Raw genomic sequence first — 71,255 nt, 5'->3', positions numbered from 1 at the left:
AGTCAGGACTGGTAGGATAAAAGTCAGTAAGGTAATTGGGTGAGGTGGGATGGTGAGGAGGGTAGGGGTCCCAGGGGGGCATCAGGAAGGTTGGGTGATGCTCTCTTTGTCCTCAGTTTCTCTCCTCTCCTGTGAGACAGAAACTTCAGAAGGTTAGGAGGGCTCAGGCTGGGAGGGTTCAGGTGATATCAGGCTTCACCCGGCCTGGCCATGCCCTGGCCCCATGCCTGTCCCCACCTAGTATGCCCCTGGTGCCCTGCCCCAGATGGGTCAGCATGACCCATTAATGGGTCATTAATAATCTTAAATCTTTATTTAAGATTAGAGAAACAAACAAACAAGAAAGGACCAAGAAAGCAGGACGTGGGGGGCTGGGCATTGCCAGGGGCTCTGTGAGGAGGGTCAGAGGAGCACCCTGGGGACCCTGACCAGGGACTGGGAAGAGACATGGGTGGCAAGGAATCTGAAGAGTTTGCTATGGAGGGAGTGATGTCAATCCCCACCCTCTCAGTTTTCTCTATGAGATGGTCAGTAAAATCCACACGGCTCACGACTGCCAGAGCATGCGAGATTGGTAGGGTGCAACAACAGAAACTGTGTACAGGGGCAGCGGATATCTCTGCAGTAACCTCTAGCATGGAAAGAATAAGACCAGAAGTCTCCTTTCTTAACATTCTCAAGCTCATCCCTTTGAAAGCCACAGGCAATGCCATGTGTAAAGGGGATATTGTTGCTGTTATTATTTGCTATGGTTCTGGAGATACTATCTTTGCCCTGAAGAGAGTGGCACAGTTGGCAGGGTTGGAAAGCTTCACCAAGTCCCATGCCCCTCTGGGGAGGGCCTGACTTTTGTTTCCATGCTTATACCCACCCCTCCAGAGAGACCAGTCTGAAGGGTACTGGTTGCCAAGTCATTCTGGACACTGTTGGGCAAAATTGTCACCTCATGAATGTCTTTACCTTATTCTTCCCCTGGTGGCTTAGAGGATGGTATTTGGGTGGGAATCAATAAAGCCTGAACCTTTACTGATATGAAACATTAGATGGAACAGTCTGGCTCAGTCTAGAGGGGATTAAAATAGAAGGGTCTGGCCACTAAACTCTGCCCCCAGTGGGGACCAGGAGGAACCTGGGAGCCTTCCCCTCCGAGACTGGTGCCAGAGGCAGGAGGGGATGGTGTGTGGCCACCTCGGTGGGGCCAACCCACAGGGCAAAGAGCTTATGTTTACCTTGTACAGTCGACCCTTGCACAATGTGCAGGTTAGGGGCACGGACTCCCATACAATTGAAAATCTGCGCATAACTTTTGATTCCTACAAAACATAACTACTAATAGCCTACTCTTGACCGGAAGACTTATCTATAACATAAACAGTTGATTAATGCATATTTCGTATGTTATATGTATTGCATATTGTGTTCTCAGCAATAAAGTAAGCCAGAAAAAAGAAAATGCTATTAAAATCATAAGGAAGATAAAATGCATTTCCACTACTGTACTGTAAAAACATCCACAAATAATGGAGCCATGCAGTCCATATGGGTGTTGTTCAAGGGTCATCTGTACTAACCGGCCCTCCAGAGGAGTGGTGTCCCAGCATCTGGCACAGGTCTAATTGCAGCGATGTTTGCAAAATTAAGACCCACCGTATCTATCACCTGTCACTTGGGCAGGTGCAAAGCCCCAGGGCCACCCAGCCATGCACGAGAAAATAGCCCTGCGCTATTTTCCAAGAGAACCAGTTCTTGCTGGATTAGCTAACAATGGTGGAGCCAGTGGAAGCTATCCCATCAGGAGTCTCCATATTGGATGGTGACTGGATGAGCCAATGAAATCCTCTCTCATTGGTTAAAGGTGAGAAGTGGACAGAAAGAGGTGCTGGGGAAGGTCCTGAGAGACTGGGAAAAGGAAGAGAAGCTGAATTAGACACCAGCCCTGCCTTCCTCGTCTGACAGATGCCACCCCTCTTCCCCACACCCACTGCTTGAACGTGCAGAGTCACAGCTCCTTGCAGCCAGAAAGAATGGGACCCACACGACCCTGATCCCACTGCCCTTGTCAGAAGAAGACTGCTGCTTACCTTGGCAGGGCTGGTCTCAGGAGCCTCTCTAGCTCCCAGGGCTCGCCGGGCTCATTTCTAAATGTACACCCACCATCTGTTGGATGATTCACGCCTGGCTGGATGCAAAGTCGGGGCTCGATTTGGGTCTTTGGACTTGAATTCATTCCAAAATCAAAGGTGTCAAGCTTAGTGGCCTTAAAATTCTGGAATCATTTTGGGAAATGAGGACCTTGTACAACCTCTTGATGTGACTTCCATTTTCAAAGAAATGTGAAGAAGGTTCTGAGAGGCCTCCTGAGACAATTGCTTCCCCATCTGGGCTGAGGCCTCTCTGGAGCAAGGGTGGGCACTCTTGGGCAGCTCCTGCTCACACCCACTTGCCCCCTTCCTGGATCAGCTTGCTTCCCTCCCATCCCCCTTCCTCCCTTCTTTGCTTTTATGTTCACCCCCTTTCCACCCTGCCCCATTTCAGCTTCCTGTGCAAAAATTTGAGTTAATCGTATGCCTAATTCATATCGTTCTATTATCTCTAGTCCATGCAAGGCCCTCTTTTGTTTGTGGTAATTTATTCTCTTTTATCCACATTCTCCTTTTCCATTCTGTACTTCCTCTCATGCCACAGGCAAATATTCCAGAAGTGAATCTTTTCTTTGTAGGTGTCCTTGTAAAAAGAGTATTGCTGCTTTGGATTTTGTGTTTTTTTAATAGGCATACATTTTAAATGTTCACAAACGGCGTTAGGTTTTATGTCTATATGTTTCTAAGATCTATTCATGCAGGTCTGTGTGCATCTAACCTATCACTTTGAACCCTGAAAAGTTCCTCATGATGTGTGTGCTGGGCACTCCCCACGTGCCCCCAGATCCACTTTCCACCTTGCTCAGTGCTCTGGGGAGTGGAACTCTATGGGTTGTAGCTACCACGTTCTCTTTTCTTCCAGCTTCCAGTTGGCTTTAGCCTTTTGGGAGGCACCATCTGGAGATGAGAGGTCAGGATGTTTATTTGATCTGATGCGCTGGGGGACCAGTGGCTGAATTCCTTTACCTACAGCAACAGTCCACAGCTCATGTCCAGAGGCTGAGTCCGCCTTTGCTCCTTCAGGCACCGAAGGAGATATCAGGGAGATAACAGCTCCCAGCAGATGCTAATCCAAAGGTGCTTTGCGGCCCCTTGTCGCTATCTCTGGATGCTGCCCATCCATCATGGAAGTCCCCCCAGCTGCCCTGCTGGATCAGCATCATGCCTGACTCAGCATGTACTCACCACATTTATTCCTCTTTGCTCCACTTGCTGTGGACTCCTACATCGCCCCCAAATGCCGGCCACCAGAACCATCTCTGGGATAGACATCTTCACTCTCCTTTTGCCCCTGGTCCCTACCTTTTCAGTCTCAGTGCATTCCCCTAGCTCTTGGGGCTGGAGCATCCAGGATGGTGGTTATTCCTTGTTTTTGTGATCAGGTAACATGGGGGTTCTTAACCTGGGGAATTCCATCCCTGGGGGACAGCTGGCAATGTCTAGAATCATTCATGATGGTCATGATTGGAAGTGGGGGTGGTGAGGGGCCTACTGTAAATAAACTTCCTCCAAGGCACAGGACAGCACCCCCCCACCTCAATTATTTGATCCAAAATATCAATAGTTCCAAGGTTGAGAAACTTCCGAGGGAGGAGTTGTGACTTCTCTGATTACTGGGGGTGGGTGGCTGGGGTGGGGCATGCAGGAGGCTTCAGCTCCTTCCCTTCTCCTTGGGAGCCAGCAGTCAGAGGCCCAGGGCTGGGGCTGAGATGCATTTGCCTTGTTGAGGGAGCTAACCAGAACCCAAACTCAGTTCCCCCACACTCAGCCTGGATGTCAAGAAGCAGAAAGCATGCCTCTGCTTAATTCCTTCTGGCTCTGCACTACATGCTGTCAGGCTCAGCCCCTGGTTGGGGAGGACCTTGAGCAGCGCCACCCATGACTGGGGTGCAGCATGAGAAAACCGGTTGTCATTACTGATCTACAACACTGTCCCCCAGCTGCCACAGTCATAAAGCTGGTGTTGGTCACCATCTGCCTAACTTCTTTGCCAGTCCCTCATCCAGTTCAGACCTGGGGGAGGGAGGGTCCCGGAGTGTAATTTATTGGAATCCTTAAAATTCCAACAGACACTCCAACATTGCTGGAGCCTTGCTCTCTGCCTCCGGCCCCTTCAGGCAAATGCCCAGTAGGGCAATGGGATTAAGAGCATTGGCCCATTGTTAGGGCATCAGTATTCTTCATTTGCTCTTGATAGGAGAAAACTTGAGTCAGTTAGGTTTAGTGGGCTAAGGAGAGTGTGGGCTGTGTCTGACTGGTGTGGGTGGAGCTGAACTCAGGGGCACAGGAGCTTGGCGGGGGACCAACCCCCCTCTTCAGGTCACCATGCTTCTCTCTTCTGTGCTGACCACATTCTCAGGCAGGCTCTCCCTTCAGGGTGGCTGCCAGCAGCAACCAGACCGTATATTACAAGCTCAAGTCCAGCTGAAAACAGCAGTGTCCCAGGAAGTGCTCTGATTTTATGGCGTCAGACACCTGTCTCCTGGTCCGATGATTGAATTCCAAGGAGTGCACTTTGATGGTCTTGTGCTCCTCCCATATAGTTGGTGGCAGTCCCCACCAGGACCATGAGGGCTGACTGAAAATAGGGCCTGGGGCTGGAAGGAGAAGAGAAAGGATGATAGGAAGCATGTCTGCCACAGTCCCATGGACCTGCTTCCTATCCTGACCTTCTGATCACTGGCTGTGTGATCTTGGGTAAGTTACTTAACCTCTCTGGGTTTCCTGTTATTTTCCTGTTATTTCACTTTCCTGTAAAATGAGAATAATAATAGTATCCGTCTCACAGCATTGCTCTGAGGACTGTTTGAAATGATACATATAAAAATGACCAGCATAATGTCTTGCTAAATGGTAGATATTACCATCAAAATGGTAGACATTGTGAATCTTTCTCTGGACCCTGCTTCCAGGGGTTCTCTGAGTGTGGGCATCTGGGTGAGAGAGGGTTGAGGGCAGGTGTTAGCATCTTTGGGCTGAGAGGCCTTCAACAAAACCCATAGTAAAAGAGTTAGTATGAGTTTCATGCCATTTAGGCACAAGATCCTGAAGCCACTAAAAGGTTACTGGAAGGGAGTTCTGGTTGAAGCAAATAGATGCTTCGCTTCAGAGTGAGGTGTTTGACCATGATACCAACACGGCAGCATGGTTTCCGAGAGTATATATATGAAAATGCCAGAAGCTGAATGAGAAAGGTACTTTAGAGAAAGCTTTGGTGTGCCATGAGTCCCCCTCACCACACCCCCACAAATATGGTATAGTTGGGGGTGCCTGCCTCTTACCTGAAGTTTAGAGGCCAACCACTTTGAATGCTTAGTATGTGTCCCCTGGAGTTCGGAGTCCAGGGCATCTGACTCCTGGATGGAAGACCTAAAGGGTGGGGCCAAGAATAGGTGGCAGCTTGCAGGGTTTGGGGAGGGGGGTGTGGGGAGGAAGGGTGAGTGTTTCCTGTGGATCAGATGAAGCTGTGAGAAGGGGTTGTTGCAGTCCAGTCCAAGGGGGCAAACACATCTTGGCTAAGACACTAGAGGTAGAGCCAGGGCCCAGGGCTGGGGCTGAGATGCATTTGCCTTGTTGAGGGAGCTAATCAGAACCCAAACTATCTCCCCCACACTCAGTGTGGATGCCAAGAAGTGGAAAGCATGCCTCATCATCTCCATTAATAGGACATGGCTATCCAGGGCCTTAATTTGTATTTCTCTGCACTCCTGGGACTGTCCTGCCCAAGCAAATAGTTGATTTGTTACAGGAGATTCCAGAAAGACCTTTTAGCTCTCCAGTGGGAAACATCAATTTTTGTGCCTTAAGATTCCATGGCTCAAAATCCATTCCTGGCCATCCCTGCCAATCCTGGACTATTGTATCATGATCCTTACTCAGTCTTTTTAAAAATAAATATAATTTTAAAAATTTATTTATTTATTTATTTATTTATTTATTTATTTAAGAGAGAGAGAGAGGAAGCACAGTGAGGAGGAGCAGAGGAAGAGGGAGAGAGAGAACCTCAAGCAGATCCATGCTAAGTGGAGCCTGACTCAGGGTTTGATCGCACGACCCTGAGATCATGACCTGAGCCAAAATCAAGAGTCAGATGCTTAACCGACTGCACCACCCAGGTGCCCCCTTACCCACTCTTAATGAAGCACCCCCAGGCCTGCTTTAAACCAAGCTTACCACTCAGTACCTCCTGACCTTATCTTTCCTTCTGAGATACTACCAAGCTTTGCAAGGTGGTGATCTGGTTGTGATGAGCAACTACAATGAGCAATAATCTTAGCTTTGTCTGCTCAACAATAATGGTAATGCTAATGTTTGGGGAGCCAACTTTTGACACTAATATGGGAGATTCCCCTAGATGGGGAAGTGGGTAGAGCCCCAACCTGAAAACCCATGTTATGTGCCAGGGAGAGAGAGGTGTCTTGAGATACATCACAGTCCAGAAAGTGCAGTGGCCAGCTCAGCGTGACAGCAGCAGTGAAGGAGCCCTCAGGCTCCCTTTCTTTCCTCCTTGAGCATCGGCCCTAGACAGTCTGGAATCGCCACTAGCAGATACAGAGAGGTGGGGAGGGCTTCTTGGGGTGGCTTCTCTGGAAGCAGAGGCTGTGGGGGAGTTTGGCCTGTGGGACATTTCTGAGAGAAGTTTATCAAGGAAGGATGCCTGACTAAGGCAAGGGCAGGAGCAAGAGAGGGCAGAGGAGTCAGGTGAGGTGTGATGCCTCCCAGGGGGCCTGTGTGCCTCTAGCTGGTCACTGGAAGTGGGGATTTGCTGCTGGTGAGGCCTCAGCCCCTGCGGGACATGAGCAGGGTCCCAGCAGCTGGGCCACAAGCCCCTGCCTGAAGCAAGCAGGAGCTGGTGGTGGGCCTCCACCCCCTCATGGCTTTCTCCAGGTCTGCGCCCCAGCTTGGAGAGCCACCTCCTCCAAAGGAAGATCAGTATTTCCACTATTTTTTGGAATGAGATGTTTCATGACTAACGTGACACTGTGGAGAAAGGGATGACCAGAGTTGCCAGGCAGCCTGAGTGGGCTTTTCTGCCCTTAGCAGGGCAGAGAGGCAGCAGGAACCACCAGAGAGCTGCTTTAGAGTGCTGGTCCCATGGGCACCCCGCCCATCCAGTTTAAAGTGTATCCCTGTGGCGAGTGTGAGGCCTTGGGATCCAAAGCCACCAGTGCCCCTGGAGAAACGTGCTGGAGCCAGCCAACCAGCCCCTCCCTGTAAGAGCTCAGCTGGCATCCCGCAGAGCTCCGGGGAGGGGCTGTGCCCGGGACTAGAGCGCAAAGAAGAGGAAGGAGGGATGTAAGAACCTGACATTGTATTTGCACACCTGGAGGCAACCCCAGCTGGAGAGGAGTGGAACCCGCCTTCCAATTAAGACAGCCCCCTCGCCCCCCATCATCCCCACTCAGCAGGATCGCGGGGCCTATGGGGATGATCACTAAATGCTGGACACCACTGAGAGTTTAGCTGGTTGGGACCAGCTCTAAGTACTTTCCTTGTTATGGTTTTTAAAGCTCTTCTGCTGCTTAGCTGAAGTTGGGTTTCTGTTGTTTCTTTTTTTTTTTTAATTTTTTTTTAAATTTTTATTTATTTATGATAGTCACAGAGAGAGAGAGAGAGAGAGAGAGAGAGAGAGAGAGAGAGAGAGGCAGAGACACAGGCAGAGGGAGAAGCAGGCTCCATGCACCGGGAGCCCGATGTGGGATTCGATCCTGGGTCTCCAGGATCGTGCCCTGGGCCAAAGGCAGGCGCCAAACCGCTGCGCCACCCAGGGATCCCGGGTTTCTGTTGTTTCCATCCAGAAGTGACAGGGCATGTGGACGAACTGAATGGGCTCCACCCAGGAGCTCCTGAGCTAGGACTGTGAGTAACCACATTTCACTGCAATGTCAGGGGACCATGGTGCAAACGTCCCCTCAGTTCCTCAGAGGCCCCCCACATTGCCACCTAGAACTAAGGTACCAGAACATTTCCTGGCTACCTCTTCTGAGTTTGTCAGGAGGAACCATTTCTTTTTTTTTTTATTTTTTAAATTTATTTATGACAGTCAGAGAGAGAGAGAGAGAGAGGCAGAGACACAGGCAGAGGGAGAAGCAGGCTCCATGCACCGGGAGCCCGACGTGGGATTCGATCCCGGGTCTCCAGGATCACGCCCCGGGCCAAAGGCAGGCGCCAAACCACTGTGCCACCCAGGGATCCCAGGAGGAACCATTTCTGATGAGCTTTCTGGAATGCAGAGGGGGTGGGCATGGGGAGGGAAGGAACACAATATAAATTCTACTTTTTAGAAGAAAGTGCAGAAGGAATCACTTAAATCTGAAGTCTTCCTATTAGGGACACCCGGGTGGCTCAGTTGGTTAAGTGTCTGCCTTTGGTTCAGGTCAGGAGCCCAGGGTTCTGGGATGGAGTGTCTCCCTCTCCATCTGCCCCTCCCCCTGCTCATGCTCTCTAGCTCTCAAATAAATAAAATCTTAAAAAAATAAAAAATAAAAAAATAAAATCTTCCTTAAAAAATCTATTAATAATAGGGGGAGCATAGGGCGTTTTTAGGCCAGTGAAACTATTCTGTGTGGTATTATAATGGATACGATAATGGTGGATTGATGTCATTATACATTTGCCAAAACCCATAGAATGTACAGCACACAGAGCGATCCCTAATGTAAATATGGACTTTAGTTAATAATAATGCACCAGTTTTGGCTCAACTGTAACAAACGTACCACACTAACGCAAGATATTAATAAAAGGGGCAAGTGTGTGCCAGTGGAAGGGAGGGGTACATGGGAACTCTGTATTTTCCATTACCTGTTTCTGTAAATTTAAAACTGCTCTAAAAAATAAAATCTATTAATTAAAACAAAACAAATCCATTAACACAAGTTCCTATTTCTAATTCCTTCCAGTTAAAACTCATAGCACATGACTATTTTCTGCAAAAAAAGAAAAAAAATCAAAAAGTTTTACCACACTTCACATCAGTTATATATACACAGGCTTTAACTGACACAGACCCTGGACTTACACGCTCAGAATCTCTCAAAGTTTGCACAAGTACACATTTTCACAGTTTCAACAATTCCATTATTTATCTTAGAAAAATACCAGAGCCTTGGACAAATAAGCCATATCTGGAGCTCTGAGAAATGAATCCACCTACATGTCCCTGTTTCGGGGCAGTCAGTCTCCTTCCCCAAGATGACATTCTTTGCCAAATAAGTCTAGATTCCAACGTGGGAGTGGGGAAGTTTATAGGCACGTACAGATGCCCAGACACACACATGCTTCCTGGAGTCTTGCTTTTTTGAAGTTGTCAGTGAGGAAACTTTTTGACCGGCTTCCTGGAATGGGGGGTGGATGGAATGGATCACCGGAGAAGGAGTCTGGGGTGCTTGCCGCATTCCCAGGTCTTTGCCTGAGCTGCTTAACCCCACTGCTTTCCCCTCTTGCCTCGAGCCCACGTTGCAGGTTCCCCTCCTCCAGGCAGGCAGCCGGGGTCCTGCTGCAGGGGGAGGCAGCCCTCCTCCGTTCTTCATCACTTGTCTGTGCCTCTCACAGCCCAGGTCGGCACCTTGCCCTGTGTCCTCCTGGGGGCTGGCCTCCTGCTGCCAACTGCCACACAGCCCAAACCCCATCGGCCTTCCTTGCAGGTTACATTTTGTTCTAACAGGTACGGTTTCCAGTGTTTCCCACCCAGCTCTGTTCGGACCCGGCTTAGCCGGCTCCCTGCCAACTATTTGGGGCCCACACAGCTCTGCTACTACTAAAATAGTCCTCTTCCAGTTCCACAATGGGGCAAAGGAGGTACTCATCTTATAAGAACTGTCTGAATGGCTGCATCCCCACCTCCCCCAAGAAATTCTCCCTTTTTGGAATCAAAGTCCCTCCCCCAGCATCAGGCTCCTACCCTTTGCCCCACAATGATCTGAGAGACCACAGGGCACTGGGATTTCCCTCATGGGGTCTAGAGCTAAGCAACCTGGATCCTGATCTTCCAGGGACAGCTGAGTAACCTTGAACGAATTACAAACCTCTCTGAGCCCTGGTTCTTATCTGTAAGGTGGGAATAAGAGTTACACCTACTACCCATGGGTGTAGTAAGGAAAGCACAAGGTCTGGCTCCTGCCAACAACCAGGAATCACAGAATCACCATTATATTCTAACTTGTCCCCAGAAGACAGTTCTAGAGACTCCCCTCTGCATGTTGCCTTGGGCTCAGGGCTGGGCAAGCTTAAGCTGCACCTTTATTGACATTCCCACCCCATTAGCTTACATGCTGCACCTTGTCCCCAGATGGCTGCAGTAGGCAGGCATTTTTCTGAACGCCAGAAGGCAGCCCCTTCTCACAGCCAAGGGCCAGCCAGCCAGGAGCCAAGGATGTCTGGGGACAAGGGCTTCCCGTGGACAACTGCTGTGTTGCACTGACAGTTTTGCCCATAATTCTCACAGCAGGGCTGTGGAGACGCAGCAGAGAAGCCGAGCTGGCTGGTCTTGTCCTCAGTGGAAACCGAGGCTAAGTGGAGGCCCTAAAGAACATGGCCATACATCTTGATCAGTAACATCCTCTTCTTGCCCCATTGGTGGATTTTGGATGGGACAGCAGGTGATTGGGGACCTAATGAAGACCTCTAGAGATCTAATGAGGACCTCTTTTGGAGACCTAATGAAGACCATCTGAACACATCCCAACTTGGGTTCTTCAAAGATACTGTTCTCTGTCTGAAAGCTCTTACAGACACACTTATGCATGTGAACACACATGCACAAATGTATATGTGTGTGCACATGAGTGCACATGCATGCACACACACACACAGAGTCTGTACCTAATAAATACTACTTGGTCCTTCAATTCTTTTTCTTTTTAAAGATTTTATTTATTTATTTATTCATGAGAGACACAGAGAGACAGAGAGGCAGAGACACAGGCAGAGGGAGAAGCAGGTTCCATGCAGGGAGCTGGATGCAGGACTCGATCCTGGGTCCCCAGGATCAGGCCCTGGCCTGAAGGCAGTGCTAAACCACTGAGCCACCTGGGCTGCCCTGGTCCTTCAATTCTTACCTGAAAAGTCAATATCTAGCAGATGGTAGGCTCTGACCTGTTTTCTCTTGACATGTCCTAGGGTGTCAACACTTTCCCAGTCCATTAGGGGGTAGGTGAGCACCATGGAGACCTGTAGGCCAAGACTCCCCTGCCCAGGACACACTCAGCCCTGTCTCTGCTGCCACTGAGCCTGGTCTCTTAACTCCCTCCACCATTTTTCATCAAGGTTGTCTGTTCCCTGTTCCTTTTAAGCTGAATTCCTCAACCTGGGGCCCTTGTTCAGGCACCTGTTCTTACAAAACTCTGGAATGTTCTGTGCACAAAGCCACAGAGAAATCCCAAAAGAAAGATCAACAGATTTGGCTATGTCAAATGTTAAGACTTCTGGTGGTTAAAGAAACAATAAGTTAAAGGCAAACCACAATCCAGGGAAAACATTTGCCACCGATACAAGGGCTGAAAGATAGTGTGTTCAACAAATATTTATTGAGGGCCTAGCACTTGCTGGGCATTGGGAGACAGAACTGAGGCGGGAGCACAGTTTGCGAAGCTGCCTTGTGGGTATATGTGCACCCATGTAAATGTGTGTGTGCTGAGTGTGTGTGGAATGAGTTCTGATTACAGAAAGTCCAGGTGGGACAGAGCTTGGTCAGGAGAGGCTGGGAGGAGATCCATAAGGACCTGGCCCAGCGGGGGGACAATAAGCTGGGTGGGTGGCGGGGGAAGGGTAAGGCCAGGAGGAGAGAGGGCCTCCAGCAGGGACCAGACCCCCAGGGCCTTGTAGACCTCTGTTTAACTTATTTATTTTTAAGATTTTATTTATTTATGTGAGAGAGACAGAGAGAAGAGAGAGCGTGAGTGGGGCAAGGGCAGAAGGAGAGAAGATCCAAGCAGACTCCTGTTGACAACAGAGCCCCACAGGAGCCTCAATCTCCTTGACCCTTGAGATTAGGACCTGAGCCAAAACCAAGAGTCTCACACTTAACCTACTGAACCACCCAAAGCTCCTTATTTTGTTTTTCACACTTTGCTCGAAGAGCCATGATAAACCCTGGGTGGATTTGAAGCAGGGGGCAACAAGGTTGGATTTGCCTTTCTCCGAGTTCGCTGTGGCTGGTAAATGAATGGATGGTTGAGAGCAGTGTAGGAGTAGATGCAGGGAACCCTGAAAAGGTAAATGGCATTTGTATGGGTTCAGGTAAGCGACAATGCTGGCTTGTAGCAGGTGAGGTGACATAGCCTTCAGGTGGCTGCTCCTGCAACAGGTTGAAGATTTTATGAGAGAGACTCTGAGCCAGAATTATCCACCAAGCCACTCCCAGATTCTGACTCTCAGGAACACTGTTAGGTAATAAAGATTTGTTGGTTTAAACTGCTAGGTTTGCGAGTAATTTCGAATGCAGCAATAGATGACAAATACACCCCTATTGTTTTAGGCAATTTTTTTGTATAGCAAATATTCATTGAACAATTACTATTTCAACACAGAAATCATACTTAGTACCTTAAGTAAAAGGCAAAGCATATAGGATAGCATGGGGAATACAATCTGATTTTTATAAAAATGCGTGGATGTGCACAGAAAATATTTAGAAGGATTATTTTTTTTAATTTTTATTTACTTATGATAGTCAGAGAGAGAGAGAGAGAGAGAGAGGCAGAGACACAGGCAGAGGGGGAAGCAGGCTCCATGCACTGGGAGCCCGACGTGGGATTCGATCCCAGGTCTCCAGGATCGCGCCCTGGGCCAAAGGCAGGCGCTAAAACGCTGCGCCACCCAGGGATCCCTATTTAGAAGGATTATTTGCACACCACAATGTGTATTGCTTTCTGCTTTAAATTTTCCTATATTGTCTGAATTTCTTTACAGTGAACGTGTAGAACATGGGGAAATAGGAGTATCCGAATGTGTCCCCCTAGGAAGGTCAGAAGCCAGCATGTTTCAAATCAGCGCTTCCCACGCTCTGACACGTATTACTGGTTGCCCAGGGGGAATCTGTTAAAATGCTGAGCCTGATTCAGTAAGTTTCCAGTGGGGCGGGAGATCCTGCAATATTCTAACAAGCTCCCCAACGTGCTGCAGAGGCTGCTGGTCCAAGGACAATACTCTGAGTATCCGGGCTCAACCTGGATTTGGCTCAGGGCTCTGCGTTTGAATGCTGACTCTAAGGTGTGGTTCAGCCTTGAGATAAATACATAAACTGTCTTATCTTGCTTTCCTCTTTCATAGAAGGAAAGGAAAGTACACCTGTCATCACTGGGACTCTTTCCTCTGACATTGGGCCCTCTCTGGGCCCTGAATTGGGCCTAGAAACGAGCCGCACTCCCTGCCTCTCCATGTGAGTGCCCTGCTAGCCTCTCTGGGGTGGGCCCTGAGTCTCCTAGTCAGCGGAAGGAGGCTCAGTCCCGTTGCCCACCCCAACACCCAGCCTTGCCTGCCGTTGTCTCTATCCCTCTGTGTCCCCGCAGTCCCTCCTCCCTCCAGACGATGGCGGCAGAGGACAAGGAGTCCCAGAGGGTGGCGGCCTGCCAGCAGGTGACACGAGGGCTTTTAAGCTTTTTTTCCCCCCTGCCTTGTACTCTCAAATGTTTAGGACACTAATTGTGCCAGTTCTAATTCACATTTTTATTTGTTTAGGATTTAGGCTCCAGCTTTTTCCCCAAGAAGATCTGAAGCATTATGCTAAGTGGGAGAATTCAGGATTAAAAACAGAACAGAAGCCACTCGGAGATCTTACTTTGCACCTGAGCTGACCCTCAGGTCCTCGAGTTCGAATTCAAGGAAGGTGAGGCCCCACGGGGGCCTTGGGGCCAGGAATGGAGGGGGTGACTGTGTGCTGAGCTGCCCAAGCTACAGCCAGGCTGGGACTTGGAGGCTTATTTTTGCATTCTAGCCTCCCTCACAGATCCAGGGGTTTTTTGCCCCATTTTGCATATGTGGAAACATTCAGCGAGGCCAGCCTGGTGACCACTGCCCCTTAGCTAGGACCTTTCCCTTACCTCCCTCCACCTCCCTCTAGTGACAGGATTTTCATTTTCTGGTCCAGCTGCCATACCCACCATTGCAGAAAGGTTTTTTTGTCTTTTGTTTTTATCCCTTGAGATCACACTCATCAGACTGTGTCGAATGACCCAGCACCACAATGAGCGGTGGTTTCCAGGACGGTTGCACAGGCTCTAGGCCCTGTGTCACACAGATGGGCGTGTGCCACATCGCGTCAAGGGTGGAGGATAACAAGCCAACTTGGAATTCCTATTGTTTTTTCCTCCAGTCTGGCCACCTGGACGTTCCTCCAACATAGCAGACACACTCCTACCCCTGGGCTTTTGCACCTGCTGTCCCTCTGCTGGGAACACATTTCCTTGATAACATCAAAGCTCATGCCTTTGCTTCCTTTAAGTCTTTGCTCAAATGAATCTTCAGGGGGCCTGCTTTGACCTTCTGGGTCACAGTTGTATCCCCTCCACTCCACAACCCCGGGCCCCCTTCCCTTGCCCTATGCTTTCCCAGTACTCATCACCAGGTAGCATACTACATCATTTATTTACATACTCTACCTATTTATTTGTATATATGTTTACTATGTTGGTGTTGTTACGATTATATTGAATAATAATTTTTAATAGAATCTTTAGTTATTCCTCTGACATTTACTGTTGGCCTCCAGAAAGGCAGGGCTTTTGGGTTTTTGTTCACTGTTGTATCCACGGAGCCTGAAATAGGGACAGCCACGTTGAGTAGGAACTCGTGAATGAATGAATGAATGAATGAATGAATGAATACATGAGCTACCCTGACAGTTACATGTCAGACACACTAGGGATTTCCCAATAGGGAAATGCTCCCCAGTGAACAAGTGACTCACATGTGAAATTCATGTGTGTACATGTGGCTGACACGTGCAGGATGTGTAACCCATCATTGCAGGCACTGCACCAAAATGTGACAGAGGGAATATGCAGTGCATGTGTAGACACATGTAAATCAAGTGACAGGACACAAAAGACATGGGAGGGGAAGGTGGTGGCCCAGGCCAAGTCCCCTGAGGGACACATGACAAATCAGACAGTACAGGAGGATAGTACAGGAGGAAAGAGAGACTCATCACAGCCCCATAGGAAGGCTGCTGCCCATACCTCCCGAGCCTTCTTCATTACCTTGCACAAACAATGCCCTTCCCAAACAGACAGCTTCTACTTTCTCTTAAAAAAATAGAATTCCACCCCTCCCCCTCCGAAATGTCTTATGCCGCGACCCTCCTCCCAGAGTTCAGAGATACATCATTTTTATTTATTTTTAAAGATTTTATTTATTTATTCATGAGAGACACACAGAGAGAGGCAGAGACACAAGGCAGAGGGAGAAGCAGGCTCCATGCAGGGAGCTCGATGTGGGATTTGATCCTGGGACTCCAGGATCACGCCCTGGGCTGAAGGCGGTGCTAAACCTCTGAGCCACCCGGGATGCCCACATCATTTTTATTTTATTTTATTTTATTTTTGCTCTGGGCCTTTTGGCAATCTGTTGAAGTCTATGGACCCCTTCTCAGAAAAATACAGAAATGTACTTTGTATAAAATAAAAGACATTCGGGGCTTCTGCTTTTGGCTCAGGGCGTGATCCTGGAGTCCCAGGATTGAGTCCCATGTCAGGCTCCTTGCATGGAGCCTGCCTCTCCTGTCTCTGCCTCTCTCTGTGTCTCTCATGAATAAATAAGTAAAATCTTTAAAAAATAATAATAAAATAAAAATAAAATTAAAGACATTGGGATAAATAAACAAATTGTATTAAAATGCAATAATCAAAATATTTGGGAAAATTGTGATAAAATAATGCATGTGCTTCTTTATAAAAATGCTAAATAAAGAGATCTCGCCGTGAGTCTAATAACTGACATAATCTTAAAGTAGTTCTGAGTGTAAATGGTATTTCAAGACACTGGCAATGTCTGTAAGGCGGGACACAACATCTGTGGTTTCGGGGAGACAAATCCATAGGTACTACTGTGTTAATATTGCCATGGCTTGTTGCCTCCCTTCATACCAAATTTCAGTTAGAGGTTTGTGAAAATCAAGTATAATAGCTTTCCCATTTCAGTTCACAGATTCCCTGAATTCTATTCAGGAAACTCTTAGGGGGGAGGGGGTCGTCCATGGACCTCATTGTTCAAACCTGCCTTCCAGCCACCATACAAAACTGTGGACAGCTTGTGAAAACAGTCTATCCTGGCTGTAGGAATTCAGCTTTATGCTATTTTTTTGAGGTACCTGGGTGGCTGAGTGGTTGGGTGTCTCTGTCTTCTGCTCAGGTGGTGATCCTGGGATCAAGTCTGTATTGGGCTCCCTGTGGGGAGCCTGCTTCTCCCTCTGCCTATGTCTCTACCTCTCTCTATCTCTCATGAATAAATAAAATCTTTTTAAAAAAGAAAGACTCTTTTCCATCGAGGAGGTAAAATGTTTAAATCTCAGTGAAGAAGAGTGGTACACTGGCAAGGCTTAATTTCGGTTGGGTCTGGAAGGAGGAAGAAACAGAAGGTCTTCATCACCAGGCAGGCATTTTGCCATCTGCTCTGAAGCTGTGGACACTGATCACCGCAGGAGGCCAGAGCCAGTGGGGGCATCCTACCCCTCTATCCCTCTACCCCTCGCGGCCAGGATTAGAAGGGGCCTCCCCACAGAGGTGGAACTAGAATCTTCCATGAGCCCTGTGGGTCTAGTGCAGAGGCCCTGGTGGGAGTGATATCTAATAGGAGATAAAAAAGAAGGGAAAGCCCAAGGAGGGATGTCATCAGCCTTGAAGGTTGTGTCCAGGGGCTCCCGGGAACTTGGCTGGAGCAGATCATGGTCACTGAGGACTTCTGAGGGGCTGCCAAGCACTCTCCACATTGAACCCATCCAATTCTAGCAGCTTATTCTTAGGATTCCAGAGGCTCCCCAGAGCTTTCTCCTGTGTCTGAGACTTCCCTGGGCAGTCCCAATATTTGCTGGATAAAGGAGAATCATACAACCGATCCATTCCCATAACTGGTATGAGTGTGTTGTGATACATGGAAAAATAAATAAGACAGCACATTCTGGATTTTCTAGGATAGTTCCGATGGTGCAGATTTTGTGCCGTTATCAGAATATGTCCCACAGATGAATGGATAAGGAAGATGTGGTATATATGATGGAATACTTTTCAATCATCAGAAAAATGAAATCTTGCTATTTCATTTTTGGAAGTAGAGGATATTATGCTGAGCGAGATAAGTCCATCAGAGAGAGACAATTGTCATATGATTTCACTCATATGTGGAATTTAAGAAACATAACAGAGGATCATAGGGAAAGGGAGGGAAAATAAAACAAGACAAAATCAGAGAGGGCGACAAACCATAAGAGACTCTTAACCATAGAAAACAGAGGGTTGCTGGAGGGGGTGCGGGTGGAGGGATGGGGTAACTGGGTGATAGGCATTAGGAGGGCACTTGATGTAATGAGCACTTGGTGTTATATAAGACTGCTGAATCACTGAACTCTACCTCTGAAACCAATAATATGTTATTTTTAAATTAAATACATTTTTAAAATTTATGTCCCACTTTTGGGTATGGGAAGTGCAGTAACCACACACGGGGATCAGGTTAGTGTTTTGGAGTTGGGGGGACATTTGTTTTACTATATGAAAACTTTTGCAAGTGTTCGTGAATTATATTTGTTGGTCTAGAATCAAGCAGAATCACTTTCATGGAGACAGCTACTCCCTGGATTAGGAAAAGCACCTTCACTAACATTTTTTGTTCATGAAAACAAGACCTCAGAGTAATGGGAAGTCTTGGATAAAAAAGTTAAAATGATGGACACTTAGGTGGCTCAGTGGTTGGGTGTCTGCCTTTGGCTCAGGACTTGATCCCAGGGTCCTGGGATCGAGTCCTGCATTGGGCTCCCTGCATGGAGCCTGCTTCTCCCTCTGCCTGTGTCTCTCATGAATAAATAAATAAAATCTTTTAAAAAAATGTTAAAATGCTCTTCAGAGTGGGCTGCAGTTTGGGGACGCAAGGAAAGGAAGAGAAACCCAGCTGCAGGCAGGGCCCAGGGAAACTCCAGGTGAGGCGTGAGGCAGATCTGGGCTGGGAGGGCTGGAGTCTTGAGGTCAGGGGTGACTAATACACATCATGCACGTGTTTGAAATGTAACCCTTGAAAGGTGGGTTCTGCAGAGAGCGGGGTTTGGGGCTGCCCAGACTTGCCCTCTAATCCAGGAAACCACCAAAGCACCATGTGACTGTGGCAGGCTCAGAGGGCACCAGAGGGCAGTGGGCTGAGAGATGTCAGGGATTGCAGTGTCTTGGGTCACCCTGGATGACTGGAGTGTTGACCAAGCGCTTCTGTCTGTCCTGGGCAAAGATATGCCCTGTCCTCGGTAGCTGTAAGTGGGGCTCACCAAGCAACCTGTCTTCCTAGCCACTTCTTCCAGCAGCTCCCACAAAATTACCTCCTGGGGCTGTCAAAACCTCTTCCAGCAAGATGGGACTAACAGGGAGACGGTTTCCGGAGACAAGTTCTTGCTTGTCTGCACACATCATCTTGCTATGCACATCCAGCCCAGGCTGTAAGGTCATCTATTTAGCAGTGACCACTTTGCTCCTGCATATGTATCATGTGACCTTCCAGGGCCCATCACCCTTGTTACCCCAAAACTCCAGGGAAAGTCACATACATACGACTTTGTCAGTGGTGCTTGGGAGGTGGAAAGCAAGGAGGCCTGTGGAGGGTAGGGTGAGGGAACAGGGGATCTTCAACTATAGGACCTCACAGGGCTGGCGAGGCTGTGCAACTCTGCAGAGATAGGCATCTGGACCTCCCCACCAAGCCATCTTATTTTACAAAGGATGAACTTCAAAGAGTGGAAGGATTGGGAGCTGAGCCTGGAATGGGTCTTGAGTCTCCCTTTAGCCTTGGTTAGGAGGATATTTATTGGCTCAGTTTCATCTGAATCCTGCATGAGAGTTTTGCAAAGAGATAAAGATCTCCTTTGATCCCATCCTCCTTGTGTGAGAGCTCAGCCACAGATACTGTGGTGTCCTTTGAGTTTCTACCTCTAACAAGGTTGACTTTGTTCTTCCCATTCTCAATTTCCTGTGCCAACCCTCCAGGTCCTAGGTCTCTAGTTATGTTTTGGTGGTCTCCTATTTTTATCCTTTTCCCTTTATTTTGCAGATAGGAGGAAGTACAGAGGCATTTCCCTCCAACCGAGGACTTTGGAAATCTACAGGCTTTAGAAATGTCACATGGCACTGCAGTAGCGGCAGCTGTTTAGAAACACATGGAAGAAAAAAAATAAAAATAATAATAATAAAAAAAGAAACACATGGAAGCAGCAGTCTGGAAACTCAAGATTTAATTTTAGCCTAGTCACTCACTAACCTCACAGCCTTTGGGAAGTCAGAGCCTTTCTCAGAATTTGTTTCTTCCTCTGTAAAGTGAGAGGGTGGGTCTAGGAGGTTACTCTGGGCTCTTAGGGTTGCAAATGACAATAAACCAACTCCCACTAGCTTGAGCAAAGTGGGGGACTATTAGTTATTGGTTGTCAAAGAAGAGTGGCATGGCCAGACTATGGGAAGGCAGCAGGACCTCAGGAACACATGGAGCCAGGCATTTGATGGTCATCGGGACTTTCTGTCTCCTGTGTCCACTTTCTTTTGAATGTTGGCTTCTTTCCCACTCACCAGGTTTCTTCGTGTAGTGGCCAGTGTGGGTCCAGTGACTCAGGTCCTCCACCTAACAGCTGTGCTCCCTGAGCAATCCAGTGATTAGACAGACTGAACTGAGTTCCAGATCCAAAATTGTCATGCAAGGGCTCTCTGATGGGCCCAGATTGGATGAGTGCCCACCCTGAACAGGTCAGCTGTAGAGCCATGTAGTAAAAAATGTTGCTCCCTAGTCCTATGATTAGGTGATTATGTGAGTGGGGAGTGGGGTGCAGGTGGACACAGATCCAAGAAAATCTAGGGGACAGAACATATGGGAAACTGTGCAGTATAATAAGTTTGGGGTTTAATTGTTAATGAAAGTTCTGCTATTGCTGTGTCAAAACAGTCAACATTGTCTTTTTGAGTCTCTGATCAAGTTCTTAACATCTTTTGTTCTGTGAAAATGTTGGCAGAAACTAAAGCAAGTTTCAAATAAATTATTGGTCAAATCTCAGCTAACACAATTGATTTGCTCAAACAGATATGATTAAAATATAATCCTGCTGAGAGGATTCTCTAAAGATAATGGAGCAGGAAGCAGCAGGAATCTATCTCCTCACCTAGACAACAGTTGCACTGGCAATGACTGTTGATGTAACTATTTTGGAACTCTGGAGTCCATTAATGGCTTGCAAGATCCAGGGGAAGGCTTGGGCAGTAAACTACAGTTAATTCCAGTCAATTTCAGCATTAAGCACAATAGCAACTTCCTATCCCCCATCCCCCAGCCAGGTGGTGGGCAGCTGTGCCTGTGTTCCTAGAGAGTCTTGTACATAGCTTGTGGGAACACTGGTGGGCAAAAAGGACCCTGTCATCCAAATATCAGAAATCTGTGCACTGACTGCTGATGGTTGTGTCTGATGTCAGAAGCACAAAGGGGAGGGCCTCTCCTAGTAACACAAAACCTACCAAGATGAAATTATGAAGAAGTAGAGAATTTGGATAGATCTTTTGGCTAGGAAAGAGTTTGAATCAGTAATCAAAATCTTTAGGCAAAAAAAAAAGCTCTGGACCTGATGGCTTCACAGGTGAATTCTATTCAATACTTCCAAGAATTAATCCAATTCTTCTCAAGAATTTCCAAAAACAGTTATGAGGAGGGAACACTTGCTAAGTCATTATATGAAGCCAGCATTACCCTGATATGGTCAGTTAATTTTTGACAAAGAAGGGGCCCCCGAGTGGCTCAGTTGGTTAAGCATCTGACTTGGGCTCAGGGTCTCATGATCAAGGCCCACACTGGGCTCTGAGCTTAACAAGGAATCTGCTTCTCCCTCTCCCTCTTCTTCTGCCCTTCCTCCCACTTATGCACGCATATGCCTGCACACACACATGCTTTCTTTCTCTCAAATAAATAAATAAAATATTTTTAAAAAATCTTCCACAAAGGAGACAAGACTATGCAATGGGAAAAAGATAGTCACTTCAACAAATGGTTGTGGGAAACCTGGACAGTATGCAAAAGAATCTGGACTGCTTCTTACACTATACACAAAAATAAACTCCAAATGGATTAAAGACCTAAATCTGAGACCTGAAATCATAAATATCCTAGAAGAGAGCACAGGCAGTAATTTCTCTGACATCAGCTAAAGCAATGTTTTTCTAGATATGTTTGTTAAGGAAAGGGATACAAAAAAAAATAAACTCTTGGGATTACATCAAAATTAAAAGCTTCTGCACAATAAAGGAAACAAGCAACAAAGCCAAAAGACAACCTACTGAATGGATGAAGATATTTGCAAATGACATAGGCAATAAGGGATTAGTATCCAAAATGTATAAATAACTTATACAAACTCAATACAAAAAAAAAAAAAAACAATTAAAAAGTGGGCAGAAGACAGGAAGAGACATTTTTCCAAAGAAGACATACAGATGGCCAACAAACACATACAAAGATGCTCAACATAATTAATCATCAGGGAAATGCAAATCAAACCCACAATGAGATATCACCTCACATGTGTCAGAATGGCTAAAACGAACAAGTCAGTAAATAACTGATGTTGGCAAGAATGCAGAAAAAAAGGGGAACCCTCGTACACTGTTGGTGGGAATGCAAACTAGTGCAGCCACTCTGGAAAACAGTATGGAGGCTCTTTTAAAAATTTAAAATAGAGTTATGGGATCCAGTAATCCCACACTGGGTATTTACCCAAGGAATACAAAAACACTATTCACAAGGATATATGTACCCCTCTGTTTATTGCAGCATTATTTTAAAGAGCCAAATTATGGAAGCACCCCAAGTATCCATCAATAGATCAATGGATAAAGAAGATGTGGTTTAGACAAACAATGGAATATTACTCAGCCATAAAAAAGAATGAAATCTTCCCATTTGCAACAACATGGATGAATCTAGAGGTTATAATGCTAAGCAAAATAAGTCAGTCAGAAAGACAAATACCATATGATTCCATTCAAATATGAATTTAAGAAAAAACAAATGAACAAAAAAAAAAACGAGACAAATACCCACCCCCTCCGACTCTGAAACAAAAAGAGCAAACTGGTGTTTTGAGCAAACAGAAAAGAGCAAACAGAGGAGAGATGGGTAGAGGGATGGGTAAAATAGGTGAAAGGGATTAAGAGTACAAAAAGATCCACTATTACATTGGGTCTTTCTTTATACTGAAGCATGGATGGTGATATCACAAACACAGAATTGAGTTTAAATTTATAGCTGCATCCTGAAATTCAGTCTGATGCTTTTGTTCCTTTTATTGTCAAATAGTTTTATTAAATCAGTTGGGTTTGAGAAAAAGAACCCCCAGGGAATATCATATTCAATGGTAAAAGCCTGAAAGCTTTTAAGATCAGAAAGAAGTCAAGGATGTCTGCCTTTGCCACTTTTACTCAACATAGTACTAGAAGTTCTAGCCAGAGAAATTAGGGAAGAAAAAGAAATAAAAGGCATCTCAAGGTCGAGGGAGGGAGCCCCATGTCGGGCTCCACACTTAGTGCAGAGTCTGCTTGGGACTCTCTCTCCCTCTCCCTCTGCCCCTCCCCCCATGCTCACTCTCTCTCAAATAAATTTTAAAATGCCAATGATCTTTTCTTCAAATAGAAAAGTCCATCCTGAAATTCCCATGGAATCTCAGCAACTCTAAAGAGCAAAAACAGTCTTGAAAACTAAGAACAAGCCTAGAACTCCCACTTCCTCATTTCCAAACTTACTACAAAGCTATAGTCATCAAAGCAGTGTGGTACTGGCATAAAGACAGACATAGACCAATGGAATGGAATAGAGAGCCCAGAAATAAACCCTCACGTATGGGTCAAATGACTTTTTTTTTTTTTTTAAGATTTACTTATTTATTCATGAGAGACACAGAGAGAGAGGCAGAGACACAAGCAGAGGGAGAAGCAGGCGCCTCGCAGGGAGCCTGATGTGGGACTCAATCCCAGATCCTGGGATCACGCCCTGAACCGAAGGCAGATGCTCAACCACTGAGCCACCCAGGCATCCCAGGTCAAATGATTTTTGACGAGGCTGCCAATACCATTCAATAGGGGAAAGGACAGTCTTTCAACAAATGGTGCTGAGAAAACTGTATATCCACATGCAAACAAATGAAGTTGGAGCCATACTTAACAATCGTGTGCAAAAATTAACTCAAAATGGGTCAAAAACCTAAATGTAAGACCTAAAACTGTAAAACTCCTAGAAGAAAGCAGAAGGCAAAAGCCTCACGACTTTGGATTTGGTAATAATTTCTTGGATAGGAATCCAACGGTAAAAAAATGAGGGAAAAAAAATAGACAAAATGGACTTTGTGGCAATTAACATTTTTTGTCTATCAAAGGATGATATCAAGAGTAACAAGGCAACCCACTGAATTAGAAAAAATATTCACAAATCTTATATCTAATAAGGAATTAATATCCAGAATATACTTAGAACTCCTAAAACTCTAAAACAAAAAAACCAAACAGCCTGATTTTAAAATGGACAGAGGGAGGGGCGCCTGGGTGGCTCAGTGGTTGAATGCCGGCCTGCCTTTGGCCTAGGGTGTGATCATGGAGGCCCAGGATAGAGTCCCACGTCAGGCTCCCTGCATAGTGACTGCCTCTCTCTGTGTCTCTCATGAATAAATAAATAAAATCTTTAAATAAAATAAAATGGAGAGAGGGAAGGGCTGGGGTGCCTGGGTGGCTCACTCAGCTGAGTGCCGGGTCATAGGGTGGGGCCCTGTCAGAGTCTGTGCTCCATGTGGAGTTTGCTCAAAGATTCTCTCTCCCTCTCCCTCTGCCCCTCCCATTCATTCTTTCTCTCTCTAATAAATAAATCTTTTTTTAAAAAATGCTAAACATAGAATTAGCATATGATCCAATAATTCCACTTGTGAGCATATACCCAAAAGAACTGACAGCAAGAGCGGTGTGTACAGCAAAGTTCCTGGCAGCACTATTCACAATGGCTGCAATGTGGAAGCAACCCAAGTTCCATCAACACATGAATGGATATGCAAAATGTGGTATATACATACAATGGAATATTGTTCTACTTTGAAAAGGAAGGAAATTCTGACACACTATACGACAAGGATGAAGCTTGACGACGTTATACTGAGTGAAATAAACCAGACCCAAAAGACAAATACTATATGATTCCACTTATATGAAGTACTTAGTCACATATGAGTGGGTCAAAGTCACAGGAACAAAAAACAGGATGGACCCGGGATCGAATCCCACGTCGGGCTCCCGGTGCATGGAGCCTGCTTCTCCCTCTGCCTGTGTCTCTGCGCCTCTCTCTCTCATTCTGTGTGACTATCATAAATAAATGGAGAAAAAATTTAAAAAAAAAAAACAGGATGGTGGTTGCCAGAGACTGGGGGAGGGGAGAGGGCGAGAGAATGGAGAGTTACTCTCTAGTGGATACAGTTTTAAAGATGACAGGAGCTATGCATATGGATGGAGCCCTGACACAGATGTGGTGATGGCTGTACAGCATCATGGATGCATTTGATACCACTGAACTGTACCCTTAAAAATGGTTATGGTAAATTTTGTGTATCTTTTACCACAATTTTTAAAAATTGGAAACAAAAGTGGGAAAACAAACGAAACCACAAGAAAAACAACCAAATGGCACAAACAAGATGCGTAGGGATAAGAGATGGAAGAGTAAGACTTATAGTTCAGAAGTCTTCAAATTATATAAATTGGTAACTGCATGTATATATATGCATATATCATGCCCCACGGAGGTGCACCCAGATGACCAGGAAACTCATCCCTGAAGTTGAGAATTTTTCCTCTTATCTGTGTCTCAGTGTGAGCAGGAACTTGGCTACAAGAAAAGTCATGGTCAGGTATGAAGGAGGGAGAAGATCCATTCAACTTTGCATTTGCCATTGCAGTGGAGCATCTGCAAATTACATCCCTCTACACCCAAATTACTAGTTTATACGAACTGCAAATTATAAAAAGCAATTAATGGGGCTTTGTATTGGACCTTGAGCACATAAACTGAACCTAAATTTGACCTAATGGTCTTTAATAATGTAAAAAAAAAAAAAAAAAAAAAAAAAGCTCTTGAATGTGGAGGCAGGAAACCGATTTTTTTATAATCTTTTTATTTTGAAATCATTACCAGTTCACTCGAAGTGACAAAAACAGTAGGAAGAGGTCCCAAGTTCCCTTTGCTCAGTTCCTCCCAGTGGCTACATCTTATCCACAGTATCAAGATCAGGAGGCTGACACTGGGACAATGTGTGTGTGTGTGTTACTTTACTACCCATGTTGATTTGTTGTAACCACCACTGCAAACAGGGTACAGAGCCCGTCGCCCATGGCAAAGACATCCTTCCTGCCACTCCTTGATCGTGACACCCACTCCCTCTCACTCTTATCCCCATGTCACCTGTGACCATTGGCACCTGCTAATTCATTCTCCATCTCTATCTCCTTGAAGAGACTTTTACCTTTTTAAAGATCTATTTATTTTTTTTTAGAGAGAGAGAGAGAGAAAGAGAGGGAGAGCATGAGTGCATGCACAGTGGCAGGGGGAGAAGAAGAGGTGAGAATCTCAAGCCAACTCTCCACTGAGTGTGGAGCCCAATGTGGGCATCCATTTCATGACCCTGAGATCATGACCTGAGGGGAAATTAAGTCAGACACTCAACTGAATGAGCCACCCAGGTGCCCTAAGGAGACTGAGTTTTAAATCTAACTTTTGACCCTGCCAGCTGTGTGACCTTGGATGAGTCACTTCTCTTTTCTGGACTTTATCCATCTCATCTATAATAAGATGAGGTTGGACTATATCAACATTTCTCTCAAATTCCCATAGGATAATAGGATCCTGAAGTTCCACAGGGATTACAAAAAGGAAAATGGGTTTTAGGGTGAAATAAATGACACCTGAGGTCCTTAACCTGGATTTTTCTCTTTTTCTCTTGCAGGAAAGTTTGAGCTTTGCTTTCAAGGTGGCCATGACCACTATGGCCACAGGGTGAGTCAGTCAACGAAGAATGATGCCTATTACATGCTAGACATTATTCTAGACTTTGGATGGGACAGTGAACCTGGCAAAACACTGTCCCTGAGGAGTCTGGGTCCAGTGGGAGGAACTAGATTGTAAACACCCAAGCACACAAATAAATAAGATGACTTCCAGCACTGGGAAGCATCGTGAAGAATAGAGTGGGGGGTAGTCAGGGAAGGCTTCTTGGAGAAGGTGATGGCTGAACTGGAACCAGAATGATGAAAAGGTTGCCACCATGTGAAGACTGTGGGCAAAGTTGGAGGATGACAATTCCAAGCAGAAAGGCCATCAAAGGCCCTGAGCCAGGTTAATTTGGGACAGTCATGGCTCAGAGAGAGGGCCACTGTGGCTGGAATACAGTGAGGAGGGAGGAGAGAAGTAGGAGGTGATTTGACAGGGGATGGGAAGGGCCACACCTGCCAAGTCCTACAGGCTCCAGTCAGGGATTTGGAGTTAATTTTGACTACAATGGGCAACCAACAGAGGCTTTCAAGCAGGGGAACAATGTGTCTTATTTGTGCTTTATTTTTTTAAAAGATTTTATTTATTTATTCATGAGACACACACACACAGAGAGACAGAGAGAGAGAGAGAGAGAGAGAGAGGCAGAGACATAGGTAGAAGGAGGAGCAGGCTCTACGCAGGGAGCCTGATGTGGGACTTGATCCTGGGACCCCAGGATCATGCCCTGGTCCAAAGGCAGGCACTAAACCACTGAGCCACCCAGGCGTCCCTTATTTGTGCTTTAGAAAGGTCTCCCTGACTTCAGTGCGTAGGATGAACAGCAGGGGCAAAATGGACACAAGAGCAGAAGCAGGAAGCTAATTAGAATGTCACTGAGATGGCCTAGGCTAGACTTGACCATGTCTTGGTCTAGGGCTGAAACAGTGAAATGGTAAAAAATCATATGGTCTAATTTGGAGGCAGGATGAGAAGGGAAGAGACTGAGGGAAATCACAATCACTGGTTTTTGGCCTGAACAACTGGCCAGCTGCCACCTATTTAGGATGGGACAACTTGGGAAGGACTTAGATTTAGGGCAGGATAGAAGGAAGTTAGAGCCTAGTCGTGGCTGTGGTTTGTTCACCTGGCATCCAAGTGGAGGTGTCAGGTAGTTGAACAGAAGTTAAAGACAGAAGTCCACAGTTCAAGGGACAAGCCCTGGCCAGAGATAAAGATTTGAGATCTATCAGACAACAGATGGTCTCTGAAGGCACACAACCAGATGAGAGTCACTATAGGAATGAATGAAGAGAAAGACAGAGCCAAAGCCAAGTCAGGTCCCTCAGGCCAATTAACATTCAGAGATGGTGGAGGAGGAGGGGAACAGGAAGGAGCCTGAGAGGGAGCTGTGGGCACATAGGAGGAAACTCATGGAAGGTGGTGTCAGAGAAATCCAGAAGAGAGAGTTTTATAAGAAGGAGGAAGCAACCAAGTGTGTCAAATGCCACTGACAGACTGAGTAAATGAGGCTCAAGAATTGACTTTCGGCTTTGGCAAAATGTAGGTCATTGGTGCTGTGGACAAGAGCCATTGCAGGTGATGATGGGGACAAAGGGCTGGCTGGAGAGGGATGGCATAGGCTGGGGATGGGGGTAAAGGAAAAGGCGTGGAACAGCAGACGCAGGAATGAGGGTATCAGGGCAGGGCTTCTCTGAGATGGGTGATGAGGCACTTACACCCAGAAGATAATGACCAAGGTCCATCAATGTGGGAGAAATAGCTGATGCAGCATCACTGCGGGAACGAGGTCTGAGAAGGCACGAGGGGTGAAGCCCAGCCGGGGGATATCACCAGAGGTGAAGGGAGGGTGTGTGGCAAGTTCTTCTGTGACTGTATCTATTTTTGTCTCTGGTGATACCATCACCAGTTGAAATTGAGGCTGGGAGTGTGGGAGATGACAGAGTAGACAGTATAAATTAGTCATCTCAAGAATGAGGATGGGAAGCTTCTAAGGTATGTTGGAAGAGTTGGGAGCCCACATGGGATCTGCAAGTTTTGATTCTAAAGTGAGTCCAATTGCTCAGGTGTGCTGGTTCTTGAGCTGGATCCAAAATTAGTTAGATCTTTGGTTTGGGGTTTTGCCAGGTGAGCACAACGGACAGAGAAGGGGGTAAAGGGGTTAGATACAGGGCAGTGATTATCAGGCTGGATCAAGGACTCCAGGCTGGGTAAGGAGGACAGTGAGGACGTCGTGGTGGCTGGCACTGCAGCGGGGCTAAGGCTTGGAGGTCTCAGTAGGCTCAGAGAATTGCTGCCTTGGGGCTACTGTGGTGCGTGAGCTGGAAGCATAGGGAGCAAGAAGTTTGAGGTTACCAGGGATGACACACTGGAGTGTGCAGCTGATACAGGGGTAGAGGTGAGGCTATTACAATCAAGGGGGATCCCTGAATTCTCTTACTTCCTCAGTCCTCTCCCTGTGGGAGTCCAAGAGCTACATCCTACCAGAGCTAGAAGGGGTGAACCTTTTCACTGTACAGAGAAACTGAGACCCAGAGATGCCAAATGCAGAAACTTCAAGGCCGGAAGCCAGAGTTCTAAAATCTCAGTCCCGGGGTGAAAGGAGATTCTTGTTGGTGTCATCCCTCCCCCAATCCTCCAGCAATTCCCCTGCCCCACAGCTTTCCCTGTACTCCCCATCCTCTGGAGAGTCTCCTGCAGATAGAAGTCTATAGCCACAAGGAGCACCTTCTTGTTAACCACGCCACATGTGTCTTTACAAATGTCCGGTGGCAGATCTGTACACTTGTTCTGTCATTGAGTCATTCATTTGCCCAGTTAATCATTCATTCGTCCATCCATTCATCCATCCATCCATCCCATGATTCCATCTTTCATTATCCTTTCATTAGGTTCAAGCTCTTAAACCAAGCGCAAAGGATGAATTCTCAGTCATTGAGAAAATGCTTATCCACCCAACCAACCAGGCAGACATCGGATATGTCCAGAGTGCCAGCCAGTCACAGAACAGCCTCGGGTTAACATGTGGGTATCACATGTCCTCAAACCCCTGGCAGGTGTCCAGGCTTTCTCCTGCCCATTGCTGATCTCATCCTCGGCTTCACATGTCATGTGTGTGCCAAATGTCAGAGCTCTTCCCGCCTCTTCCTCATAGCGGGGCTGATAATATATGAACTGCTATTGATCAAAGTCTACAAGGTGAGTCTTCATGAACTTCTAAAGCTATTTTTCCATGACAATTTTTTTGAAAGTAATGCTTGCTTATTATAAAAAATATGACAAAGCATACAAAGTAAAAGACCTCCCTTACAATTGACTACCTCAGCCCCTCCACCCCACATTGCCAACCACTATTAGAAGTAGTGGAGTGGGTATGGTTTGGTTCGTATCCTTCTAGATCATTTCTATACATTTGCAAACAAAAAAAATATATATATATGCACGATCGAGTATGTAGTTACAATTTGAGATCATAGACCATTATTCTACAATTTCCCTGTCCTCCGTGATAATAAATGATGAGCATTGTGCCAGTTGGTTGTGGCAGATCTCTTTCATCATCCTTTTAAAAGGCTGAATTGCATTCACAATATGGAAGGATCCAGTATATTTAATTGGTTCCCATTAATGGACATTTAGCGTATTTTTATTTACCCTCCCCCCCTCCCCCAGCTACAATGCTGCTGCAATGGACATCTTTCTAAGCTCTTCTGTATGAGCATTTCTGGAGGATCATTCCCAGAAGTGGAATTGCTGGGTCATGTGCATTTTCCATCAGAATGGATACCCAGTGCTGGGCATAGTGCCTGACACAGAGTAGGAGTTTTGTAATGATCCATGGGGCGAAAAGATGCTCCTAGATTGCCCTCTAGGGTCACACAATCCCCCCTCCCACAACAATAAGCAGAGAGACCTAGAACTGGCCACTTCTGCCACCAGGTCCCAGCGATGCTAGTTTTCAGGATGACCACTTACTTTCCCTCAGGCCACTCTGCTGCATCTGGGGAAGATTTAAAGGCCTCATGCCATCTTTGATGAAAAGAAGGTGGCATTGGGGCTGAAGGAGACCTCCTCCAGGTCTGCAAAGCCTATTGTTTTAACATCCTCCCACCCAGGTAGGTGTTTACCCAGCGAGGGCAACATCAGCTCTGTGACCTCTCTAATTGGAGCCAGCCGCCACCCTTGCACAAAGCACGTATATCTTCTTTTTCCTCCCCCTCATCAATCCCTGAAACTCACGGGAACCTTCTTGTGACTGTGCTCATTCTCCTAACTGCCAACTCCATCTGACACGATACTGTCCCCAACCAACCACTGTGCTTCCTCTGGAGCTCTGTACCCAGCCCCAGTCAGGCAGCCCCTGTTCTTAGCATCTTCGGGGCTGGCTGTGTCATTTCCCTGCTCCTGGCTCTGCCACCAGCCTGGGCTGTGACACCCTAAGAATGGGTATTATTGAGAGAGCCCTGTGGCTAGCACAGCAGGGCCAGTCCTACCTCCGATCTCCCCAGGAGCTTCGGTCAGTGCTGTTGCTGTGCCCGTCTGTGGAGGAAGGCTGGCACGCACGGGCTGCAGGACAGAGGCAGGGTCACGGCATCAGAGTCCAGCCCTACCTGGGCCCTGAGACGCTGATGTGGAGGGTCTCTCTCCCGCCGTGGACCCCATGCTAGTCCCCCAGCTCCACCCTTCGCTGCAGGCCCCATGGGGATGAACGCTCCTCGAGAGGACTCTCTCCCATGGTGCAATGGGGAATGCTTCTTTCCTCTTAGGGGTTAGCCCACAGATGAGCTGAGGTGGGAGTGCCCAGAACACACACTGGGTTGGAAGAGAGGGAGAATCTGCCCTTTCCTCTTCTTCCCCCAGAAGATTCTAGGGTGGGGCAGATGTGGGAGGCCCCACCCCACAGATGGCTAGCTTCCCCCACCCCCTTCCCCTCACCACCCCCCCCATCCCTGTGGCCAGAATGGCAGGGAGCTGAGCTCCACCGGGCAGAGCAGTGGGAGGATAGGATGGTGAAGAACAGAACAGTCGCTCCCAGGGGATCCCCAGCTCCCTGTCCAGGCTCTTTAGCACCATGACCTGGGTCTGGGTCAAAGCATCTGCAAAGATCCTCTCCCAGAGGGTGGTTCACAGATGTACTGTCCACCCAGGCTCATCAGTAACACATCAATGGTAGGATTTGGGGTGCAGTGACCTCCTCCCTGCCAGGACTCCAGCAGTGCCTAGGCTCACTCCCCAATTACACAGCCAGAGGCGGACTCCCAGTGACAACCAGGTAAAATTTAGTGAGTACACATGTGGGGGGTAGGGTACAACAGGGTCTTCTCTATTCAAGTAGACCTGGAGGTGGCGAAGAGCCCATGCAGTGCAATCTCCGAGGAACAGGAGTGCCCTCTACAAGATCTCGAGATTTGTATACCCCTTGGAAACAGGGTTCTCTCCACTCCTCAGAGTAGCCCACCCTACCGGTGGGCACCTCAAGGCACCTCAAGTGTCGATATCTTCCTCCTGGCAGCCTCTAGCATGAGATGGGGGCTGAGGGGAGGCTGACACTCCAGGCCAGCACCTGGGACAAGAGAGGCAGCTAAGGTGGAAGAGGACAGGAAAAACAATAAGTTAAAACCAAGAACAGCAGAGACATGGCAGGAGGGGTGGGGGTGCCACAGGGGTCCCAGGAGTCTTTGGCTTAATCCAGGAGGTACTGCAGAGGAGGGGCTGATACTGCAGTTCCAGGAGGGTGGTGGCTCAGAAGGCTGGGTTGTCAATGCCCCTGGGCACCCCAGGGTGTTCCTCAGGCATGAAGCTGTAGGGAGGGGGTGGCTCCATGGGGGGCAGGACAGGCTTCAGAATGATCTGCAGGTAAAAGAGGGGACACAGAGTCTTCTCAGGGCCAGGCACCAGCCATCACCACCCAAGTGCTGGCTGTGCATCCTTCCCAGGGAGGGGGTGACGCGACGGTGGCTGCAGAGCCCTCTCTAGGTCCGGAGGCCTGGTGGAAGGAGGGCCTCGCTGTCACTGGTTGCTCTAAAAATCTGGACAATAGGGAGGTATGGCCAGCTGAGGAACAGAGCAAGGAATGGGACAGAGACACTCACCTCGCTGTAGGGGGGTGGGGGCTCAAAGGTGGACGCCCTGACCCTCTCTGGGGGGGCAATGGAGGGCGGATCCGGGGGATCCTCATGATCCACTGGGGGGTCCTGCTCCTGGTCTCCACAGTTGCGACAGAACCGCTTAGCCACGCAGCAGATGCACAAAAGGGGTATGATGATGAGGAAGGTGATGACAAAAATCCTGGGGTAAGGAACCACCAACATCTCCCTGAGTCTCTGGACTGTCCCTGTCATCCCTTCCCCCACCAACCTGCACCACCCCTTGGGCAGGAGGTCCAGGCAACCCAACCACTATGCCCTGGTCCTGGGCTCACCTCAGAGGACTGGAGAAGAGCTCATATTCTTGACAGCAGCTGTCACCGCAGCATTTGAATCCTTTGGGGCAGGTGCTGGAGGGAGGCAAAGAAAGGCTGTTGGTACCAAGGTGGCAAAAAGATCCCAGCCTCCACACAACTCACTCATACACTCAGGGCACAAGCCATGCCCCAGCAGGGTGGGAAGGAGGAGCCCTCCTTGGGCTCTGTGGGCAAAGCTGGGTCTAAGACCCAGGATCTGGATTCCAGGCTCACTTCACTACTTGTGCCAAGTCACACTTCTTTCTGGGTCTTATGTTCCTTATCTATAAAATGGGTGGGATGAATGTCCTGTTGACCTCACTGGGCAGGTGTGGGGATGGCATGTTGTAGTGCCTGCAAGAGCCCTCTAAGGAGTGGGACAGGGCCCTCCTGCCCACAGTCCCCAGCAGTGGGGGCTGTCCTGGAGCGAACTCGAGGAGCCCTTGCTGGTGCCCATGGAGTAAAAGGTGGGAAGGAAACGGTGTTCCTGGAACATCCAGGGCTGATTTGATGGAAACATTCACCTGCTCAGGGGCCGCCCCCCTCAGTCCCTCCTCATTCGCTCAGGCCTTTGGGCATTTATATATTAAGGTTGGCACAGTTTGCCTGCCCCATCCCCTGGGGGCAGGTACTCCTGGAGGAGAGACAGCCTGAGACCTAGAAGATGGAAAGAGGGGTGGAGATTAGACTCCAGACACACCCACAAGTGCAACTCTGCCCTGCTTGGCAGGAGGAGGAGGGCGGGAAGTGGGGGGAATGTGATGGATGAGGTGCCTTTCTGGCCCCCTTCCCATGAAGGCAGACAGGGCAGGATTTGGGGTGTCTCCTCCCCAGACTGGAAGTTCTAGCCCAAATCCCAGACTTACAAGAAGAGCCCACATTTGGCTGCAGCCTGTGGAAGAAAAGAGGTGGACGTTAGGGGGGGGGCGGTCATAAACCAAGGGGTGGCATCTCTACGCAGCCAGGTGCCTGAGAGCCTGCAGCGGGTCCCCAATGGATCAACATCCTCCCCCAGCCTGCTTCTTCATATCACTGAAGGTCTGTGAGTGGAGCCCCAGCTGATACGGGTGCCCCCAACTCTCCTTTCTCTCCACATCACACCCCTGCACCACACCTGCTCACCCCCAGATTTGGAAGCACGTGCCTCTGATCACCCCTTCAATCTATCTCCTTTCCATCCCTCCTCTACAGTCCAAAGCACCAGCACCTCTCCTCCCGCTCACTCCAATCACTCCCCACACTGAAGGCAAGTTCCTATCCAGCAAATCTGATCACCTAAAACCATGCTGGAAGCTCCCCCTTCAGTGTCTCCCTGGTGCCTGGACCCCCAGCCACAAGTGTCTCCCCCCTGTACCCCTTGCACACACAGCTGGTAGGAGTTCCCTGAAGACGCCTAGTTGTTTTACACCCGCATGCAAGGGCAGGCCCTCTTCCTCCTGCCTGCATGGTCAGCTGAACCCCATTCATCTTTCAGTTCCCTAGGGGTGTGTGGGGGGTGTGGGGGCGTGTTCCTTGCTCTTTGAAGCCACCCAGACCCTCCTCTGCGGGACCCAGCTTCACCATCCCTCCCTCCCTTTTCTGCACCAGTTCTGTAGGGCATCCAGGGTATTGGTCCAGAATTTAACCGGATTGGCAATGATGTGTATAAACCCTCCTTGAAACATGCTTAGCCCAGGTATCTGTGAGGCTGGCTCCCACACCTCCTTCTCTGTCCATCTTATTTAAAATTGCGTCTAGTCCCCCAAAGCATTCCTTGCCCCTCCCCCTCCTTAAGTTTTCTGCAGAGCTCCTACCTGCAACTAATATCCTATATGTTTCCCTTTATCTTGTTAACTGTTTGTCTCATCAGAAGAATGTAAACTCCAGAAGGACAGGGATTTTTGCCTGTCATCACTGGTGAAAAATCCAACCACCACAACATTGGCAGAATGAATGAAAGAGCAGTCGCTGATTACCTGGTTTCACTTCCTCCTGGCTGCTCCCAGACTGTGGGGTGGGCGTGGGGGGGCAGGGAATGCAGGGGTGGGAACACAGGAGGGAATGGGAAGTTATCTGTCACTCCCCTCCAACCTCCAGGTGACAAATAACCGCAGCATAAGGTTAAGATGCCGACTCTGGCAAGATACCACGTCTTCATACCTTTACTTGAAATAATTCAATCACCTTTGAATTGCTAACGACAGTAAAGCCAAGAAAACTGATGCTAGCCACTAACACTTGGGCTGATTCTCCATTTCTGGGCTCAGCTCCACCTGGAAGCCTCCCTCCCACAAACCTTGGCACCCCAGGGACTAGAGCAGGAAGGCTGGCCCAGGGAGAGGGGGAACTTCACACATAGGGGCAAATGCAGAATTGGGGGCAGACCAAGGTGTCCAGACACTCAGGCACCCTCTTCCCCCTTCAGATGTCAGACCCCGCCTCTCCCTGCTCTCCTGGCCCCCAGCTACGGACAATGAACAGGTAAAATAAGTGAATCCTGAGTTGCTGTTTGGAGAGGTTCTCTTACCCCCCTTTAACCTGGGGGTGGTCTTGTCCGAGGTGGTTGAGTCTGAGTTTTATTGAGCGGCTGTGTGGTCGTGGAGAACCTCAGCTTACTGACCCGTGCAGTGGGGACATTATAAGCACCTGGCCCCTGACGTTGCTGGGAGAAATCAAGAGGATGCTCAGCTGAGTGCTGGCACAAACGGCTTGCCTCGCGGCTGGGAAGGAGCACCCGGGCTCCAGGGGCGGAGGCTGGGGAGTCAGCACAGTTGTGTGATGGGGCCCTGTTTTGGGGAGGGGGCCTGGGACGTCGCTGGCATTCTTACCAGAAGTGAAAAATTCTAGACTGTTCTAGGCTAGACTAGACTCATGTCAGTTGCCAGGATAATCTCCCATCCCAGGACTGGACAGGACTCGCCCAACAATTCAGAGTTTAACAGAGGAACCGGAGGAATGAGGGGGTGCATAAACCCTACCTCCCGCTCAGAATCACTGATTTCAGAGGTCAGCCCTGCACTGGGTCAGGCAGACAGATCAAATTCTGCACAGGCTGGAATCCTACGCCCACTCCTAGAAGGCGTGGAGGGAGCCTTCTCTCCCCTAAGGGACAAGCAGAGAGACACAGTCCCAGAGAGGGCCAGAGCTTCCCCCAAGGTCACCCAGCACTGGAGGAACAGAATTAGGGAGACAGGCTGGCCAGGCGTCCAGACCTCGGTCCCCCCTAGTCCCTGTCCTGACGCCGCGGGAAGAAGCGGGAAGGACGAGCCCAGACTAATTGGAAGGTCAAAGTCCCGCTCACAGTGAAGCACTAGGTGTCAGAGGGTGGTGGGCGGGGGCCAGGGTCCTCCAGTCCCCCACAGGCGATAGGAACCCGGGCCTTCTCAGGACCTCCCTCCGCTGCCGCCACCTCCACCTCGCCGGCAAAGAGAGAAAGGAAGTCGCTGAGTGCGTACGGGTCACGAGGAAATCCTGACAATGGAAGGTGGTGACCGGGCTCCAGAAGTCGGCCCCTGACCCCACAGGGGTAGGGCCCCGAAAGTTCTACAGCTTCACTTCCCAAGCGCTCACCTGTTGGGGGCCCGTCAGCAGGCCAAGCAGCAAGGTGGGTAGGAGGCCGGGGACCCAGGTGTCGGACATCCTGGCATGGGGGCCACGGAGCTTCCGTGTGTAGGGGGAGGAGGGGAGAGGCGGGGCCGCGACCTCTCCCACGTCTCTCCACCTATGGGGCCCCGCCTCGGGATGGGGGCGGAGCTTATGCACCCGCGAAGGGCCGGACTTGGGGCAGGGAGGGGGCGGGGAGGGGAGGGAGGGGAGGAGAGGACACCTGGGTCTCCGGAACAGGGAGGTAGAAGAGATTAACCGGTTAAAAAAAAAAGAAAAAAAAAAGAAAAAAAAGTGGGATCAGTTCTAGAGCTGCTCGTTGCCAGTCGTCGCTCCTCCACCCCCCCGTGGCCCCGGGGTTGAGGGAGGCGGCGCTGCGCCGGGCCGGGAGTCGGGGGTGGGGGCGCTGGGGGAAAGGATGCGGGCAGGGCGAGCGGCCGCTGCGAGCCCTTCCCATCTGCGCTTGCGGGGGCAGAGTTTGCGGGAGAGGAAGGCGGAGGCCCGGGGCGGATGGACGGCACTGTAGGGCGCGTGGGGGCGATGTGTCCCCCGTATTTTTGGCCAAGAACAGAGGGACAGGCGGCTGGTAGATTTCAGGGCCACAGCACTAGTACGTTTGTGTCCCCCGGGGTCCCCCGCACCGCCGGGGGACGTGTTAGTGCACTTCCTCTATTTGACTCCAGGGGCAATTATGGCCCAGGATTCAGGGATGGGCCCCCCGGGTCGGCCCCCGGGGCGAAGCGGAAGCCAGGGGAACAGGGGCGCGGCCGAGCCGGCCCATCCGGATTCCTGGAAAGACCCCGCGGAGGCGGTCCCGGCTGGGAGGGCCGGATTCCGACCCTCGGCGGCCGCGCCCCAGCCCTCCGGGCGCGCCGTGCTTCCCGGGTCCGGCCGCCAGGTGGCAGCATCGCCCAACGCCGGATTCCCACGGAGCCCAGTGCCGCGCGGCTGGGACCTGGGACCCGGGCCCCGCGAGCGCCCGCCCTGGGGGAGCAGGCTGGTGGGCGGGGTGGGAGGCCGTCTCGGGGGGCAGAGGCGCCGGGCGACAGCCAGATGCCCGCACACGGAGGAGACGCGGGGGCCCCGTGCCGGAGCTGGAGAGATGGAGCCCGGACCCCCGGGGAGGGGGCGAAGGGGAGCTGCTGGGTGGGGTGCTGCTCCCGGCCCCGGGGAGACGGGGAGGGCTCCCGGGGAGGCTCAGCAACCAGCTTGTTAGGCGTCTCCTGCCGCGTCTCAAATCTGACTTTGCCACCGAAGAAGATCCCCAGCTTAGTAGGGACGCACCGAACTTCCTCCTCTGGCTGCCTTTCCATTTTCTCTCCCCGCTTGCTCTTTATGCCTGTCCTCATCTCTGCCTTCGGTGACCTCTCCTGGTCCCTCGCCATCCCTCCCGGTCCATCCTCCCGTTTGTTCTCCCCGGCGCTGCCTCCGCCGCTCCTCTCCACGTCTGCGTGTTTGCTCCTTTTCCCATCTCTGGTTGTGAATCACTGTCTCCCTGGGAGCCTGTTTCTCTGTGTGTGTGTTTCTGTTTCCTTTGTGTCTGATTTGGTCCTGTGTCTCCCTGACCGTGTTTCTCACCAGCTCCCCGGGTCTCTCTGGGCCCCTCTTTCCCTGTCTCTGTTTCTCATTATCTGTTGGCCCTTTTTGCTCTGCTCTTAAGGACCGAATCTTCCAGTCTCCTAATCCAAGTGAAATTGGGGTCTGGCCCCACACAATGGCCTCTATTTCCAGTTCCTGGTGACTTTGAGCATGGAGAAGGTCATGGGCAGGGGCAGCTCACAAAGTTGGCTCTGGCACCAGGTAGCCCCTCTACCAAGGGGGGCCTAATCCAGAGAGTGCTGGAGCCTTCTCCCAGCAATACCCACACCACTGCTCCTTAGTGAGGTTCTTGCTAACTTGGGCTTCCCTCCTGCCCCTGCCGTGTTCCTCCTACACCCAAGCCCCGGACCCCCTGCCACTCTGCCTAGACCTGGAGTCCCATCAAGGTATGGCCTTTAGGAAAGATGGGTGTGTTTAGGGGAAGAGGGTATCTTGGGGAATGAAATGGCAGAACTGAGAACGGGATGGAGGAGTTTGAGGGGTGGACGTGGAAGGCTGGGGTAGGGGCACAGTGGGGCCCCAGGCTGAGGAGACAGGGCCCTTTCTTGTTGGAGGCAGGAGGGTCCTGCATGGGGACACCATCTTCTGTTGGCCCCTTCGTCTGGCCACGGGAGGGAAGTGGCCGTATGCATGCACGTGTGTGCTTAGGCGTGCAGGAACACAGGCGCAGGGAGGCCGGAGGCGGCAGGCAGTCAGTGGGTCACTCTAGATTCCACGCCAAATTCCATCTGGGGTTTCCCAAAAGCAGCAAAGTCCAAATGTCTTCATACTCGCTCGCTGCCTCCCCGGCCCATTCACCAAAGAACGAGCTGATTGTCTGTGTCCTGCAAGGGCCCAGCTGCAAGGGTCTCGGAGGTCAGCTGGTCCACTTGCTCCCTTCTCAGAGAAGCCAACCGGAGCCCAGAGGGTTGGGAAGGCCAAGTGACACGGGACATTGGGGCTGAGTCAGGACCAGAACCATGCAGGTCTGGAGACCCCACACTCAGAAGTAGCCTGGGAGGAGGGAGCTGCCCGGGAGCTGCTGCAATGGAGGAAGGAACTCCTCACAGGAGCCGCAGTGAGGTGGGAGGTCTTGCCCTGGCCTGGGTGAGGGGGAAGAGCCAGGCTGAGCTCTTTTCCTCTTAGTGCCCCCCCTGGACTGCAGCAGACACCAATTCCCATAATGACTTAGGGCGTTGGGCCAGGATCTTTCTTTTCAAAGTCCACAGAATGCAGAACGATGTTCTGCTCTAGCCTAGCTCTGCCTGCAGGGAGGGACAGACGGTCTTGTGTTGTGTTGGTACGGGTGCCACTTACTGCCATGTGCTGTGTGACCTTAGTCAAGAGATGAACCTCCTCTTTGCCTCTCTGGCCTCTCTGTGGAGGGAGTGGGGGTGGATAAACAGTACCTCCTTTGTCACAGGGGGGTCATCGTGAGGATGACATAAACTGCTCAGTGTTGGCATACCGTGACGTAAATAAATGTTAGCTGAATCATAACAAGCAACAAGCATTTAAATCCTGGCAGAGGAAAGGCGCCCAAAGCTCCTTTTCTCCATTTCATGTAGAGGCAGAGATGCCAAGGAATGAAGGGCCTTGCTTCCCTCTGAGAACCCTCTCTGGGTGGTGGTGGTGGGGTTCTGAAATCCAGCCCCCTCTGCTGTCCACTCAGTGAATCTGGGTCCCACGCAAGGGCCAGGTGAGAGAGGGCAGGGCCCATGACCTAACACGGAGAGTGACCTGGTATTGACCACTATTCCTAGAGAGCCAGAGGGGACAGGTTGTAGCAGTGGTGCTGGGACCAGAGATTTGAGTGATTCTCTCTCTTCCTGGTTTGCTCCCCCACCGCCAACTGAGCACTGCCTGGGTTGGCCTTCTTGTGGTGCCCACCTCTCCCTCAGGCTGAGAGTAAAGTGGGAGACTATGGACTGTGCTTGTCACAGGTGTCTCCACTGTCACTGTCCTCATGCACTGTGGCTCCCCACCTGCTTTGTAATATGCTCTCTGTGTCCGGCCCACATGTTCTCCAGCCACACAGCAGACCCCTTCTGCTCCCCTCTTTCCCTTCTTCCCTCTGTGTGGACAGTTTCCCCCCACCTAGAACACCTGTCCCCAGACCCCTCCCCAAAACCTAAGAAAGTCTTATACATTCTTCAAGGCTCAGCTCAAATACCAGCTCCTCCAGAAAGCCTTCCAGGATCTTTACACCCCGGCCTTTTCTCTGGGCCTCTCTGCTGGCCCTTGGCCATTCTCCCTAGAAGATGTGTATACATGTTCTAATGTTCCCACCAGGCTGTGGGGGCTGGCCCAGTTCTGATTCATCTTTCATTTCCCCATGACGCTTTGTTCCAAGTAAACACTGGCTCTGTTGTCACTGAAATGAAACTGGTTGGGGGCCTCCCAGGGTCAGGGGCCAGATTTCTCTAAGGGGATAGGGAATGAATTCCCAAAACCCTTGGTGGGGGGCACTCATCTTGGGGGGCGAGTTGTCTGCCCAGGCTGACTGGGCTTCTTATCTCCACCAGCTGGGTGTTCTGGGCAATCCATCTCTTCTGCTTCCCACCCCCCTCTAGTGTACACATACCCTCTAAGTGAGTAAGATGGCTCCCTAGGGATCGAGCAGCTCCTACAGGGCGAGCTGCAAGGAATGCTTGGTTCACTGTCCACCTTCCAGGAGGAGGCAAGATGCAAGTTGGATTGCCAACAGGAATTCTTGGCCATGGGACCAGGGTCTGAGCCTTCTTCCCGGCATTCCTTTGGAAACTAAAGTCCACCTCACTCATTCTTGGGGTGATGGGCAGGCATGGAGTGGGGAGGTGACTTCATGAGTTGATCCCAAGTCAGAGCCACCAACCTGCGGGCCAGGAGGGTGGAGGGAGGCGTGCCACCTGACAATTAACGGTTCAGGGAGCTTATTATCCTAATGAGCGGCTGGAGGAGCTCAACCAACACTCACCTTCCCAGAGGCTTAGCAGAGACAAAAACCGCATTTGGGAGCCATTATCCTTCCAAAGTGTAGGTTTCCGGGGTATGGCCAGGGGTGGAGAGAGAGAAAACCTCCAAGATGTGGGGTGGAAAGTTGGGGTGGGAAGGTTGAGCTAGCAAGCTGTGGCTGCCTGGGCCCCAAGTGAGACTCCCCCACCAGCCCTAGTCCCCTCTCTGCCCTCCCCTTCTCTGCAGTCTCACTCCCACCCCCAGCCTTGTGCTGTTTGAGAGAGAACCCTGTAGCCAGAGAGGGAAAAAAGGTGTTGGGAATCCCCTAGTATCTCCCCCTTTCTAGCTCTGCCCTAGTTGGCCCCTTGAAAGAGGGATCTCCTGCACCCCGCTGGTTGGTGCCTTTGTGGCACATCCAGATGTTACCAGGGATTGTTGTCAGACTTCAGAAGAACTTCCCAGTCCCAAAGAAGCTGGGAGTTCCTGCGGCAAATAGGGGAAAAAGGAGCCCCTCCTATGGCTGGGCACTGATCTGGGCTCATCAGCGACCAACCAGAGGGCCTCTCCTGGGCCTGGGGGCTCAGACTAAAGTGCAGAGAAGACAGTCTGAGACATCCCTGAAGCCGATCACGTCTTAAGAACTTGGGGGTCAGGCAAAGCATGAAGGCGAGCAGAAGGGCGGGGGAAGTGAGGTGGGCAGAGACCACATTCTTCTGCAAACCAAACCGTAGCTCCGCTAAGCAGCCACATCATCTGGCCCTGGCCCAGGACAGACTCGGCCCCAGTGGTGTGCATGCACCCATGTGCACGCGTGTGCACACACCTCCCCCGCTGATGTGATGCCCCCCCTCCGCCTCGCCGTTAGGGGAGCCAGGCCAGCCGTTAGGGGCGGCCTGCAGGATCCCCCTCACCACAGTGGCCCTGTTAGCACCTCCTCCCTCCCTTGTTAGCGCCTCCCAGCCCCTCTTCCGGCTCCGGCCCCTGCTGTCCCTGGAGAGAGGCCCCGTGGCTTGCAGCCCAGTTCTAGTCTTCCCACTCCACTTGGGCTGCTCTTTTCCTTCTTCTCCCAACGGCGAAGCCCCCTGCCCCCTCCATCCAGCCTCCTCCATGGAGAGAGGTCCTTTCCAGAACAAGGGGCCTAGGGCCTGAAGTCAATTCCCCTGCAGTTGAGCATGCCCTCCTCCAGGCTGGGCAACAAGTGAGCCCTTCTGCCTCTCCTGCCCGCAGGGTGGGAAGGGTCAGGTTTCAGAGGGAGCCTGGTCCTAGGGGCCGGAGCTCAGTCCCGGTGCCAGCCGTGCCACCCTCACCAGGGCAATCGCCCTGTCCGCAGCACCGGGGGAGGCGGGAGGCGGGAGAAGTGACCTGCCTACAGCTCCGGGGCCTGAGCCTGGGCTGCTGAGTGGGACAGGGTGGTCCTATGCCCCGAGCCAGGCTGTCAGGCCGCCAAGACTACAGGTTTCCTCTACCGAAGGGCCCCTTCCTGGCCAGCTTTGATGTGTCTGCGAGGTTAGTGAAGGATGTTTGGCTTCAGGGCCTGGCGCCAGGATAAATTCCCTCTGCCTGCTGGGCCAAACCACTGCCTCCTCACTGCCTGGCTTGCCTGCCTCCCCCAGCCTGGGGCTGGCCTCCCCCGAAGCCAGCGCTGTCCTGCCTGCCCAGTGCAGTGGGCACCAAGTGGCCAAGGTTATTACTGCTACCTGAGAGAGAGCCTGTGCTCAATGGATGTCCTGTTGCAGAGACTGGCACTGGGCTGTTTGCCCGCCCTCTAGGTGATTGGGGCCCTGGGCCAGGTGGGGTGGAGGGGCCAGACCCCAGCTTTTGTTAAGGGTGGGAGTGAAATGCAGTTTGGGGGGAGGGGTGTCCACGTGGAATGGGCTGCACAGACTTCAGCTCTTCCAGATGTGCTGAGGTTCCAGATGTGGGGATGACTCAGCCGGGAATGGGGAGGGGTGGGCGGTCCATGAGGGGGGGGAGGAGGGGATATGACAGGCAGGGGGAATTGAGGCCCCTCCAACAAAGGCCAGCTGCTGCTCCCCTTCATCTGGAGCCCCCAGACTAAGCTGGTGGAGTGGTAGCTGCCGGTGGCTGCCCAGATGTACAACCTGTATGCAGATGGGGAGAGGCAAGAATGAGACTCCAGGGCAAGGGACCCAGCTAGGAAGTCACCCAGAGACTGAGAGGCAGAAGCAGAAGGTGGGGTACAGTGAGTGGGGAGGGGGTAGGTAGAGGAGGTGGGAGGGAGGATGGAGATGGGGCGAGGAGAGGTAGGAAGAAGCTCAGGACTGAAATGTTAGACCTCTCTTGGCTGATTTGGGGGTGTTGGGTACTGGGAGGAGAGAGAGAGAGAGAGAGAGAGAGAGAGAGTGTGTGTGTGTGTGTGTGTGTGTGTGTGTGTGTGTGACCTTGCTGCAGGAGTGTAGGTTCTATGTGGAGTAGGGGGTATCAGAGTGAGTGTCATGCATCTGACACCTATGAGCTGTATTTGTGAGCTGAGTGTTAGCAGACCCTGTGCATGTCAGGTGCGGTGGGCTGTGGGGCATGGCTTCTAGGTCTGTATGATGGAGAAAGAATGTGGGGACAGCATCTGTGTAGTGATTGGCAGGGTGGGGGGCTGTGATGGCATGTGTTTAAGTGAAGCTCCATGTGCCTTTGGGTGTTGTGGGGCAGTCCCTCGGACCTGGGGAGTCAGAGGTGCCCAGACACACCAGAACAGGGCTCCAGCGTCCTGGGGCTTCCTCCACCTCCTCCAGCCTCCCCAGTCCCTGGGCCCCCGCCTGGCTTGGCTGGTAAGATCATCTCTTATAGTACAGAGAAGAGGTTGCTGAGCTTTGGGGCACTAGCACCCCGTGTGCCGCAGTGCGAGGACCAGGTTTGCAGCTATGTTGGATGGCTCTCCCTGCACCCCTCCCCCAGCTCTGCAGTCCTGGCCTCCTTTCTGGCCTCCAGGTGGGTCTGCTGGCTGCGCCTCTGGCTGCTCCCTGGAGAGCCCCACCTGTGCCAGCTGCCCATGCCAGGGTAAACAGGGCACTAAGTGTCTGAGCCGGTGCCCGCCACGCTGGGCACTGCTTCTCCACTCCAGGCTCTGCTGTGGTTTGGGTTGCCTCCTCCAGCTGAATGGCAGGTCCAATGCCCCAGACCCCATAAACAGGATTTTTGGGCAGATTTGTGGTTATGGGGACCTGGTAAGCAGATGGGTAATCAAGTTTAAGAGGGAGACAACATATCATCACCTGTAAGAGGGGGGGCTGTTGTGACTAGCACCCCCCATGCTGCAGGGTTCTCACCCCTCCCAGGCAGCACTAGTGGAATCTTCTATCCCCGCCCCCCACCCTGCCGGGGCCCACCTACCCTCCTTTAAGAGCTCTCAGCACAGTTCTTGTCACCCACTTTATTTGTGAATACAAATGTCCCCTCAGTGGTGGCCCACTGGCCTCTCCTCTTGTGCTGTCCTGTTTGCTCTCTTCACAGTCCATGGGCGAGCCCTGTCCCCTAAATCACACACATGAGGTATAAACTTGGATGGGTACCTGGTCCTCCAGACCCAGCAGCACCGCACCCACCGCCTGATCCCTGGGCCCTCTCACTCTCTGCTACTAGGGACTCAGGCTGGGAAGCTTGCTCCTCTGCTGCAGGTTCTCCCCAATTCCTTAACCCCTGCACCCCCTCCTTCAGCACCAATCCCCTCCCTCCCTCTGCAGCTGAGTCCACGATGAGAGGGGCACTTGTTTCCATCCACCTTCTGAACCCACTGATGCCCCCACCTGCAGGGCAGCAAAGAGGCAGGAGAAGCCTCAGCCCCCACGAAGCCCCCAGGCAGTGAGGGTGGGGAGGGGGCACAGGGCAGAGCTGGGGCATGGAGGAGCGGCAGGGGAGTCTCCCTCTGGGAGGAGCCTGGAGGCCCTTCACCCTCCCTCCTGGAGAGCTGCACAGAGGGGCCCAGGGGGCAGGGGGCAGGCGTCCCAGGCCCATGGGTGCCAGGCTGAGGTAGGCCGAGTGATGCCAGGCCTGGGCCCGCCCTGTCCTCCCAGTCTCCGTGTGCCAGCACCTCGGTGTTTCTGGGTCTTTCCCTTTCCTTCTGTTCCTGTGTGTGTGCGCACGCGCTGTTTCTCTTGATCTCCCACTGGCTTCCTGAGTTCCTTCTTTCTTGCCTTTTCCCTTCCCTCCCTTCTCTGTACTCCTTGAGGGGAGCAGCCCCAGTCCAGAAATAGGTTCCCAGAATGCAAGGTGGCTTTTCCAGGGAGGTCCTTGGCCTAGGCCTGTGGTCTCAAAATAACCTCGTCCAGCTTCCCACTTTCTTTGTCCGCTCCCCTGCCCCAGGATCCCCCATGTGCTTGGGGTCCTTGGAGCTGGAGCAGTTTTGCTCTTGCCAGGTTGGAGGGGGGTGCCCATCTTCAGAACTACTCACTTGGCAACCATGGGGTGAAGGCACACCCCCCTCCCTTTCTCTCTCTCTCTCTATCATTCCTGAGAAACCTGCACTCGGAAATAGTGCAGTCTGGGCCCCATTCCTGGGTGACCAGATGCCCAGGAGCTATAAATGATATCCTGATGTCCAGGATCCTGGGTGTGATTGTGAACAGCACCTCCAAAGTATCCTGCCAGGAGCTATAAATGATATCCCCACACACCGGTCAGACCCTAGAGGGTCTCACAGCCTCCCCCACCCACTTCGGCCTCCTAGGAGAGCTGTGCAGCCTCCTTGGGCCTCACCTGCCCAGGGACAACAGGGCCAGACAGCAAAGAGGGGAGCTGTATAAATAGCCATTTTGGGGGGAGGCCCCCCAGCAGTGGGCAGGGTGGGTCTGCTTGCTGGAGAGGGAAGAAGGAGAGTTGTGGTTGCCCCCAGGCAGCATGTAATTTACGATTTATTCTGGGGCACTCTCTCCAGCTTGGGTGGGGCTGAGGTTAATTTAAGGGCTTAATGGGGCGGGGGTTGTCGGGAGGGGGAAGAGAAAGCCCTCCCCCTCAGGCTTATCTGCGAAGAGGGGGGTTCCTTTCCAAGATTGCCGCCACCCCTGGACCCTGGGTCCCTCTGTGGAGCCCTCCCTGGACCCCCTTACACCTGCTAGCCGGGGGCTCCGGCCCATGGGTGCCAGCCCTCCTCTAGCCACCAGGCACCAAAGCAGTGGCTGCTGAAGGAAGTGGTGGTGGCTGTGGTGGACACAGCAGTCGGCCTGTGGGCACTGCAAGAGGGGACCCCGCCGGGAAAGGCTCTCGGGGCTAAGCAAGCGGCTGTTCCTGGGAGCTCTCTGAGCAGCTCAGGTCTTGCTCCAGGATGCTTCATTCTCTGCCCTTCCACAGAGGCGCAGAGCTCCCAGTCTGATGGAGGAGACACAGGCTCTACCCACAGGGAGCCCTCGGTCACAGGCTCTAATGTCAGACAGTGGCCAGTCATTACTTTCTTCGCAACCCCTATCATGATCTTCATTTTTAGTCTTTATTTGTTTATGTCTCTTCCTGGAACTTAGGCTGTGGGGCCGTAGAGACTTTATTCTGTCCCTCACAGTGTCTTTAGCACTTGCCTAGCACAGAGAAGCACTAAATATTTCCCAAATGAACAAAGGAATTTGGAGGGAATTTGTAAGGAAACAGCGCCAGGTCAGAAAGCCCCAGATCAGGAGGCAGCGGTGGACACAGTTGGGGGTCTTCTCCCTCAGCACCCCACACCTCTATGCTCTGGCTCTAACACCTTGCAGTCTATTGCCCCCTCTTGGGGGTCAGCAGCCACCCTGAGCTAGGGGCTGCCGTGCAAATGTGGTCTCCTTTCCACATGCACACCTTTTCTCACCCTCCCCTCCTTCTATGGTTCCTTTGGCTGCCGTGGCCACTTGACCAAATCCTGCTAGTCCTTTCAGATCCCAGGCAGAGCCCTTTCCTTTAGGCCAGAGTCCCCTCCTTTTGGCCAGAAGTCCCCCTCCTTTAGGCCAGGCTGGCCTAGAGCTGGCCTGGAGCCTGGCACCCCACTAGGGTTTAGTCTAGGAGACTGTGAGCCACCCAGGAGGCCAGAGGAGGCGTGTATGTTCCTCTCTGCCCCAGCTTCTGATTCTGGGTGATTCTCTCACGTGTCTCACGTGACAGGTGTACGTACGTGATGGTGTGTGTCATTGTTGGTGGTGGAGGTAGGTGATTTCAGGAACCAGAGACAGCAGCCAGGACCCAAGTGGGGCAGGGGTGGCATGGAGTTCCTCTTAGAAAGATGTTGAGCCTTTGGGAGAGAGAGAAGGAATGAGGTGGAACAGGGCCTAGGGAAGAATGAGGGGCATTGAAGAGTGGGGGAGGCTGGGGATGGAGAGGATGGAGGGGAACCAGGAACAGAGAGTCAGGGAGGCTGGGTCAGGGAGAAGGCACGACAGAGGGTCAGAAAAAGGCAAAGGCTTCTTGGTCCCTAGACCACGTGTCCCTTCTCGGGCCTCAGCTTGCTTCATCTGTGTGGCTGTTGACATCTTGGCTTTTAAGAAGACCTCTTTCGGGGGCTTTGGCAGCCCCTTCCTCTCCTGGTTTCCTGTCTCCCTCTCTGGCTGCTCCTTCTCCAGCTCCTGAGAAGGCTGTATCGACTCTGTCTTCCCTTGGCTTTGGGCCTGGCCTCTCCCCTCTGCACTCTCTCCAGGGGTCCTTCCCACCTCCAGCCACCCGGTGAGCAGCTCCCCTTGGATGGCGTGCAGGTGTATGAAAGTCACCATGCTCCGCAGCAAGCCACCCAGCCAGATGTTCAAGCCATGAAGCCAGGAACCAGTCCTTATCCCTCTGCCCATCTGTTGCAGAGTCCTGTGACTTCCGGCCTCCTAAATCTTGGTCCATCTGGCTCCTCTTTCCACTCTGCTGCTTCTGGCCTGGGCCTGGCCACTGTCACCTCCTACCTGGACCTCTGTGGCAGCCTCCTAGGGGCCACCCCACCACCATTCTGATCACTTTCCAGTCAGTCCTCCATGGGTCATCCTGAAATCTTCCTAGAACATGCATTTGATCATCTTGCCATTGTACCGCCCCTCACCACCACCCTGAGTACTCCTGCATCTCCCCCTGCACCCCCCAGCTTTCCTCCCTCTCCACCAGCCTCTGCATGGGCACCTTTCAGCATGGGTTCTCTCTCACGCTGGGCATTTGCAGGGGCTGCTCCCGAGACCAGCCACACTCTCCCTCAGGACTCTTCCCCAGCAGCACTTCATCTGGGAAGTCTTTCCTGATGCTCTGCTCCCTGAGCTTGGGTCAGGAGTTTCCTCTCCAGAGTTCCCACCCAGGGGCTGCCCTGGCCTGGAGCTCCCCCACACTCGGCACTCCCTGCATTGAGTGCATTGCATTGCACTTCACTCCTTGCTTCTGGAGGCTCTGCTGGGCCAGAGACTGTAACTGCCCACAGCGAGGCCTGGCACAGCCAGGATAGGTGCCCAGGAACTGCTTATTGGTAGAACATTCATCCCAGGGAGACTGACAGGGCAAGAAGGAAGAAGGCAGAAGGCCCCTCCAGGGCTGGGCAGTGAGGCAGTGGAGTGGGAGAGCTCCCAGGACCTGGGGGCAAGCAGGAGGCCTTGGTTGGGGTGCTGGCCCTGGGGTCCAAGGTGAGGCTGCCGTGGGCCTGTGGCACCTGACCTCCTCAGGAGGAACAAGAAGCAGCAGAGGCCTCCAGCTATAGGCCTCTGGCTCCCGGATGGGCCAAGGCTGCCCACCCTCACCCACCAGCATCTCCAGCAGCAGCCCACAGGCAGAACAAACTGGCCACACACAGATATGTCCAGTGTCTCATGCTTCATGGCCAGGCACAGGGGACTGTGGACAGTCCCAAGTGGAGATCTTCTCCGAGAATTACAAAAAAGTTCATAGGCCATTTTACTTCCTATCTCATACTGTGTCCTTGTATGTTTTAATATGAAAATAATGCTTTAAATCACTTACCATTGGGGGGAAAAATGGACACTCTGGGGAGATGAGGCAAATGATCAGGGCTGAGCTGTTCTTGCCCTCTTCGTGGGTTTGGCAAAAGTGCAGACTGGGAGCCCCGGCCCAGGTCCTAGGCCCTGCTCCACACACACTGGGCACGGCTGCGGCGTCCACAGAATGGGCGGTGGGCCGGGAAGGCATTGGCTGAAGACCGTGGCCACCATTTAGTGGAGCCGTGGGTGTGAAGACCTAGTGATTCACACATGGAACCTTAGGTGCCAGGCTGGGTGTCTAGGGACCAGGGACTGCAGAAGCAGAAGGGAGCATCTAGGCCTGTGCCCCCCCCCCCCCCGCAGCTTCCTGGGAGCAGGCTGGGGGTTGGGGGTCCAGGCAGCAGCCGTCCCCTCGCAGGCTAGAGGAAAGGGTGAGCTCACCCTCTGGCCTGTGCAGAAGCAAGCGGGTAGGAGAATAATTAAAATGCCAGAGGTTAGGAGGTGAAGTTACAATGGAAAGAATGAAGCCCAGCGCTGCCGCCACTCGCTGCCGGCTGCTCTCCCACCCCGTCCCTCTGCCAAGCCCACATTTGATTTTTATTTCGGGAGCCGCCAGCGCAGCACTTGGGAGGGAGCAGAGAAACCTCACTCCTGCTGGCCCTGCCACGTCTGGAGCTGGGGCCCGTGCAGGGGAGGGGCTTCCCGGGCCCAGAGGAAGAGCCTAAAGGGCCCTCACCCTCTCACCTGGGCACTCAGGGGACCCCCGGAACCAGGCAGGGGGCAGGGCAGCAAGAGGGGCCAGAGTGGGATTGGGAGGCAAGGAGTAGAGATACAGAAAGAGTGGAGGATATTCCTCACCCAGAAAGAGGGAAGACCCCTTGCTTCACTCATCTGAGGCTGAGGGAGAGAAAAATCATCCAGCCTCTAGCCTGCCCCTTTGTTTCAACTTTTGCCCTCCCCACAACTCCGGGGGACATCCAGTCCGTTGATAGGTACACATATATGTGCAAGGGCTCTCACTCCCATCTTGTTCCTCATGACTTGCTGTGTGATCCTGGGGAAGTTACTATCCCTCTCTGGACCTCAGTTTCATCTGCGAAATGGGAGAGTAGGTAAGATAAGCAGGTTCAAACAGGGCTCCGCGGTGGTGTCCAGAGGCCTGGGTGCCGTCTCCCATAGGCTGTCTGCTCCCCGGCACATCTCTTATCTGCCCCGTCCAAGGACTGGAGAAGTGGGGGCAGCTGCTGGCCCATCCTTTGAAGAGCCCTGAGCCCCTTCTTCCTGTAGACGGGAACCTCGGGGGCCAACTCACATTTTCCTGCTCTCGGCTTTCTCTACCGCCCGTAATACACTCCAGATGGTTTCTCCATTCGAAAGCCGAGGCAGCAGATTCCAGAGGGAAAGTGGTTGGGCTCCTCTCTGGGCTCCTCTTTCCACCAGGCTGGAGAGGAGGCCTGGGTGAGGGACTGGGGTGGCTGGAAAAATGGAGTGGGGGTGGTGCTAACTCCACAAGAAGAGGGTGAGAGATCTCCCCAGGCTCCTCTCTGCCACATAAGGTGCTGGGGTCCGTGGGAGAGATGGCAGGGCCATTGGGGGGCAGGGGCATGGCCCAAAGCACCTTGTGCCTTCCGCAGGTTCTCTCCCCAGTGGGACAGCCCACTAAGAGCTGTTCGGGGGACTCTAGGCCCTGGGGAGGAAGGTTTTCCAGTGTTTCCAGTGCTGGGGAAAGAACACCATCCAATGAGCCAGACATAACTGGTTTCAAATCCTGACTCTGCCACTTAGAGGCTCTGCAAACCTTGACTTCCTAGAGCCTCGATTTACCCTCCTGTAAAATGAGGATGCTTATGCTGCTTGAGATGGTCATGAAGGTGACATGGATAATGGACAGAAAGTCTTCCTGTGCCTCCAGGTGTCCAGAAATGCCCAGTGACTGCCTGGGAGACCCTCTGAGCACACAGCTTGTCTCCCCATTAGGAAAAAGCCCCAGCCCAGCCTGACTCAGCTCCCTCTTGTTGCAGCTTCTCAGTGGTTCCTTCTAAGACATCAAGGGGACTTTTTTTTTTTATTATTATAAATTAATTTTTATTGGTGTTCAATTTACCAACATACAGAATAACACCCAGTGCTCATCCCGTCAAGTGTCCCCCTCCGTGCCCGTCACCCATTCACCCCCACCCCCCGCCCTCCTCCCCTTCCACCACCGAGATATCAGAAAGGGACACAGAACATAAAGACTTCTAACTCTGGGAAATGAATCAAGGGGACTTTAAGTGACTCTTCGGAGGCTATTTAGGAGATAAGCTTGGGGATGGGTGCTATAGGCCTGAGGCTGAACCCCAGCCAGCGTTGGCCTCCTCCCAGGCCCCGCCCCCTTTGCCTCAGCCCTGCAGGACCTAAGCCTGGGCCTGGAGAGCCACGTAGAAGCAGAGGGGACTGGGGGGGGGGGGGGGCGGGCAGTCTCTCCCAGCCAGGCCCCGCCTGCCCCTCAACTTCCCCGCCAGGACAGCCTCCCAGCCACGCTCTCTAGCCTTCTCTCCGCCTCTGCTGTACCAGGGGAGAGCTTCGATTTTTCCACCACAAGAGCCAAGAGCAAAATGGGAAACAAATCCAGCCTGGGGCTGCTGGTCCTCCTGCCTGACCCATAGGGTGTGAAGGGAGGGGGAGAGAAAGCCCCCAACCCCTTCTCTACCTGTACTTCCTCCCCCCCCCATCCAGGACATTGGCTTACTCCAGGATCCCAGGGGTCACAGGCCTAACTGGGGAGAGGAGGGGACTGGAGGGGAGCCCCGGGGGAGGGACCCTCACTTCCCCACACCGGCCTTGAGGCAGAAAGCCAAGGGCTCACACTCTGGCTTCTTCCCTCCCCCAGCCCTGGAAAAGCCTGAGAAAAGTAGCCACCTTGCCACTTCCCACTCTAAGGTTCTGTGCTGGGACCATTATCAGAGGGGAAGGGACAGCTACCTCTCTCAGGTGCTCCCGGTCTAGACAGAGAGATGGGACCTCCAAGCCCCCTTCCAATTAATAACCTCCTCCAAGTCCTTCCCTTCCTTGTATTCCTTCCTGCCACCAAGCTTCCCTCCTTCAATGACACCCCCTCACTGAGTCGCCCACCCACCCCATGCATCCAGCTCTCTCTCCCTCCTTCCCCCACCCTGGGCTACCCTTCTCTGCAGTGAGCTCACCTCAGCTACGGCAGGAAGTAGCAGCCGCACAGAGATGAACAGAGATGAGTGCAGTGTCCCCGCCAAAGGCCGGTAGACCTGGCAGGCCTGAGCGTTTCCTCTCCTCACCCTATGAGGTGGTACCCTCCCCTGGCCAAAGCCTGCCTCCCCAGGCTCAGGGCCCCACACTCCTGCCCCAGCTTCCCTCCCTGGCTCTCCGGGTGCTGCCCACATCTCCCACTGGACAGGCCTCCTTTCTGTCCGCCCACAGACACGGGCTAGTGTCTCTCACCACGCTGCGCTCCTGAAGCCCCACATAGCCTTCCTGGTCCTCCTTCCCTCCCAGCACACTTCTTATAAGGGCTGTCTCAGTGGCCAGTGAGCTCATGCCTCAACCTGCTCCAATCTGGCTTACCCTTGGGACCCTGGAAGGGACTCAGTCTGCAGAAGGAACTGAAGTTTTCTGTGGAAGAAGATGACATCAACTGGAGCCTCTACAACCTGTCACACGCAACGTCCACCTTACAATAAAAACTTGTCAGTCAGCTGTCTTTCTCCTCCTCCTTTTCCTCCTCCTCCTTCTCCTTCTTCTTGCCCTCCTCTTTCTTTTCCTCTTCCCTTTGGTTCCTTTTCCTTTAAGAACAGTTCATTCCAGAAGGTTTACGATAGGCCAAGCAAGGTAGATGTTCTTGGGGGTGAGAGGTGGGGAATGTCATGGTCCAGCAAAGGTTTTGGAGCTCAAGTGAAGTAAGGAGGGCTTCTCTGCTTGGGGGTACAGCCAGAGCAGGGCAGACAGTGGTGGGGGTGGAGGGAGGGTGAAGAGAAAGAAAGAAGAGAGTCAAAGCTCAATCATACAAACAGATGGCCTCACCCAAATTTCAGAGCTCAAGCAGAAAAAGGAGGGCATCCAAAGAGGAAGGCAACCTGGTGTGAAATATCAAAGCCCAAACAAGATAAGGAAGATATTCACGTGGGGGCCAGCTTGGTGAGGGAGATGGGTAAAGGGTCGTTTGACCAAGGTAGTGGCCAAGCACCAGGAAATGGAGTCTACAGGGGATGAGGGGATGCTTGAAAAGGGGGTGGGGGCAGGGCATCCAAAGCATATGGGAGGTCAGAGCCTGTTGAGGTGTGAAAAGCATGTCCATGTAGGGGAAGAGGTTGTGGTGGTGGCCTGAGGCAGAATGTTGGAGCCCAGGAACGCTGAAGAGAGGTCTGCATAGGGAGCAGTCACAATGGGCCATTGGTTATCCATAGTGGGACCAAACCAGTAAGTGAATATGTTGAGGGAATGAGCCATTTTTCTCAATGTTGTCAAAGGATGTTACAAATATGGGAAGGAAGAAAACTAGAATGTCACTACAGTGTTGGGTTGGGATTAGAGGTATTGGTGAGAACTCGCGATTTTCAGAATAAATATATATAGAAATAAATGTTGATGTAAGTGTGTATACAGGTGTTTATATCGTGTGTGTCAATGCATGTACATTTATGTATACACATGCATATGTTTCCTAGCTTAACCCACTGAGGGTTTGGAAGCAGTGGCGTCTTGATAACAGTGAGCATAGCTAGCACCCAAGTCTTGATTTCTTTCTTTTTTATAAATTGAAGTGTAGCTGACAAAGTTAACATTAGTTTCAGGCGTATAACGCAGTGATTCGACAACTCTATAGGTTATGCTATGCTAAAGTCTTGATTTCTAAATACCGTTGTCCACCAGAAGAAACCAGGACTCCTTGCAGGAAATGGCTGATTACAGGGCTGGGGCAGGGAAAGTACAAGACAAGCCTGAATCATCTTGTGCCAGAAAATAAAGAAGTACTCGAAAATGATTAAATAGAGTTACCATATGACCTCGTAATTCCGTTTCTAAGCATACCCAAGAGAAATAAAAACACATGTCCACACAAAGACTTGTGCGGGAATGTTTATAGCAACATTGTTCACAAAACTCAAAAGATGGAAATGACTCAAATGCCCATCAGCTGATGAAAACAAAGCATGGTATATCTGTACAATGGAGTATTATTCAGCCATAAAGAGGACTGAAATAATTATACATGTTACATCTGGGATGAGCTTTGACAATATTATGCTAAGTGAAAAAAGCCAATTATAAAACACCACATATTATACGATTCCATTCAGAATAGGGAGATGTATAGAGCAGAAAGTAGATTAGTGGTTGCCTAGGGCTAAAGTGGGGACAGGAGGATACAAGGATGCTAGCTAAAGATTACAAGGTTTACTTTTGAGACAATGAAACTGTTCTAAAATTGACTGTGGTGATGGCGGCACAGATCTGTGAATGCACTAAAAACCACTGAATTGTACACTTTAAATGGGTGAATTGTATGGTATGTGAATTATACTCAATAAAGCCCTTCTAAAAATAAGTACTCAAAGAATGATGGAGACATGTCAAAACAATATGGAAGCCAGCTGGAAAGGATTTCCACTGGCTAGATCTGGTTCTTTTGAGTATCAAAATAATTAATGATATTAATAGATTCTAATATTTTGAATAAAATAGGATCTATGACTCCATACTGATATAAATAAATGAGTACATGGAAAGTCTGTTGAAGAATGGGATATTTACAAATTCCCAAAGTGCTTTCCTTCAAAGTATTTATCAATTGAAAGGGAAAAGGGTAATTTTACAGTAGAGAAGGCTGGCAGACACGAACTTAATCAAGTAGTCAAAGTGAACATCATGGTAATAGGACAAATAACAATCATGTACTACTCAATAGGATGCAATGAGAGAGACATGGTATCACTTCTGTGACATTCCTACATGATATGCTCAACTTTAATCTTAAGGAAACATTGGACAAATCCAAGTTGAGACTATCTACAAAATAATTGGCCTATAGTCTACAGGAATGTCATCAAAGTCGAGAATAGACTGAAACTCCATTTCATATTGAAGGAAGCTAAAGATATTTGAAAACCAAGTGTACCATGTGATTCTGTACTGGATCTTTTTACTACAAGGACATTACTGGGATCACTGGTGAAATGTGAATGAGAGGTGTGGGTTAGATCGTAGTAATGTTCAAGTGCTAATTTCCTGACTTTGGTGGTGGTATTGTGGTTATCCAGGAGGATGTCATCTTCATAGGAAACAGAAGTATTTGGGAGATGGTGGTAACTTACTCTCAGATAAGTCAGGAAAAGAGTTTTTTTAATTTTTATTTATTTATGATAGTCACACACACAGAGAGAGAGGTAGAGACACAGGCAGAGGGAGAAGCAGGCTCCATTCACCGGGAGCCCGGCGTGGGACTCGATCCCGGGTCTCCAGGATCACGCCCTGGGCCAAAGGCAGGTGCCAGACCGCTGCGCCACCCAGGGATCCCCTGGAAAAGAGTTTTTAAACTATATTTGGGACCATATAAGTTTGAGATTGCTTCAGATGAAGCAAATACTTTGTTGTTTTTTCAATTCTGAGCTCAGATCAAATGTTGAAACCTTCACAATTATAAAGATCAGTAGTAAAACCTTTTCATTATTGCTCAGAACTGATTATCATTTTTATACACATATCCCTCCATTCTCATTCATCCATCAGCAAGTCCTTAGCTATCCACTGTCACCTTTACACACACACACACACACACACACACACACACCCCAGACATAAGCCTTATTGTTTTAAATTATGTATTTGCTTCTCAGAACTACAGAGATCATACATTAGGTAGACTGGAAGGTCTTCTGATGCTCAAATTTGGCTATTTTCATTAAGACACACTTTGAAAAGAATATTATATTGTGTAAAAAAATAGATAAAAAGCTGTAGAGTTTCATAAAAGAATTGGGATTAATGAACAATAAAGAATCAAACAGAATCCCAGAATGGAAAAAATACAATAACTAAAATTATGAATTTATTACACAGATCTAAAGGCATCAGATGGAGCAGAAGAAACAAATAGTGAGCTTGAAGAGAGTTCAGTAGAAAATACCTAGATTGAAGCAAAAAGGTGGAGAACACAGAAAACAGCGCTGATGTTAGATGCAACACAATAAAAGTTCTAACATTTATTTCAGAAGTCCAAAAAAGAAAAGAGAGAAATAATAGGGTAGAAATAATATTACTGGCAAAAACATACTAGCCAAAAATACTCTATACTTGACATAAGAATCAAATCAAGTAAGGTAAGTACAATGAAACCATACTTAGGCACATTGTCGTTAACTTGCTAAAAATTAAAAACAGATAAATCTTAAGAGTCACATAACTTCAAAGAAACAACCCTAAGACTGACAAATTGAAATGAAACATACACAATCTAAATGTGTTTTGAGTATATTTTGAATAGATGGGATTAACAGCATATTAGACATTGCAGAAGAGGTCAGTAGACTTGAAGCCATATGATGACATAATCAGCGGAATGTTTCTGAAAGGAAGCACAGAGAGAAAAAAAAAGCACACTGAAAACATAAGAGAACCGGTGACCTACGAGAGGGATCAAGTGCTCTAACATACTTGTAGTGGAAACCATGAAAGAGAGGGGAAATGGAAAAATAGTGACCCCAAATTTTCCAAATTTGCAAAAACTAGAAACCCAAAGATCCAAGAATCTCAGCACTCACAAGAAAATGATAGCGCGGTCTGTTATGATCAAAGTGCTAAAAGTCTGTGACAATGATAAAATCTTAAAAGAAGCTAGAAAAGAGACATTATGTACAGAGAGACAAAGATAAAATGATCACAGCTTTGTTGTCAGAGACTACACAAGCCAAAAGACAATAGAATACAATTTTTTTAAGTTGTGAGTAAAAAAGTTACCATCAACCTAGATCTCTAAGCTTAGTGAAAATATTTTAAAAAGGAAGGTGAAATAAAATTTTCCACACACACAAAAGTGAAGAAATTTGTCATTTGTCAGCCTGCACTATAACTAATGTTAAGGTTTTTCAGGCAGAAGGAATATGATGCCAGATGAAAATTTGGATCTACACAAAGGAATGAGTAGAACCTGAAATGGAAAATAAGTGGTTAAATATAAAATATATTTTTCTCACTTAAAAATTTGTTTAATAGACAATTGACATTTTATTTTATTTTAAAGATTTATTTATTTATTCATGAGAGACACAGAGAGGGGGGCAAAGGGAGAAGCAGGCTCCCAAAGGAGTCTGATGCGGAACCCCATCCAGGACCCCTGGATCATGACCTGAGCCAAAGGCTGAAGCTTAACCACTGAGCCACCCAGGTGCCCTGAAAATTGATTATTTAAATAAAAAAGAATAACATTTATTGTAGGGCTTGCAACATGTAGAATGAAATGTATAACAATGGCTCCAAGTACCAGAGGGGGAAATGGGACTACACTAAGTTTCTAACTTTTACACAAAGTGATATAGTGTTAATTGGAGGAAAACTGCCATAAATTGGCAGATCCATATTGTAAACCTTAGATAAAGTGTTGGCAAAATTTCCTTGTAAAGGGCCAAATAGTGAATATCTTAGATGTCAAAGGACATACAGTCTCTGTTGCAACTAATCAAATCTACTGTTGTAATATAAAAGCAACCATAGAGAATATGTAAATGAGTTAGCATAGCTGTATTCCAATAAAACTTTACTTGTGGATTCTAAAATCTGAATTTCAAACTGTTTTTATAAATCATAAAATATTATTCTTCTTTTGAATTTTTCAATCTTTGAAAAGTGTAAAAACTATTCTTAACAAATCACCCAGGCAGAAGAACCCCAGATAATTTATGTAGATACTGTGTTCTCAAGGTAAGCATAAGCACTCCTAACATGTAGGCTGGCATGGTGACTTCCCTCCAAACAGAACAGTATGGAAAGGGATGAAAGGGTAACTTTAGAGAAATCTAATAAACACTACCTCAACCAGATGATCAAGATCCATATAAACAATGATAAGTCATGTTAATAGTATGTACTCTAGATGTGATTAAAATGACACTTCACCTGTGTGCTCTTCCTTAAAAAAAAAAACGGAACCCTATTCAAAGCATGAGAAAAATATCAGACAAGTCCAAATAAAGGGATATTATATAGAGTATCTGACCAATACTCTTCAGTATTGTCCAAGTCATAAAAAATGAATGACTGAAAAAGAAGAAAGAGAAAGAAAGGAGAGAAAAAAGAAAAAGGAAAGTCCAAGAAACTGTCACCACCAGAGAAGCCTGAGAAAATATGATGATTAGATATAGTGTGGCATCTTGGATTGGATCCTGGAATGACAAAAAGACATTAGGTAAAAACTAAGGTAATCTCTCAAGTAATCATTGATGGTTGAGTGGATAAACAAAATATGGAGTATATGTACAATAGGATATAAGTCAAGCATAAAGAGAAAGGAAATTCTGACCCATGTTACAGTGTGGATAAACCTTGAGAACATTAGGCTAAATGAAATAAACCAGTCATGGAAAGATAGATACTATGTGATTCCACTTATATAAGGTATAGTGAACAGTTAAATTCATTAAAATCAAAAGTAAAATGGTGATTGCAAGGGGATGGAAAAAAGAAAAATGGGAAGATGTTGTTTAATGGGTATAGAGTTTCAGTTTTGCAAGATGAAAAGACTTCTGGAGATTGCCAATAATGTGAATATACTAACAAATCACTAATACTACTGAACTGAACACTTAAGAATAGCTAAGATGGTAATGTGTTTGTTATGTGTATTTTATCACAATTTTTAAAAACTAAGAAAATCTGAATAAAGTTTGGAACTGAGTTAATAATAATGTATCAGTATTGGTTCATTACTTTTCACAAATGGACCATAGTATAAGGTAAGATGCTAATAATAAAGACGACTGAGCACAGGATATATGCAAACTCCATACTTTCTTCACAATTTTTAAAAAAAAAATTTTTTTGATTTTTATTTATTTATGATAGTCACATGAGAGAGAGAGAGAGAGAGAGAGGGGCAGAGACATAGGCAGAGGGAGAAGCAGGCTCCATGCACCGGGAGCCCGACGTGGGATTCGATCCCGGGTCTCCAGGATCGCGCCCTGGGCCAAAGGCAGGCGCTAAACCACTGCGCCACCCAGGGATCCCTCTTCACAATTTTCTACACATCTAAAACTGTTCTACAAAATAAAGTTTGTTATTAAAAAAATTCATATTTCATGGTCCATATGCTGACCCTACTCTATAACAACCACTACAAATATTTAAAAGCAACATAGATATTAAGACATTAGTAAAGATCAAAGGAATATTTTAAAATAATCACTATTTTAAAAGGCAAGAAAACAGGAGAAAAGAAATAAAGAATACATGGGACTCATAGAAAACAAATAATAATAGATGGAACTAGAGGGTATTTTGCTGAGCAAAGTAAGTCGATCAAAGAAAGACAATTATATGATTTCACTCATTTGTGGAATTTAAGAAACAAAACAGAGAATCATAGGGGAAGGGAAGTAAAAATAAAAATAAGATGGAATCAGAGAGAGAGACAAACCATAGAGACTCTTAACCATAGGAAACAAACAGGGTCACTGGAGGGGGCTGGACGTGGATGGGGAGATAGAATAACTGGGTGATGGGCATTAAAGGGGGCACATGATATAACAAGCACTGGGTGTTATATGCAATTGATGAATCACTGAACTCTATCTATGAAACTAATAATACACTATATGTTAATTTAATTTAAATAAAATCTAAAAAAAAAAGAAAGAAAATAAATAACAAGATGGTAGATTTAGGCCCAACCATACTGATCATTACATCACCGTGAATGATCTAAATATTCCAAGACAAATTATCAGGTTGGATCTTTAAAAATCAAGCCCCAACTATATGCTATCATTAAGACTGACATCTAATATTTCCACAGATGGTGGAAATGAGAAAACAATAAAATGACATATGTGAGGCACCATAAAATAACTGAAAAGAAGTGAAAATATCTTTAAAAGATAAAGGTGAGTCCCATCTGGCATGTGAGAAGCTTGGAAGTCATAATCCCATCCTAAAAAACAACTAAAAAGCTGACTAAACTGGAAAAAAAAAAAAAACAGCTCTTCTCAAATCTATGACAGGAAAAAAAAAAAAAAACAAATCTATGACAGGGCAAACTCTTTACCCCAGTATTAGAGAGACAGATATGCAGATACAAAGAATCACAACTTACCTGAGCAGAAATCTGTGCAGGGAGCAGTGCCACAGTAGAAAAACCTGAGCTATTACTGGTGAATTTAGGGAGGCTCAGTGTGGAAAGTCTGAAAGTTAAAAATTTCAGATGGACCCAGGTATAGAGGAGCCCTAAACTTCTGTAAATTTTACTTCCCAGAGCTCCAAAGGGTTCTATCAGAGAAAACTCCCCTTATGTTTTCAGAAAGGAGAGGGGGAAAGAAATCATTGTGAAATATCTTGTGTACATGAAAAGGATGATAAAGGAATATGATGAAAAACTGTGCCCCCAAATCTGACAACCTAGATGAAATGGACCAATTTCTTGAAAGACACAATCTGCCAAAAATCACACAAGGAAAAATAAACAGTTTGAATGGGCCTATATCTGTTAAAGAACTTGAATCAATAACTCATAACTTTCACAAACAGAAAGTACCAGGCCCAGATGGTTTTCTGTTGAATTCTACCAAGAATTTAAGGAAGAAATTATACCCATTCTCTACAATCTCTTTCAGAAGATAGAAACAGAGGGATTACTTTCTCATTCTATGAAGCCAGCACTATCCTAACAGCAAAACCAGACAAAGACAATGCAAGAAAAGAAAACTAGAAACCAACATCTCTCATCTACATAGATGGAAAAATTCTCAAGAAAATATTATCAAATCAAATCCAACAATGTATAAAAAGAATTATACACTACATCCAAGTGAGATTTATCCCAAGTATGCAAGGCAGACTGGAAATTTGAGAATCAATTAATGTATTCCATAAGATCAATGAGCTAAAGGAAAAAAATCACAGAATCATCAATAGATGCAGAAAAAACACTAGACAAAATCCAACCCATTCAGGATAAAAACACTCTCAGTAAACTAGAAAGAGAGGGAAGCTTCTTCTCTTATCAACTGATAGAAAAGCAGAAGAAAAAAAAAAACAGTAAGCAGAGAATTTAAACCAAATATATAATATTTATGTGTGTGTGTAGCAAATAACTTCAGGATACATATTCTTTTCATGTGCATGGAACAAATTACCAAATTGACCTTATACTAGGTTACAAAGAAAGTCTTGGGAAAAATGTCAAAAAATAGAAATCATACAGAATATGGTATCAGACAATGATGAATTTGGGCTAGAAATCAGTATGATAACTTGAAATCTCCAAATGTTTCAACATTAAGCAATACACTTCTAAATAATCTATTACTCAAAGAAAAAATTATGTCTTGATATCAGAAAATATTTTAAATAAATTATTATTAAACACATTAAAATTTTGGGATGTAAAAAAATAAAATAAAATAAAATAAAATAAAATAAAATAAAATAAAATAAAATAAAATAAAATAAAATAAAATAAATAAGATTTTGGGATGTAACAAAAACAGTTCTTAGAGGGATATTTATGGACATGCTTACATACATTAGAAAAGAAGAAAGTCTGAAAAATCACTTAAAATAGCAAAACAAACTCCTTAGCAAAACAAACCTAATAAAATGAAAGGGAGAAATAATAAAGACCAAGAATATTAATAAAAGAAAGGGCACCAATTACCAACATCAGGAGAAAGGGGTCATAACTATAAATCTTACAGACAATTAAAATATTATGAGGATATATTAATGACTCTATGTCAACAAACTTGAAAATTTTGATGAAATGGACAAATTAACTGAAAAACATGACTTATCAAATCTTACAGAAGACAACATAAAGGATAGTCCTATATCTATTAGAAAAATTTGTCAGAAAAAAAAGAAAAATTTGTCAGTAATTAAACATTTTCCTACAATGAAAATTGCAAGTCCAGATGGCTTCACTGGTGGATTTTTCCAAATATTAAAGAAAGAAATTACACCAGTTTTACACAAACTCTTACAGAGGAGAGAGACAGAGAGAGAGAGAAAACTTCGTAACTTTGGATGAAAGTGACATAATCTTGATATTAAAACCCAACTAGGACATTACAAAAAAGGATAACTACAGAATAATATCTGTTAGAACTTGGATATAAGTTCTAAGCAAAATAATAACAATCAAATCCAGTGTTATATAAAGATGATAATGGATTATCCATTTCATGTAGGTTGTCAGATTTGTGGGCATATGTTTTCATCATATTCCTTTACCATCCTTTTAATGTACACAAGAAATTTGACTCCATTTCAGGAATGTGAGGTTGGCTTCACATTTGAAAACCAATTATGTAATTTACTACATTAAAAGTATAAGGAGTAAAGTCATATTTCAATAGATGTGAAAAATGCATTCAATAAAAAGTCAGCATTAACACATGAAAAAACTTCATGGCAAGCTAGGAATAAAAGGGAATTTTCTTAATCTGATAATATCAAGCAAAAAAAAAAAGCTATACAAATATCACACTTGATGGTAAGGTATTAGAAGTTGTCCTTTTGAGACTGGAACAAATGAGGATGTCTACCACCACCACTTCTATTTAGTTTTATGGGAAGCCCTAGCCATTGCAATAAGACAAGAAAAAAAAATCAGGTGTAAGATTTGAAAAGGAAAAAAAACAAAAACAAAAACCTGTGGTCATTTGTTGATGGCATGACTATGTATGTTGAGAATTTTTAAAAAATATTTTATTACTTATTCATGAGAAGCACAGAGAGAGGCATAGACACAGGCAGAGGGAGAAGCAGACTTTCTGTCAGGCGCCTGATGCAGGACTCGATCCCAGGACACTGGGATCATGACCTGAGCTAAAGGCAGATGTTCAACCACTGAGCCATCCAGGTGCCCCTATGTTGAGAATTTTAAAAAATCTATAAGTATGCCAGAAGAATGTATAAATTTAGCAAATTTACTAAAAACAAGATCAATACACAAAAACCAATTGTATATTTATAAGTTGACAATAAGCAATTAGAAAATGAAAAAAGAGTTCATTGCCAGCAGCATTTTTCTCTTTTAACCAACAGCATTTTTTAAATTAAAAAAACCTAGATACTTAGGAATAAAATCTGACAAAATATATTTATAATTCTATAGTGTGTTACTGAGAGGAAAAGAGACTATTTATGGGGATCCCTGGGTGGCGCAGCGGTTTAGCGCCTGCCTTTGGCCCGGGGCGCGATCCTGGAGTCCCGGGATCGAATCCCATGTCGGGCTCCCGGTGCATGGAGCCTGCTTTTCCCTCTGCCTGTGTCTCTGCCTCTCTGTCTCTCTCTGTGACTATCAGAAAAAAATAAAAAAAAAATAAAAATAAATTTAAAAAAGAGAGACTATTTATTTATTTATTTATTTATTTATTTATTATTTTAAGTAGGCTCCACACCCAGTGTGGAACCCAACATGGGGCTTGAATTTATGACCCTGAGATCAGGACCTGAGCTGATATCAAGAGTTGGATGCTTGGGGACCCCTGGGTGGCTCAGCGGTTGAGTGCCTGCCTTTGGCCCGGGGCGTGGTCCTGGAGTCCTGGGATCGAGTCCCACATCCGGTTCCCTGGATGGAGCCTGCTTCTCCCTCTGCCTGTGTCTCTGCCCCTCTCTCTCTCTCTCTCTCTCTCCCTCCCTCCCTCCCTCCCTCCCTCCCTCCGTCTCTCTCTCTCTCTCTCTCTGTGTATCTCTCATGAATAAATAAATAAAATCTTTAAAAAAAAAAGAGTTGGATGCTTAACAGACTAAACCACCCAGGCACCCCAAAAGAGACTTTTAAAAAAGAGATAGGGATATACTGTGTTCATAGATGGGTAGTGTCAATATTGTAAAGTGGTCAGTTCTTCCCCCAATCAGCCAGCAGATTCAATTCAACTTTAATAAAACCTAATACACTGCTGGTAACAATTAAAAATGGTGAAATCTCTTAGGAAAATAGTTGTTCAGTTTCTACAAAGGATAAATATAGTGTTACTATGTGATCCAGAAATTCCAATCCTAGGTATAGGACCAAGAGAAATTAAAATATGTTCACACAGGGACACCTGGGTGACTCAGTGGTTGAACATCTGCCTTTGGCTCAGGGCGTGATCCTGGGTCCAGGAATCAAGTCCTGCATCAGGCTCCCTGTGGGGAGCCTGCTTCTCTCTCTGCCTGTGTCTCTGCCTCTCTCTCTCTCTCTCTCTCTCTCTCTCTCATAAATAAATAAATCTTTAAAAAAATAGAAAAATAAAACATGTCCATGCAAAAACTTGCACATGAATGTTCATAGTGACATTATTCCTAAGAGCTCAAATATGGAAACAACCCAAATGACCATCAACTAATGAATAGATAAATAAAATTTGATACATCTGTACAATCAAATATTATTCAGCCATTAAAAAGAGTGAAATACTGACACATGCTACAACATGGATGAACTTTGTAAACATCACATTAAGCAAAAGAATCAAGTCATAAAAGACCACAGACTTAATGATCCCATTTATGTGAAATATCCAGAATAGGCAAATCTATAAAGACAGAAAATAAAATTAATGATTGCCTAAGGTTAGAGTGGGAAGTTGTGACTGTTAATGGGCATTGTGTTTTTCTTGAAGGGTGTCGAAAATGTTCTAAAATTTACTGTGTTAATGTTTGCACAACTCTGTGAACATACTAAAATCCACAGAATTATACATTTATTTGAGTGGATGATTTGTATGGCATGTGAATTAAGCCTCAAAGCTATTCATTTTTCAAAAACTCAAATATTTCTGAAGGGTTTTTTTGGTAGAAATTGTTAAGCTGATTCTAAAATTTATATGGAAATTCAAAAGGCAAAGGATAACAAAGATGGTCTTTTTTATCATTTTTAAAAATTTTTATTTATTTATTCATGAGAGACACAGAGAGAGAATGAGAGAGAGAGGCAGAGGGAGAAGCAGGCTCCATGCAGGGAGCCCGACATGGGACTTGATCCTGGGTCTCCAGGATCACGCCCTGGGCTGAAGGCGGCGCTAAACCGCTGAGCCGCCCGGGCTGCCCAACAAAGATGGTCTTAAAGAAGTATGAGGTTGAAGGACATAAACTAGCTGTTAGAAAGACTTATTACAAAGCTACAAAACTTAAAACAGTTAAAATTTATATTCAAATAGATTGATGAGAATACAATGGAGTGTCCAGAAACAGACCCACACTTACATGGTCCAATGATATGATGTGGGCAAAGAATGATCTTTTCAATAAATGGTACTGGATAAATTTACTATCCATTTGGGGAAGAAACCCCTTTGATTCCTACCTCAAACTATACAGAAAATTCATCCTAGGTATACCATTAATACAAATGTACAGGAAAATAGAAATATACTTTTGAAATTTGAAGGAAAACATTAGTTACCTAGAACTATACACCCAGTAAAATTACCAATTGTGTGTGAAGGTGGATTAAAGACAGTTTTAGATGTTCCAAGCTTCAGAAATTATATCCCCTTTGCACACCTTCTCTAGAACCTATTGGAGGATGTACTACTAAAAACGAGATAATAAAACAAGAAAGAGGAAGACATAGCTTTCAGGAAATGAGGGAATCAAATGAAGGAAAGAGGCAAAGGAAACCCTAAGGAGGATACTGGAAGGTTTCAGTATGAGAGCTGTTTATGGGGGCTAGAGAGCCATGGGATTGGGGTGGATCAACAGTCTGCAGGAGAGGTTGCATCAAGAAGAGGAAACTGACAAAATGTCTGATGTGTCAGAACGTCTTAACAGGGGATTTGGACAAACAGGGTTGAAATAGTGGTCATTACTTAGAAAACTAAATAAATATCAGCAGAAACAACAAAAAGATAATTGTTGATTCCAGAAGAAAAAGCAAAAGTGATCATAGTATACTATACAGCTCAGATGTGAATAATAATTACATAGTTGTAATAGGGTAAACACTGAAAACTGGCCTAACTCAAACTATCACATAACCATATTGGGAGATTTGGTGGGACTGGAAGTGTGATTAAATGTGGTAGAGGTAAGGAATTAAAAAAAATTAAATCCTTGTCTTCCATACTGGGAAGTCAAAAGAGAATGGTCACAAGTGAAAAATCAAGAATCGACAACAAAGGCTTGTTATTAAGAGATAAGGAGAATTTCTTTTAAAACAAAAAACAAAAACAAACAAACAAACAAAAAAAACAGCTAGGGAGCCTGGGTGGCTCAGCGGTTTAGCGCCGCCTTCAGTCCAGGGCATGATCCCAGAGACCTGGGATCGAGTCCTACATTGGGCTCCCTGCGTGGAGCCTGCTTCACCCTCTGCCTGTATCTCTGCCTCCCCCCACCCCTCTCTCTGTCTCTATGAATAAATAAATAAATCTTTTTTAAAAATCAGCTGATTGAATGGAAAATCATGACCTGGGGAAGCAAAAACTAAGTATGAAGGGATCAGGGACTGCTATTTTTCCTTACATGCCCTGTAAACTCTTTGCCTCTTAAACCATGTGCATATATATCCTTGGTAAAACTTAAAACTGCATCTAAAAAAAACCTAAATGTGAACAGTAAAAGAAAAAGAAAGCTTCTAGAAGAATACAGTGAAGTATAGCAAAAGAAAATAAACTCATTATTTTAGAATTAAGCAAAGAATTCTTTTTTTAAAAGAAGATTTTATTTATTTATTCATGAGAGATCCAGAGAGAAAGAGGCAGAGACACAAGCAGAGGGAGAAGCAGGCTCCATGCAGAGAGCCCGACGGGGGTCTCAATCCAGGGTCTCCAGGATCATGCCCTGGGCCAAAGGCAAGCACTAAACCGCTGAGCCACCCAGGCTGCCCAAGAATTCTTAACACAAGCAATTAACCATAAAGAAAATATTGTATTTTTATAAAATCAAAACTTCTGTTTATTAAAAAACATGATTGAGTGAAAAGGCAAGCCACAGAGTGAAAGATATTTTCAATATATTTATCTGACAAAGATCTTGTATCCAGAATATATTAAAATTATCCTATAAAATAAGAGAAAAAGATAGACAATTTGATTTTCTAATGGGAAAAAACAGCATACTTTTCATAAAAGAAGGAATATAAATAGCTAATATATATATATATGAAAAGGCATTCCACAGAGTTATCAGAGAAATTCAAATTAATACCACAATGAAATACCACTACACATTCACCAGAATGACTAAAATTTAAAAGACTGATAATACAAAGTCTTGGCAAAGATGTGCCCACTGGGAATCTCACACTGCTGGGAGAAGTGGAAATTTGTCCAATCACCTTACAAAAACCCTGGCAATAACTACCAAAGCTGAGCATATGCATTCATTATAACTCAACAGTTCCACTCTTGAGTACATGTCCAATAGAAGTGCACACATATATGAACCAAAAGGTCATTGCAAGTTTGATATTAGTCACATTACACCTAATGGTAAAAAAACTAGAAAAAAATCCAAATAGCCATCAGTAATGGAATGGGTAGATAAAAAGCGGTATATTCATTCAATGGATATTGAATGCCAAAGAACAATCTACTACTACACACAAAAACATGGACAAATCTCAAAAACATAGCATTGAATCAATGAAGTCAGTCACAAACAAAAGAATATGAAATGTGTTTCCATTTATATAAGGTTTAAAAATAAGCAAAATTATTCCATAGTGATAGAAGTTAGTTACCTTGGGGAAGACAATAATGGATGGTATATGAGGGAGACTTCTAAGTTGTTGGTAAAGTTCCACTTTGTAAAAGCTCATGAAGTATGTGCTTAAGATCTGTGCTATTTATTTATTTATTTATTTATTTAGAGAGGGTGCAAGGGAGTGAGGAAAGGATGGCCAGAGTGAGAGGGAGAGCAAAAGAGAATCTTAGGCAGGCTTTATGCTCAGTATGGATCCCCAATACAGGGCTCAGTCTCACAACCCTGAGATTATAACCTGAGCCAAAATCAAGAGCTGGATGCTTAACCAACTGAACTAACTACCCAGGCGCCCCAAGATTTGTGCACTTTAAAAAAAAATTTATTTGAGAGCAAGAGAGCACAAGCAGGGTGAAGGGGCAGAGGGAGAGGGAGAAGTAGACTCCCTGCTGAGCAGAAAGCCCTATGTGGGGCTTGATCCCAGGACCCTGGGATCGTGACCTGAGCCAAAGGCAGATGCTCAACTGACTGAGGCACCCAGGTGCCCCAGATTTGTGCACTTTAAAGTAAGTATGCTATACCTCAATTTTTAAAACTCCTCTTCTTGTCTTGTTCCTCTTCCATCTTTCCCTTATTTTCCTTCCCTTCCCTTCCTTTGCTTTCCCTTCTCTTTTCCTTTCTACCTGAACATTTAGCCCTAAAGTTATCAGGTAGGCCAGAGCAAGGTAGGTGTCAGTGGTCATGGTGGTGGAAACTACAGTGGTTGAGAGAAAGGGGTCAGAGGCAGAGCAGGGCAATGAGGGCATCCATGTCAGGGAGGGGCTGTCTGGCATGGATAGTCAGCCTGACAAGGGTGACAGTGATCCATGCACTGGAATGGCCTGGTTAAGGAGCCTGGTTAAGGAGGGGATCCCAGCATAGGGATGACCTGCCATGGGAAGCCACATCCACAGTATGTTTAAGAAGTATTCCATGCATACAGGGTGACGAGGTATGGGAATGTTAGACTGAGAAGGGTAAGGAGGGCATCCACAGAGGGAGGCAACTAAGTGTGAGGAGTCAGCCTACATGGCATCTATGCAGAGAGGTGGCCTGGAATGGGTAGCAGAGCCCAAGCAGAGAGCAGATGGAATCCACATGAGGAGAAAGTGGCAGCAGAGATGGACATTGGTTACAAATAGGGGAATAGATCTCAAAAGTAAATATATTAAAGAAAATTGGAGAAAGACATTACATGTAGGCAAAAGGAGAAAACTAGAATGAACCCTGTGGTTTGGGATTAGAATTGGAGGTGTCTGTATCAATCTATAGTTTTCGATGTATACAAATAGAAAAAAAATAAATACCAGTGTGACTATGTCTAGGTACATGTATTCCTTAGTTCTGTCCTTTCAGAAGATTTGGGAGCAGTGATATTCCAATAGCAATGAGCACTTAGCAGCACCTACATCTTGGTTTCTAAGTACCACTTTCCACTAAAAGGAACCAGAACTCTTTGGAGACACGGCTGGCTCCAGGCCTGGGGCAGGGAAAATACAAAATGAACCTGGAACATCTTGTGCCATAAAGTAAAGGAATTGGTCAAAGAATGATAGGGACTATATTAGTTTTAGGGTTGCCATAACAAAATACCAAAGATTAGGTGGCTTAAAAAACAGAAATTTATTTTCTCACTGTTCTGGAGGATAGAAGTCCAAGAGCAAGGTGTTGGCAGGTTTGGTTTCTCCTAAGGCATTTCTCCCTGGCTTGCAGATGGCAGCTTTCTGGTTGTGTCCTCATATGTCCTTTCCTCTGGCCATCCCGGTGTCTCTTTCTCCTCCTATAAGGACACCAGTCCTATTGGATTGGGGTCCCACCCTTATGACCTCATTTAACTTTAATTATCTCCTTAAAGGTCCCATCTCCAAATACATTGGAGGTTAGGACTTCGACATGAACTTTTGGGGGAACATAATTTAATCCACAACAGGGACAAATCAAAAAGAGACAGATGCCAGCTTGAAGAGGCTCTCACTGACAGAATCTGGACAATTTGAACATCAAAAGAAATAATATTAATACTGATAAACATAAATGAAGAAATAAGTGAAGAAAAGATGAAGCTTTCCATTGAGTAAAATAACAAAAAGGATGGTGGAACTAGTTAGTCACCATTTGGCAACTATCATAATAACAATATTTCAGCCAAGAGAGAGCAATGGCTACTAAAATTAATGTCCAAGTTGGATGACGAATGGGAGTTTGCATAGTACTTTACGAAGTACCTCCCCATGAGAAAACATACTAATTAAAATAGGAAAAGGGCTAAACTTACAATAGATAAACCTGGCAGACAATGTCTTAAACCATCAAAGTGAGCACCCTCAGTAATGGGAGAAAGCGAAGTCATGCATCGCCCGATAAGGTGCACTGAGAGCACAGCATCGCTTCTGTGACGCTCCTGCCCCAAATGCACAATTTGAATCTAATCACTAGCAAACATCAGACAAATCCAACCAGATACGCTACAAAGTCACGGCCCGAAATCTTCGACGTTTACAAAGTCACAATCATTAAGGAAAGACTGAGGAACTATTCTGTTTTAAAAGAGACTAAAAATAAATTTTAAAAAAATAAAAGAGACTAAAGAAGCGTGGCACGTGAATGCCATTCGTGATACCGGATTGGATCTCTTGGCTACAAACAACATTATTGGGACAAATGGCGAAATAAGAAAAAGTTACAATAACGCATCTCTTAATTTCTGTGGTTGCCTAGTGGTTGTTTAGGAGAACGTCACTGTTTGCAGGATTTATACTACTCAGCGGTGATAGGACATCATGTTGAAAATTTGTTCTCAGATGCTTTAGGGGAAAAAAATGTCTTTGTGCTATTCTTGGAACTTCTCTATAAATTTGAATTTATTTCCAAACAAGAAGGAAAAAAATGGTGAAAAAAAAGCTTATAAAAATTATGTGTATGGAAAAAGTATGTGTGTGTATATACGCTAACAGCCAAGGGGTAGGATGTTTTAGATGTCTATGGCTTCTGCCTTCCCTCATACTCCCTCCTCCTTTCTCCAGAAACAGCAACCAGATTTTATTTCGGGGAGCTGCCCCTCCCCCACACTGGGTCCATGTGTTGCAGTTATGGGCACATGCCAAGGTCGGCTAGCATATTTCATCCGCCTGGCCACTGTCATTGCTTTAGGGAAGGGCTCAAGTCAGCCCAATATAGGTCAACACTAGAGTTTTTTTCTGAAACTATTGTGAAAGAGGCTGTTTTTCTCCTGGGGTTGCTTAACTTTTGAAAAATAAACCTGGAACTGCTTGAGACCACCACATGCAGCCAGATTGTTTCAGGGGACAGAAAGCCATTTTAGAGAAAAGGAAAACGGAGAGAGAGAGAGAGAGAAACCAAGTCCTCTTGATATCATTTTAGCCCATAAACCCAGCTGTACTTGGACTTCTGGGTTCACTAAGCCAAGTATCTTTAATTTTCTGCTTAAGCCACTTTGAGTTAGGCTCTTGGCACTTACCGCTAAAAGAATCATGACTAATGTTAGGAATTCCTAATTCAGCTGGGCTGGAGTTCAGGAGGAGGAAGGGAGAGAGCTGGAGCTGCCAGCCAGACATGATGGGCCTCTGGGCA

General features: G+C 47.7%; 1 protein-coding gene and 2 non-coding genes across 3 annotated transcripts; all 3 read right to left on the bottom strand.

The window, feature by feature from the left end:
- Nucleotides 1–31,631: 31,631 nt before the first annotated feature.
- Nucleotides 31,632–36,496, bottom strand: TMEM92 (transmembrane protein 92). Its single transcript, XM_055327906.1, has 5 exons — nucleotides 36,367–36,496; nucleotides 33,684–33,709; nucleotides 32,797–32,871; nucleotides 32,468–32,663; nucleotides 31,632–32,225 (listed from the first exon to the last, which is right to left on the bottom strand). The coding sequence occupies exons 1-5, from the start codon at nucleotides 36,433–36,435 to the stop codon at nucleotides 32,118–32,120; spliced, it is 474 nt and encodes a 157-aa protein (XP_055183881.1). The 5' UTR covers nucleotides 36,436–36,496; the 3' UTR covers nucleotides 31,632–32,117.
- Nucleotides 36,497–55,396: 18,900 nt separating this feature from the next.
- Nucleotides 55,397–55,466, bottom strand: LOC129518366 (small nucleolar RNA U2-30). The gene has a single exon (XR_008666179.1). It is a non-coding gene; the product is annotated as a small nucleolar RNA U2-30 (small nucleolar RNA).
- Nucleotides 55,467–55,621: 155 nt separating this feature from the next.
- On the bottom strand, nucleotides 55,622–55,701 carry LOC129518388 (small nucleolar RNA U2-19). Its single transcript, XR_008666185.1, has one exon. It is a non-coding gene; the product is annotated as a small nucleolar RNA U2-19 (small nucleolar RNA).
- Between the last annotated feature and the right edge of the window lie 15,554 nt (nucleotides 55,702–71,255).

The sequence above is a fragment of the Nyctereutes procyonoides genome, unplaced genomic scaffold (assembly GCF_905146905.1).
Source record: "Nyctereutes procyonoides isolate TBG_1078 unplaced genomic scaffold, NYPRO_anot_genome, whole genome shotgun sequence".
In the NCBI taxonomy this organism is placed as follows: domain Eukaryota; kingdom Metazoa; phylum Chordata; class Mammalia; order Carnivora; family Canidae; genus Nyctereutes; species Nyctereutes procyonoides.
Note: the sequence above shows the minus strand (reverse complement) of the source record. Positions and strands in the feature narration are given on the sequence as shown.

Coding starts and splice junctions, on each gene's coding strand:
- TMEM92 (XM_055327906.1), bottom strand. CDS start 36,435: ATGTCCGACACCTGGGTCCCCGGCCTCCTACCCACCTTGCTGCTTGGC. Junction 33,710..36,366: donor TGCTGACGGGCCCCCAACAG/GTGAGCGCTTGG, acceptor TTTCTTCCACAG/GCTGCAGCCAAATGTGGGCT. Junction 32,664..32,796: donor CTCTTCTCCAGTCCTCTGAG/GTGAGCCCAGGA, acceptor TCCTTACCCCAG/GATTTTTGTCATCACCTTCC.